General features: G+C 40.7%; 3 protein-coding genes across 3 annotated transcripts; all 3 read right to left on the reverse strand.

Moving 5' to 3' along the window:
• Window positions 1–11,294: 11,294 nt before the first annotated feature.
• gpn1 (GPN-loop GTPase 1) lies at window positions 11,295–19,162 on the reverse strand. Its single transcript, XM_022750233.1, has 13 exons — window positions 18,960–19,162; window positions 17,419–17,512; window positions 17,221–17,327; window positions 16,492–16,529; window positions 15,827–15,905; window positions 15,602–15,696; window positions 14,896–14,941; window positions 14,638–14,784; window positions 14,272–14,354; window positions 13,644–13,683; window positions 13,481–13,571; window positions 12,368–12,475; window positions 11,295–11,746 (listed from the first exon to the last, which is right to left on the reverse strand). Exons 1-13 carry the CDS (start codon window positions 19,131–19,133, stop codon window positions 11,640–11,642), a joined length of 1,209 nt encoding a protein of 402 aa, XP_022605954.1. The 5' UTR covers window positions 19,134–19,162; the 3' UTR covers window positions 11,295–11,639.
• A 2,879-nt stretch (window positions 19,163–22,041) lies between these two features.
• LOC111225192 (globoside alpha-1,3-N-acetylgalactosaminyltransferase 1-like) lies at window positions 22,042–30,950 on the reverse strand. Its single transcript, XM_022749919.1, has 11 exons — window positions 30,868–30,950; window positions 26,853–26,894; window positions 26,613–26,723; window positions 26,273–26,305; window positions 25,468–25,602; window positions 25,201–25,309; window positions 24,602–24,715; window positions 24,218–24,334; window positions 23,944–24,074; window positions 23,687–23,764; window positions 22,042–22,209 (listed from the first exon to the last, which is right to left on the reverse strand). Exons 1-11 carry the CDS (start codon window positions 30,939–30,941, stop codon window positions 22,062–22,064), a joined length of 1,092 nt encoding a protein of 363 aa, XP_022605640.1. The 5' UTR covers window positions 30,942–30,950; the 3' UTR covers window positions 22,042–22,061.
• Window positions 30,951–33,456: 2,506 nt separating this feature from the next.
• LOC111225276 (globoside alpha-1,3-N-acetylgalactosaminyltransferase 1-like) lies at window positions 33,457–46,842 on the reverse strand. Its single transcript, XM_022750049.1, has 11 exons — window positions 46,709–46,842; window positions 40,258–40,299; window positions 39,961–40,071; window positions 39,139–39,171; window positions 37,941–38,075; window positions 37,674–37,782; window positions 37,101–37,214; window positions 36,782–36,898; window positions 36,448–36,578; window positions 36,115–36,192; window positions 33,457–35,318 (listed from the first exon to the last, which is right to left on the reverse strand). Exons 1-11 carry the CDS (start codon window positions 46,771–46,773, stop codon window positions 35,171–35,173), a joined length of 1,083 nt encoding a protein of 360 aa, XP_022605770.1. The 5' UTR covers window positions 46,774–46,842; the 3' UTR covers window positions 33,457–35,170.
• Window positions 46,843–72,089: the final 25,247 nt, after the last annotated feature.

A 72,089-nucleotide genomic window follows, 5' to 3' on the forward strand; every position in this document is an offset into this window, starting at 1 on the left:
TCTGAGTGAGATCGGATTTCTCTATTGGTGACAACAGTTTATAAGACAGACAAGTATATTGCACAGGGTGGACAGTGTCACGTGACATTATCATAGCAAATATCATATCCGTTATTCATGGATGGACATCTATGACTCACACAGTACAGTCTATTTAACTTTAATAAAAGGCATTTTGCAGGTGGTGTTATGTGTTAAATATATGAGCTCTATCAGTTATTTAAATAAAGTAGTTGAGCAGTTGAATATTCCTCCTGAAAAGTGTGCGAAGTCGACCGCTGAAGACGCAGTACAAATTGACAGAAATAATATTTTGAGATAAACCAAGTCGCTAGTTTCATCCCGCTGGTGCATGAAGTACAGGGTGCTAAAAAGTGGACAAAGTCTGCATAGACTTTCAGTTCTTTCTTACAGGCTCTACTTTACCTTAGGAAGAGTTGGACCTGAAACATCTGCCCAACATCTGCACCAGAAACCCTGATCTGAGCTGAGGCAGCACGAACTGAATTCCTGTGAATCATCTGATCGTGTAATCGGGTAAATCCTTAAAGTTTCACACAATTACAACCATTTCCTGTGAGGTCACGGGGCTGTCATTTGTTTTCGTTGCTGTCGCTGCACTGCCAAACAAAAGAAAGATAACAGAAAGAATAATGAAGCATTTCAGCTCCGGTTCAGGCTCCACAGGCTGTGATGAGTCCTCGTGTCCCTAAATCTAAAAGTCTTTGTTCAAATTATTTCTTTGTCATACGAATTTGTAATTTACGCAATTTTGGTAAACGTATGTTTTAAAAGATCTATAATAATAATATTCATCAATTGTTTTTTGTTTCTACTTTATTCGCTGAGCAGTTGGTGCCAGACGTCGGTTTTGTTTCAGGTGGTAAAAGTTTTTGGTGATGATCGACGTTGGGTTCACGTCTTAAATAATTATGGTCTGAATGAACACGCGTGTTTTTAATTTCTGTATTTTTTATATTTTCATCTTCTTTTTGATTTGGTGGCAATGGAAAGCAGGCTTCAGCAGATCACACGGTGAGCGGAGCGCTGCGGGAGTCTGACCCAGGGCTCAGAGACCTGATGCACCTGACTGATCAAATCACTATATCGACAACAATCCATTCTGGATGTTGTTCAGGAAAACAACATCGTAATATTTTGTTTGGAAGCAAGCATCACCTCATATCATCACACAACACCTCACACACAACACACCACACAATCACACACACACACACACACACACACACACACACACACACACCACAATATCCACACACAACACACACACCAACAACACTTAACTTCAGCTCAAACCTCAGCATCTATTTATCAACTTCATCGACTTTTCACCACTATGATGAACACTCATGGTTTCAGGCTCAGTGCGGTGACCTCATTGTCAGTGAATCATACGTGCTGCACTCAGGGTGATGTATCTCTTGCATTAGTGCTGCTGTTTGTGCTGGAGAGCAGCCTGCAGAAACCCAGAGGAGCCCCCGCCCCGCCTTGTTAATATCACACCGTCTGTTTGTCTTCCTTTCTACTCCACTCTATTCTAGACTGTGTTCTATTCTATTCTATTCTACTTGTTCTATCTATTCTGTTTCTATTTCTACTAGTTCTATCTTATTCTATTGTGTTTCTACATCACTCTGCTGTAGAGAGGCTGCTTTTAAAAAAACATCATGCTGCAGATGTTGTTTCTGCTGAATCCTGATTTCGACTTTAAAGACATCACAACACACACACCACACACACACACACCATACCACACACAACACATCGCACACACACACCACACACACACACACCACACCCTGACTGTGTGGATGCAGAGCTCTCAGCTGATTGCTGCAGGTGACAATCAAATCAGTTGGGATCGTGGAGGTTTCTCCTTGCTCCTCGTTGCTGCAAAAGCCTCTCACTCACCTTGCCACTTCCACCACACACACACACACACACCACACACACCACACACACAACACAACACAAACACACCACACCACACACACACACACCCACACACAGCACACCACACACTCAGATACACACACAGACACACACGACACACACCTGCAGGCATTGCAGTTACATACGTGGACCTACAATCAGCTTCAACCCTGTAACAGCTTGCTCAGCATCCAAACATGAAACTGGTCCTCACAGATAGAGGTAACAAACACACACACACTTGGCGCACGCACACCACGCATGCAACGCATGCACGCGCACAATACACACACACACACACCACAGGAACACACACACACACATCACACACACACACACACAAAGCACACTGCAGCTGCATTAACATCATCTAGCTCAACAGTGAGGAGGATGGAGAGGCGGTGTGTGTGTGTGTGTGTGTGTGTGTGTTCTACTCTGGTTGCAGAATGGGAGTTTGTAGTTCTCTGTCGGCCATGTTGTTTCAGGTTTAAATGAAGTTGCAACTAATTATTGTCATGTTGTTATTGAATAAATAAAATTGTCTCAGACTAAGGAAACACTGACCCTCTGACCTTTGACTCTGATTAAACCCTCCAGTCTGACTAAAGCATTTTAACTTCTAACCATTTTGTTTTACTGTTTACCGCTCCTTTATTTGGTTATTTGTTTCCCTTTCAGGCGCTTTTAGATACTGGACTTATAAGTCGACACCTCGCCCTCCTCACACAGCTGCTTCCTGCAGAGAGTTGACTTCTGGACGCAACGTGGAACAAACATACAGGGTTTTTTCATCCTACAGACGGTTTCTACAAGAAACATGCAAAGACAACTTTTATAAATCTCTAATATTCTACCAAAAATAAAAAGATTTTGATTAACCGTTACTATGAGCCATTTCATTTTTTTTAATTTAAACTTTCTAACATTTTTTTTAATCATGCAACGTGCAACAGATTCTGGTTGTGAGCTGAGTGCGACAGAACGATCCTCACACAGCACAAGATGGAGGCGGCTGTGTGTGTGTGGTGTGTGTGTTGGATGAGTGTTCCAGTCAGGGATGAGTAACAGCCTCATTGGTCAGTCGAGTAGAAATTTAGGCGCTGACATTCCTCAGAAGAACGCCGATCCAGCAAGAACCAGATGGAACCAGATCAGGGAAGCAGAACCACAAACATGAAGTTCTGAACAAGTGTGGGGGTGGTTCTGTGACCGGGAGGTCAACAGGTTTAAACATCCTGTAAGACAGGAGACTGTAACAGCTGTTCTATCTGGATTCTGTGCATCACGCTGTCCTGTCAGCAACAATGAAGATTTTTATCAAAAATAACAGACTGACAGCAACACTCACACAGACTCCACAAGAGGACTCAAGACAGACTCACAAGACTCACAGACCCGACTCACACAGACTCACAGCGAGACTCAACCGACTCACTACAGACCTCACAAGAGACTCACACAGACTCCAACACCGACTCCCAGACTCACACAGACTCCACCAGCATACATGACTTCACTTAGAGACTCACACAGACTCACACACAACAGTTTGAGATTCATATGGTGACTGTTCAAACATTAGGTTTCTGTTCCTGCATCAGTGATTGGCTGATCAGCAACAGGTGTGGAGCTGCAGGTGTGTGCAGGGCTCCTGATGTCAAATGTGTCGACGTGCACAGGTGAGTTCAGACTCAAATATCTTCCTTAAATATCTGCTGTGCAAAAAGCCTCATGTTGTCTGTGTGAGTCCGTGTGAGTCCGTGTGAGTCTGTGTGAGTCTGTGTGAGTCTCTGTGAGTCTGCTGTCAGTCTGTATTTTGATAAAATCTTCATTGTTGCTGCAGGACAGGTGATGCACAGAATCCAGTAGAACAGCTGTTACAGTCTCCTGTAGTTACAGGATGTTTAACCTGTTGAACTCCGGTCACAGAACCTCATTCAACTTTGTTCAGAACTTCATGTTTGTGGTTCTGCTCTGATCTGGTTCCATCTGGTTTTGCTGGGTCGGCGTTCTTCTGAGGAAATGTCAGCGCTAAATTTACTGACTGACAATGAGCTGTTACTCATCCTGACTGGAACACTCATCCAACACACACACACACACACACACCGCCTCCATCTGTTGCTGTGGTTGAGGATCGTCTGTCGCTCTCAGCTCCTCCAGATCTTTCACGTTCATGATTAAAATGTTTAGAAAGTTTAAATAAAATAAAATAATGGCGTCATAGTAACGGTAATCATAAATCTTTTTTATTTTTGTAGAATATTAGAGAATTTATAAAAGTTGTCTTTGCATGTTGCTGTAGAAACCATCTGTAGGTGAAAAACCCTGTATGTTTGTCCACGTTGGTCCAGAGTCAACTCTCTGCAGGAAGCAGCTGTGTGAGGAGGGCGAGGTGTCGACATTATAATCCAGTATCTAAAAGCGCCTGAAAGGGAAACAAATAACAAATAAAGGAGCGTAAACATAAAACAAAATGGTTAGAAATTAAATGCTTTATCAGACTGAGGGTTAATCAGAGGTCAAAGGTCAGAGGTCAGTGTTTCCTTAGTCTGAGACAATTTTATTTATTCAATAACAACATGGACAATAATTAGTTGAACTTCATTAAACCTGAAAACAACATGGCCGACAGAGAACTACAACTCCCATCATGCACCAGAGTAGAACACACACACACACACACACACACACCGCCTCTCCCATCCTCCTCACTGTGAGCTAGATGATGTAATGCAGCTGCAGTGTGTGTGTGTGTGTGTGTGTGTGTGTGTGTGTGTGTGTGTGTGTGTGTGTGTGTATGTGCGCGTGCATGCGTGCATGCGTGTGTGCGTGCGCCAGTGTGTGTGTGTTTGTACCTCTATCTTTGTGAGGACCAGTTTCATGTTGGATGCTGAGCAGCTGTTACAGGGTTTGAAGCTGATTGTAGGTCACGTATGTAACTGCAATGCTGCAGGTGTGTGTGTGTGTGTGTGTGTGTGTGTGTGGAAGTGGCAAGGTGAGTGAGAGGCTGCAGCAACGAGGAGCAAGAGAAACCTCCACATCCCAACTGATGATGTCACCTGCAGCCAATCAGCTGAGAGCTCTGATCCACACAGTCAGGGTGTGTGTGTGTGTGTGTGTGTGTGTGTGTGTGTGTGTGTGTGTGTGTGTCTTTAAAGTCAAATCAGGATTCAGCAGAAACAACATCTGCAGCATGATGTTTTTTTAAAGAGCCTCTACAGCAGAGTGATGTAGAACACAATAGAATAGAATAGAACACAGTAGAATAGAACAGAATAGAATAGAACACAATAGAATAGAATAGAATAGAACACAGTAGAATAGAGTGGAGTAGAAAGGAAGACAACAGAGGTGTGATATTAACAGAGGGGGGCGGGGCTCTCTGGGGTTCTGCAGGCTGCTCTCCAGCACAAACAGCAGCACTAATGGCAAGAGATGACATCACCTCTGAGTGCAGGCGATGATGTCACTGACAATGAGGTCACCGCACTGAGCCTGAAACAGTGATGTCATCATAGTGTGAAAGTCATGAAGTTGATAATAGATGCTGAGGTGAGGCTGAAGTAAGTGTGTGTGTGTGTGTGTGTGTGTGTGTGTGTGTGTGTGTGTGTGTGTGTGTGTGTGTGTGTGTGTGTGTGTGTGTGTGATGATGATGATGATGCTGCTTCTTTGTTCAAATGTTTTAATGTGTTTTCTGACCAACAGAAGATTGTGGAAGATAGTGATTGATCAGTCAGGTGATCAGGTCCTCTGAGCCCTGGGTTCAGACTCTCAGGCAGCGCTCCGTCACCTGTGATCTGTGAAGCTGCTTCTTCATTTGCACCAAATCAAAAAGAAGATGAAATATAAAAATACAGATTAAAACACGGTGTTCATGTTCAGACCAAATATTTAAGACGTGAACCAAACGTCATCATCACAAAAACTTTTACCACCTGAAACAAAGCGACGTCTGCACAACTGCTCAGAATAAAAAGGTAGAAACAAAAACAATGATGAATTTATTATTATAATCTCTTTAAAACATACGTTTACAAAATTAGCGTAAATTAAATTCTATGACAAGAATATTTGACAAAGACTTTTAGATTTAGGGACAGAGACTCATCACAGCCTGTGGAGCCTGAACCGGAGCTAAATGCTTCATTATGCCTCTTTCTGTTCTTTCTTTGTTGCAGTGCAGCGAAGCAACGAACCAATGACAGCCCGGCCTCACAGGAAATGTTGATTTTGAAACTTTAAGATTACACGATTACACGATCAGATGATCACAGGAGCAGTTCTGCTGCCTCAGCTCAGATCAGGGTTCTGGTGCAGATGTTGGGCAGATGTTCAGGTCCAACTCTGTCACTAAGGTAAAGTAATCCTGAAGAAAGAACTGAAAGTTATGAGACTTTGTCCACATTTTATCACCTGTACTTCATGACAGCGGTGGAAAGGAACTAAGGACTTTTACTCAAATACTTGTTCTGTCATTTTCTGCTCTTCACGTCGACTCGTCACATTTCAGAGGAAATATTCAACTGCTCAACATTTATTTAATAACTGAAGAGCTCATATATTTACAATAACACCTGCAAATGCCTTTTTTAAAGAATAACTGTATGTGTGAGTCATAGACTGTATATGAAAAGGTATGTATGTGTATAATGTCAGTGACACTGTCAGCCCTGTGAATATATGTCTGTCTATAAACTGTATGTCCCAATAGAAATCCCGATCTCACTCAGATTAACCTGTAAATAAAGGATTTAATCATTTGTTGAATGATTTGGTTTCGACTGTTTTAATGAGATTAAACATGTAAACAAAGAGGAGCAGCAACACCTTCGTTTCATGCTTTGTTTCAAACTATGTTCAATTAAATAATGATAAACGACTCTATCAAAAACATCAAAAAATCAAAATAAGTTACTTTGCAGATTCAGATTAATGATACAAGACAAAATCAATAAATATATTATGATGTATTATTATAGGCAGAGATGAAACTTTATCAGTGGGCGGACTTTCTTTGTTTTAGTTAAAACATTTATTATATTTTCATATGTTAAGATGAATTTATAGATAAATGCAGGTAATAAAGAGACAAACACATTCATGCTTTAGTTTCAGCTCTTTTACTTTTGGTTCTTTATGTTTAATTTTTGACTTTAACTTGGAACAGAGGATTTCTACATCGAGGTGTTTATTACTTTCACTGACTCAGTGTTTTCTCCTCCGCTCTAAAGACGGCGCTGCCTCTGTTCACCTGCCGGAGATGAGCTTCACCTGGAGGGAAATCGGACTCAGCACCACCGCTGAGGGGCCCTTGAGCAGGACACTGCCCGCTCTACTGGAGCTTTCATCCAGAGCATCTTCAGGTGTGAGAGTTTCACTGCTCCAGAGGATTCATGTCGGTGTCTGCCAGTTCAAACCAGCTGAAACCAGTTCACCAGAGAGAGAGAGTGTGTGTGTGTGTGTGTGTGTGTGTGTGTGTGTGTGTGTGTGTGTGTGTGTGTCCTGCTCCAGTATGAATGAGCAGCCTGACTCTCAGCCAGCAGTCGTGTGTTTTATTTGTGTCGGCGAGGCGTCGTGACTCTCAGCGTTTCTGTTTCTGGTTCTGTCTGAAGCCCACTGCGGAGGAGGGGAGAGAGAGAGGGAGAGAGAGGGAGAGGGGGGAGGGGTGAGCGAGCTGCAGGCAGAGGAGGAGAGAGAACAGACAACAGTGTGGGCTGAATGTCAGCGGAGGTGAGTCACTGCTGCTGCTGCTGCTGGGGGAGGCTTCTAGAAACTCACCTGATGGAGAGAGAGAGAGAGAGAGAGAGAAAGAGAGATACAGACAGAGAGAGAGAGAGAGAGAGAGAGAGAGAGAGAGAGACAGAGAGAGAGAGAGAGAGAAAGAGAGAGAGAGAGACAGAGAGACAGACAGAGAGACAGATGGACAGCCCTCTGAGCCTTGGTTTCCTCCAGTCCTCCTTGTTTTTCAGGACTTTCCTCTCGTGCAGTCTTCAGCTCAGATCAGCTGTTTTCATTTTTCTTTGTGAGAATTTGAGTCTAAAACTGAAACTTCAACATTTTGTGTGACTCGTGTTTAAAGACGACACTCCAACATCTGCAACAGCATGTGAGCGTTCGTCAGGGACAGAGGCATAAATCATTAAACTGCTCCTGGTGTTTATTCAGCCTCGGTTCTGCTCTCTCTCCCGCTGAACTCTGGGAGGTGAAGTCTGAACATCCAGGTGATCCAGGGGAACCAGGTGATCCAGGTCCAGCTGCAGCAGCTACAACATCAAGTGTTCAACCATCACAAGAGCAATCATTGTGTTTGGACATGTGTGTTTTGGCACGGTGGGCCAGTGTTAATCCCTGTCTCCTCACAACAGGAAGGTTCTGTGTTGGAACCTGCGGGACAGCTGGAGCCTTTCTGTGTGCAGTTCTCATGTTCTCCCTCCGGGTTAATTGGCAAATCTAAGTGGCCTGTAGGGGGCGTCCTGATGGGCACATACCATATGTGCGTACTGAGCCCTGAGCAGCAGGTCCCGGGTTCGACTCCCAGCCGGCCGGATCCTTTACTGCATGTCTCTCTCCCACTCTCTCTCCTGTATTTCCTGTCTCTCTCCACTTTCCCTGTCAAATAAAAGCATCAATAAATATGAAAAAAAAACCCAAAATATCATACATCTATCATATGATTATAAAAACGAATTAAATAATAATGATAATAATAATAATAATGAGAAGTTGTTTGTCGTGTCAGGTGACCTGTTCAGGGTGTAACTACATGCGATAAGGATCAGCAGTTTGGGTAATGTATGGATTTAATGCGAGTACTCGTTTGTGTATTTCTGATGATTTAACTGGAAAATATTTAATACTTGTTAGAATAAAACTCAAACCTGTGTAGATGTTGGATTTACTGCAGAGTGAAGTCAGACTCTCGTCTTCATTATCTACATCTCCATGATTCCAAACTCTCATTTGTGTAAGCTGAGTGTCTCCATGTTGTTTCATATGATGTGACGCCCCTCCCATCGTTGCCCTCCTGCACATCAGCAGGCAGCTGGTTGGCATGGGGGGGGGGGGGGGGTCATCAGCTGATGCTGTTCACCTGTTCACCTGGGCCTCCTGGAGTATAAAAGCCGACCCCTGTGCTCACCTGTTCTCTCCCTCCCACCTGCTGACAGCCATGTGGTTCCCGTTCACACATACACCACGTGCCTGATTCCCGCCTCCACTTAATACATCTCGTTTTTTAGCAGAACTTTGTTTTATCTCTTTTATCGTCACATTCATCCAGTTTGTGACAATAATCAGTGAAGAAACACTGAACCCACCAGCACTTACACTTGGTGCGTGATCACTCACCTGATCTGAAACAGAGTTGAGAGTTTCAGGCGCTGAAGCTGAGGAACCTGTTTGTGCACGGAGGTGTTGTTGTTGTCTCCTGAACTCATCACCCTGAGCTTCATGTCAAACGTTCAATTATCTTCTGAAAGTTTCTCTTCTCATCAACACACTGAATGAAGCGAGTGGAAAGTGACTCATCTGCCGCTCGCTCCGACCACGCTGCCGGATTTCAGCGAGCGTGTAGGCGACCAGAACACAGCCCAGTGTTGGCACAGTGTTGGCACAGTGTTGGCAGATGGTCGGCAGGCGGGGGACGTGAATTCATTCACGGAGCTCAGAATGAATGAAGACAATGGAGCGCTGCTGAAAGAAAAGCACAGCTTCTGTGTGAGGAGAGAATCACAGATCAACACAACACTGATCAGTTCTACCAGAAAAACACCAGAGAAGAAGAGAAGCAGCAGCTGCAGCTCAATCAATGTACATTTAACAAAGTGAACAGTGTGTGCGAATCTCCTTAACCAGCCATCTTTGTTTATCTTCGTCTACCTGCTCCAACTCCTCAGGCCTGACGGTGAAGGACCAACTCTCTAAATCTAAAACTTGAAGCAGAAGATCTGAAGCTCTGAAAAGATCAAATTTAAAGATCCATAACTCTGTTGAGGAAGACTGTGATACTGTCAAAAGCTCCAGAACTAATGGACCAATGGTAGAGATTGTTCTTGCGTCGGGACTGTGTCGGAATATCCCAGATATGAGCGCCGCCATGTTGTGCTAGCGACGTCTTTTTGGGTCAGATTCTGTGCAGTGATGTTGGGGGGGGTGGAGCCATAGCATGAAGGTCCCGCCCATACACCTGCTCGACCCAACTGGGAGTCATTCACAGCTGTCAGTCATGATGTTACGCTCCTGTTTCACAGCTTTACAGAACGACCTGAAATGACTCTGAATCCATTAACATGAAGGGGGTGGGGCTTATGAGCTATACTGCCGCCAGCCACCAGGGGGCGGCAGAGATGTTTTGGAGCTGTGATGTCATCCATCTTTATATCAATCCTGATCCAGTTTTTCAGACTAACATCCTGAGTCCTTTAGTACTGAGGATTCACTGATACTGAGTCTTTTTCTTATTTACATTTTATTTACTAATTTATTTTTCACGAGCTCTTTGATCCAAAAAACGACAAATCACATCAACATCAAGTGTTGATGTGATTTAGAGGGAAAAAGAAACTTGTGAAGTTGCTGTGACATGTTCAACTAGAGAGACGACGTCTCACTCTGCTGCAGTTTCAGAAGATGTTACAGAGTGGAGCCAAATAATCGACAATTAATATTAATTGGTTATTTAAAACCTGAAAAGTTTTTAATAACTTTTTATGTTCAGCCCAGTGAAAGAGATGAGAATTATTTATGAACAATTATGTTTGTTTCTCTTAATTAATCATGACACACGACCTGGACAAGCAGCTGAAACCGACGGATAAATGACTGGATGGATGAACCAATTCAAAAATTACCTATTCATTTGACGTACCAAAACATTTTAGAACTAAGATTCCCGCCGACAGAAAAGGCTAGAAAAGCTATTCAAGACTTTTCAATAACTTTAAAAAGTCTTTCAGCAGTTTTGTGAGGAAACTGAAATCAAGACTCACAGATACCCTGTAAGAGGAGAGGAGATCACAGCTTCGTTGTCTTTGGAGTTTAGTGAATCTATTTTGACAAACTCTGGTGCGACCAAATAAATTCTCACCTTCACACCCTCTCTTCACTCTCATGCAGCAAAATGTTCACGGTGTAGAAACTGAAGAAGAACAGAGTTCAGTAAAGAAAGGATCAGATTTTGATCAGGTTTATTTTAGCCTTCAGTTCAAACATCGATCATTAGGATCAAGTCTCTATGTTTCGGACGGAAGCTGTTCATCCCTCCAGCAGAGTCCAGACCTGGAGCTGGTCTGGAGTCTCATGGTGGAAAATGCCACAGTCGTCAAATTAAAAAACCAGCATTGAATGAAACACTCACTTTTATTTGATCCTTTCAGAGCTTTTACAAACAAAAGTCAACAAGAATAGAATAGAGTCTGTTCTGATATAAAAATATAACTTTTAAAGGAAGAAGCGACACGGAGGAGCAGCCAAGCACGGGGTCAGAGGTCACATGATCAGACAGGAAGTGCAGGTCAGATATTCTGAAGATAAAACACCAGTGATTGAAGAATCTGCTTCACGTCCACAGCATCTGTTCCAGGTAATAGTCCGTACCCCAGAGAGGGAATCTGTTCCCTCACCTGCCTCCTGTCACGGTCCTCGTATCCTGGCAGAGTCAGATGTCAAGTTGTAGAGGTCAGAGGTCAGGGTCCCTCAGGCGGCGCAAACTTCCTGTTTCGGACCTGAACGACTTCCTTCCTCTCCTTCAGGAAGTTTCCGAAGGCGTCGCTCTCTTTGCTTTCCTCCGTGACTGAAACATGGAGAACAAACGAGTCTGTCGTCTGACGTTCATCAAACTCAAACATGAACCTGGTTTCTGTTCTTAACTTTTATTTCTTGTTTATTCATGTGACTGAGGTTTCTGTGTTTAACGGCGTACACTGCCCTCTACAGGCAGAGAGCAGGAACTACAGAAACACTGCAGCTGAGTTTAAAGTTTTCAGTAAGATAGAAAAGTTGTAATCATTTCATTTATTTTCTTAAAGCTGATTAGTTTTAGTTTGATTATTATTTACAGCCCATAATTTCTATTGAAATCAATATGACACTTTCATACAGTTACGTTTGTGATTTAAAGCAGTTTAACCACCAAATCACAAAAAGTTTTCTTCTCCAACATGAACTGACTGAGCTGCTGCCTTTTTTAGTTATGTGGATATTTTTCATTTACAGATAACTAGATCAATCAATCAATCAATCAATCAATCAATCAATCAATCCCTCTGACTGGCTACAGCAGAGATGTTCTGTAGTTTAAAGAGATTAAATTACACATTTCTATGACATAATATATTTAAAAATCAGATACATTTTATTTTGATCAAATATTTAGTTGCTGCATTTTGTACATCTGTGTTTTATTTTTTCTCACCGCCGTGGTCGATGTCGTCCGTGTCACTTTCCTCCCCCTCTTCCTCGCAGTCGTCAGGGTTACCACGTGTCATGATGAGGTCACTGGGTCCGGCGATGTCAACGTCCTCTGTGGACAGGAAGTCAATCAGCCAATTACAACGATAAAGTGAGCTCTCAGAAGAGACGCACAGATCTGATCTGACGGCTCGTCGTAGTTCAGGTGTGACGGATCCATTAATCTGAGCTGCCGACACCACAGTAATCCCAGCCTACGGTTACCTTCAGGTGATAGTGACTTCCTCCACTGAACCATCAGTTAATTACTTTCTCATTTAATGTATTGATCACTTGGTTTACACAGAGTCAGAAAATATGGTCAAAAATGTCTATTTTCGGGGCGTCGAGTGGCGTAGTGGTCTAAGCAGGCGCCCCATGTGTAGAGGCTACAGTCCTCGCTGCAGTCGGCCCCATCGGACGGCCTTTGCTGCATGTCATTCCTCCTCTCTCTGCCTCCCCATTCCCTGTCTCTCTACTGTGCTATCAAATAAAGGCATAAAAAAGCCCAAAAAATATACTTAAAAAAAACCTCAAACCCTCACGAGCTGGAACCACCTGTTTAAAAACAACTTTCAACAGTTACTGGACCGAATACAAGACGATATAAGGTTTCAGCTGATATTCAATGATATAAAAATGAATTTTTTTGACACCTAAATGATTCATTAACAGTGTTAAAATAAGGATTTAGAGTCATTTTAATTAGTAATTAACTTATTAAAATGACTGGTACATAAGAAAATGAATGTTGTAATAACATCTGTTCTTCACCCTCCTCGTCCTTTGTGTGAAAAAAGTAAATGAAGAAAAGTCTGAAATATAAAATGTAATTGGGATTTGGCGCCTCCTGGTGGCTGCGAGCTGCTACTGCCACAACAAATATTTCACATTTTATTTTATAAGTAATTTCTTTAATAACCTCAGAGAAAACTTTTTGGGATGAACTATGTCATTTGGTAATAACTTCGGAGCAGACGGACACTTCCTTTTAAAGTAAAAACTATATTTCTTATTACCAATAAATCACTTAGTTTTAGCCCTTTTATTTTATGTTGTGAGTATCTGTCGGCCGTACCTGTCGCAGGTGTTTTTGTCATGTCCACAGCTCCGAGGTCCTTCCTGAGACGCTCTATCTGCTCCTGCTGCTTCTTGCTCTGAGCCTCCGCCTGATGGACAGGAGGTCAGTGAAAACATGGAGAGAAAAGACAGAAAACACACACTGACAGAAACACACTCACCAGCTGTTTGCGGAGTCGTTCATACTCGGGTCGATAGTCTCTGAGGAAGGAGAAGAAGAAGAGTTCAGTTTAATTTTCCTCCGTGACAAGAAAAGCAAACATGAAGCAGGCGACAGACGAGAAGAGAAACTCTGACACACCGACACACCGTCGTTTTCATCAACCTCCAGAGTGTGAGTCGGATTCTGTGATAAACGAGTGATGAATGAAAGGAAAAGAGCAGAGACACGTCTTCAGCTTGTCTCATGACTCTGCTGCTCCAAGGTTTTTTACTTTCTTCTCCATCGTTTGGTTTGTGTGCAGATTGGTTGGTTTGCAGAGATTAGTGATGCTGCCGATACCGATCATTAGTCACACACTGCGGATGGCATACGTTATATCAGTCTTTGTAGAAGCTGCACGCGGCCAACATGTTGTTTTGATGCTCTGATAATGATCTAGTAAAGGCGGGTCGTAGCAGATCCTAAATTTTGCTGCAGCTCGTCTTTAGTTGCTGCTACTTTATTGTTTTGTCCCAGTCTGGATTTGAACCCACGACCTTTCACACCCACAGAGAGGATCCTACCTCTCAACCATTCACCACACAGCTCAACAGTGACGAGCGTGAGCTTTAACCCCGCCCACTGACCTCTCATACTCCTTGGCTGCATCCTCCACCTGAACGAAGAGCTCGTCCAATCCGCTTCCTGTGACTGCGGACACGCCCACCACCTGCAGAAACACAGACGACAGTGTCAGGACAGATCTGATGGGTTCTACTCATGATTCTAATGCAGGTTACCATGGTTACCGTAGTGATCTACCCTGGTTATGAGCCAGCTTTGTTATATCAAGTCAGTACGTCAGTTACACGCCTTTAAAGCAGCTCCTCAGCTGTTTACACTTGACTTCGTGTCACTTCTATTTTATGTATTAAATATAAATAGTTATTTATTTACATAGTTAAACCCATATTCATCTGGTACAGGTCTCAGGTCTGTGCCACTCCTCTTACCCTCAGGCTGGTGTAGAACTCGTCCAGGACTAGACTCATCGAGCGCGTCAGGTTGCTCACATACGAGGTTTCCTGGTTCAGGGCGTCCTGGAAAACCTCAAAGTCCTTCATCCACTCCACTGCGAAGCTGTGGTCGATGATGTCGGTCTGCACAAACAACAACAACAACAACAACAACAACAAGTCAACGATGAGCCAACAGGTGATCATGACTCAACAGCAGAATAAAGTCACGCGGCTGACAGGAAGTGACCTCACCTTGTTCATGACGACGATGAAGGGCAGCTTGGTCTTATAGAGAATACTGCGGGAGAGAAACAGCAGCTGAGACTCACAGGAAACAGTGAGACATTTGTCCATGAAGCGGCTATTTGTCTTTCAAATAAATTGAAGTCCAACATAAAAATCAAAAGGCCACTGATGCATCATGGGGGATGTAGTTTACGCAGGCAAAATAATATATTGTCCAAATATATCTGCATTTTCTTTTGGATTTATTCATCCAAACAAGCAGCAAACCAAGGAACACAGGCCCACCCAGGTGCATGCTGGTCCTAAACCAGTCCACCTACCTAAATAACCTCATGTGCCCATAGCGTTTCCCAAAATAAACAAAATACTAGTAAACCAAACTAACTTTTCCAGATAAGGAAATAATATGAAGAAACTAACGACTAACAAAAGAGAATATTATCAAAAAATAAACCAAAATAACTGAAGTATTCCAAAAAACATGAATAAATAAAAGAAAAACAAACTAGTAAATAGCTCCTACAGTCTACGTGTGTCTGACACATTAGAATAACAGCTGTAGCTTTCTGAATCTTGATTCACAACTATTGAGGTGTTTGGACTCGTCTCACGTCTCTGTAGTGATGTCACTGTGATGTCATGTTGATGAGCAGTGATGTCATTACTGACAGACCACACTGCTGTACTGAGGGTGATGAGTTCAGTGTGGTACCTGCAGGCGTAGAGCATGTTGGACATGAACGTGACGGGGCTGACGCTGCGGGACGTGTCCATCACATAAATCACGACACAGGGGAAGGAGGAGGCCTGAAACACACACACACACACACACACACACACACACACACACACACACACACACACACACACACACAATAAACAGAGTGTAATAGCATCAGCAAAGAAACATAAACAGAGACGCGGTGTTCAGACCTACCAGAGCCTCTGTGATAATGGTTCCAGACGCTGACCAGGTGAAGACCTCAATCTGACCTGGGGTGTCAATCAGCACGTACCTGCAGAGGTCAAAGGTCATCAGACACACCAATACACAAGAGAGACAAACTTTATGAGGTATCCTGCTCTCATACACCAACATCTCTCTTCCGGTTAGAGCAGAGGATGTGGGAGTGGTTAACAGCCATGTGTCTGTAGGATTTCAAACGCTGCTGCCGAGTTTGAAGCTGTTCAGATTTACAGTGAAGTGTGATGTAAACACTTCCCTCGATGTCCTGGAGTTTGTGGATTCCTATTTCACTTTGAGGTTTAGAGAACTGTGCTCAGTCATATTCTTATAATGCAAACTGGATTTTTCTGTAAATGTGGCAGCCCACTTTTGTCATTTCCTCGTCTACTGATGGTGAATCAAGAAAACACAAAATCACTCATATTTGAAAAGATAACACTTATTGAAAATGTGGCGATCTGTCATTGGTTTACGTTAAAAAAAAAGAAAGAAATGCAGCAAGTTGTTTTGCTGCTGGAATTTAAGACCAATCAGCTGCTGCTCCTGCACATTAGACTGAGGATGAGGGTGAGGACACATCTTCGGTCCTACCCGAACACACTCAGCTGTACAGAGACACACAGGCTGATACTGACCTGTGATTCTGCTGCTTCTTCTCTATGAACTGCATCACCTGGAGAACACACACAGACACACCTGTTATACAATCTCAGTTTGTTCAGTCTGTTGTTTGTGATGATTTCATCAGACTCTTTGCATCTGGAAACTAAAACCAAAACTGTTTCATTCAGTTCCAGAGGAGATCAGAGATTATTGTCTCATGTCCCATCCAGACTGGATTTCTGTCTGCAGGATGATTGTCAGAGATTTTAATCCAGTCCAGAGCATGGGGGTCATTGTCAACCCCCCTACAAAGGTAATAATTTCAGCCCAGATGATCTCCTGCTTTTCTGTGAACTGGCAGCTCCTCCTGTCAGGAGCCACATCCTGACAGGAGGAGCAGCTCGTCCAACTGTCTTCTTCAAATCAGTCCAGTGTGATGTTTGTCAAAAGTGTAATAGCTAAATGTAATAGCTATTCTAAAAGATGGAACAATGCTGACATCAACATACAGACCTGTATGTCCAAACAACCGTTCAGCGCTGTGGTTTTAAACGTCTATAGTTCTAGATTAAACTCCTCAGTTCTTGACTAGATTATAATGTTCAGATCTTTAAACTAAAATAAACTTTGTGGCAGTTTAAACCAAACTTGTGGATCATTTTAACAGTCTGGACATTTGCCTCAGATCTGTCAGAGCTGTATTTTAAGGTGAAAGAGTTCACAGCTTTGGTTTAGTTCATTCAGAGCGTTGATCGAGTCACCTGATCGAAGCGTGTGGCGAACAGGTTGAGTGACGTCACGATGCCGCCGTTCGGTCCGAGACCGTACTGCTTCATCACTTCCTTGTAGTTCACAGTGTCCCTGATGTCTGAGGGGAAGACAAAAACAACAGAGCAATTCTCTACAACAGCACTGTTAAGAATATGTTCTGTGTGTCCAGGAAATAGACTGCTCCTCACCAATGTTTGCAGGGAAGGGGACTTCGTGGACGGCAGGGTCCAGGTTGATGACGTATGGAGGAGCTTTCAGAGTGTGAAGGTGAGCCGTCAGCCTCTGGAGAAAACACAAACACTCAGATCAGAACAGAGAGCTCCTTTACATAAAACAGACGTGATTTTATTTAGGATCTGGTTAATTAAGGTTTCACAGCAGGAATAATGCTGTGTTTTATATGACACAATCCTTACAGGCCTCGTCAGGAGGGGAAGATTTTTGTCTTTGTCTGTCTAAATTCAACATGTCTTTAATTTTAACTTCATGTTTGTTTACAGGTGCATTACTGCCAGATCATGGTGAACGGTTGGACACATAAGTGAGGTATTTAAATACACAAAGGTCATCTGATGTGCTTTAACAGTGCTTTAAACAGTAAAAAGCATAGAAAGAAAACAGAATAATTCTTTTAAAAGCCAGATAGATTTCATCATAGCCACATCCAAAATATTCAACATGGTGTAAACAACATGATCACATTTCTTTTTTGAATAAAAAAGAAACAGTAGGAATAGCTTCAAATTAAAATCAGTCTATGGATAAACTGTAAGTAAGTGCATTTCTTACTGAGTATTTTCACTCTTTTGTCTGATAATGAACAAACTGTTATGGACACGAGTTACCAGTTTCTATAAATCATAGAAATATTTAACAGTGTGTGGATTCTTTCTCTAATCAAAGTCATCAGAAGATTTAGTTTTATCTTCCAGTTATGGTCATAAAGTCTCCTCCTGTCAGAGCTAAGAGAAGAGTAGCAGAGAATCTGTGTTCAGTTCAAATGAAGGTATAATACTAATATATTTATTTAATGTGATAAACTCTCCTCTGTTTGTTAGCAGCTCTGTTTTCAAAACCAAAACCATTCGAACCATTTATTAAAATATCTACTGGACTTTATTATCTAATAACGTAATTGTTAACTCTTTTGTCCCTGTCAGGATCCTGTAGAAATGATTACTCCAGTTCCAGTGATCTGATTGGTCCGTAGTTTTGATCCTCTGAAGTTAACCTGCTCCGGAGCAGGTCAGGAGTTCAGCGTTGAGTTACCATGGTGATTTACCTCGCTAACAAATGAGCAACCGTCGTGGGACTGAAAACCCACAGTCAAACCTGAAGTCATCTCGGTAACCTCAAACCCTGCTTCGCGGTACAGGCCTCAGGTGAATAACAAGCCGCGGTAAGTGTTGTAAATCCTACGAGACGTGTAAATGTGAAACTAGTCTGTAAAAACTTCAAATGCTCTGATTAATACAGACATATGAAATGTCCAAACCGTGTTTATTGCCGCTAATATTAGCCTACAGCGACAGCTAACGGTGGGAACTAACGAACACGGGAATGTATTAGAGTGAAAAAACCCCGCCATTTCCTGTTCCCAAGTGATGTCCAAGAAGAAGTGTTAGTTTTTAACATCTTTTAAAACGTTTTCCTCTTTCAGCTCGTCACCTGTTACCCGAAGAAGCTAACTCATGCAGCTAGCCGCCGTTAGCCACACACGCTAACTAACCTGAACGAAGGTGGTTTTCCCGGACCCCGCCATCCCCAGCACGATCAGACACACGGGTTTGTCCCGGGGAGCAGCCCCCGGTGTCCCGCTGTCTTTCCCCGCCGCTGAACCCTCCTGGTTTTCCATCAAAACCTCCTCACGACCGGGACCGGTACGCTGCTCTGCTGCTGCCATGTTGTTTGGGTATGGCAACCGTAAAGACACAGGTACTGTCGTAAAAATACTGTACACACTTAATACATCAGTGAGAGTACAAACTTGGCACCAGGAGGCGCACACGGGTTTATATGAAAGCTTCTAACAGAGAGAGGGAGACAAACAGAGAACTTTATCTTTAACGGTTTTTCTCAAACGCTTTGGTGCAAATTCAAAAACATAATTGTCACAACTCTTAATGCAGTTCTCAAACAGGTAATGCATTTCTCAGAAAACTAAATCACCTGTGCACAGTCTAAAACAAATAAGACCTTGTTCACACATGTCAACACATGCAGTCAGTCAATCACTTAAACATTGTCACTAATGAATTAAACCTTTTCACCAGAGGTTCAAGACTTAGACGCCAAACATTTTGATGTTTGGTAAAAACCTGACTGACTTTAGAAAAAGAACTGCAAAAAATATAGAGTAAAAAATGTACACAACTCTGCACTCCAGTTACAACAGTAACATGCTGGAAAAATAATTATATTCTTTTTCAACATTGCATTGGTGTTCATTATACTGTGTACATTTCAACCTCTCAACAGATCACTGTATGGAAATGAATATGCAAATGTATATGCAAGCCTATGGAAAACAGAACAGCTTTAGATTTATCACATGGTGCATCCAAAAATTATTATACTGAAAAAGTGTAGTGGAGTGGAGCTATGCATTCAAAAAGTGGGGGTCCATAAATCTGAGACCACACGTGAAGACATTTCATTACAAATGATTATCATTTAAACAATCTGAATAAAAAGTTTAATCTTTGAAAAATTTACATGATTTTCAGAATTGTAGTATTTACTTAAAATGTTCAGTGGGGCATAGGTCATGTGACTGTGGAGGGAAGTCTGTGACAGTCAGGACTCTTCATAATAATAATAACCAGCTTTATTTTTATAGCACTTGAACAAAGTGCTTTACAAGACAAGAAAAAATTGAGGACGAACACTAAAGAATGAATGATAAAAACAAGTTTAAAATTGTTATAACATTGGGGGGAGGAAAAGTGACAATGAGGTTCAGTAAAAATGAGATAAAACTGTGTAAAATAATTAAATTAATCAATAAGACTTAATATAACAGATTTAAAACATTAGTAGAATTAGACCCCAAGCCCCGAAAAAGCACACCTATAAAATATGTCTCTAAAAGGGATTTAAGAGGCTTAGGAGCTTCCCAATCTTATCTCCTCCGGGAGGTTGTTCCAGAGGGTGGGGGCTTGAACAGAGAAAGCTCGGTCACCCTTGATCCTCAGCTGAGATTGTGGGATAGCTAATAGAGCTTTGGCTGAGGACCTCAGGTTGTGACTGGGCACAGAAGGTGTCAGTAAGTCCTGAGATGTACTCAGGTGCTAGTACAGACAGAGCTTTAAAAGCCATTAATAAAACCTTCAAATCAATTGTAAAATTTACTGGAAGCCAATGAAGAGATGCTAAAATAGGAGTAATATGCTCTGTCTTCTATTATTTTTGGTTATAAGTCTGGCTGCTGCATTTTGGACTAGCTGTAATTTATGTAAACTCTGTTTGTTCAAACATTTACAAAGGGAGTTGCAGTAGTCCAAACGAGAGGATATAAAAGCATGAATGACAGTCTTAAGATTCTTGTGGGATAAAATAACTCTGATATTGGAGATTCTCCTGAGCTGTAAGAAACAGGATTGGACAACTGTATTTACATGCTTATTCAGGCTGAGCTGATTATCAAAGATCTCTGGTGTTCGTGTAGTTCTTGCAAAGCTTTGAGGTGTGTTTGGGTCACTGTCCTGCCGCAGTACGAATCCTCCTCCACAAAGATGCAAACCAGAAGGTGTAGCATTTCTCTGAGGGATGCAGTGGTGCCTCTCCTCAGTCAGGGTGACGTCAGTTTGGTGCAGGAATATTCCCATGTTTGACTGTGGGTTTTAATAATCCATGGTATCATTGTCTCTCCTGTTCTTCTCCTTACATACGCCCTTCTGTTGCATCTCATCTGCTGTGAAATGCTGATATTTCTTTATTATCTATTTTACACTTTTAGCATTGTAAGTGTCTTTCCACTGTCACTTACTGCAGGTGCGTGCCGGTGCAATTAATTGACGCGCGCTGGGCTTGGCTCCCAATAAACATTGTCCAAACAATTCCCATTGCTTTGCTCTATTTATTGCTTCCACACATAAGCACAATAAGGGACAGCACATCCGTTTGGCAATCCGGTAGCCTATTATTTAATACTGCTCCTATATCCAGACCTCAGCCGTGCCTCAGCCACGGTCAAAAACTGTTTGCCTCGGTTCACGCACACCTGGCCTCATTAGCCTGGATGTATAAATGAACTTCCCACAGGAAGTTCCCACAGCGCCACCCCCAGTACCAACAATGTTTACAACAACAAATAATAAACACACACATAAACAAATGGCTGTTACAAGCATTTTTTTTATTTTGACATGAAAGCTTAAAACATTTACATCAATACAATGGAGATAACACAAGAAAAAAGAAAATGGTATTATTATATTATATTATTATTATTATTTGGTTTTGGGGAATACAACATATCTTAGTAAATCTAGTTCTGAGCCCTGATTAAGGTAAAAGTAAACAATTATTCATTTTTAAAGCAGAGAAACAGTATCTGACCCTTGTGTCATTACATTCAGCGTCTAATATGATTACATTCCCACTTTATAGAACACAATGCACAAAACAAAATACTTAAATGAAAAGAAAATCAACACAATAAGAAGCAAATATAAATCCCTGAGATAATTCAGAAAATTTAGGTGCAACCCTTCAATACATTACGACACACCATTGTATCATCCGTGAACTTTACAGAGGAAAGCAACCCATACCAGCTCTCCCAATGATCATATTTTTATTATGTCCTGGATATTGAATTGACTCTGCGTCACTGTCCACCATTGGGCCGCACCTCTGCGTAGTTCTTAACCAGCTGGGAGATCCTGACCACTCTGATGTCCGCTGGTACCTGATCGTAATCTGACCACAAGTACTCTGGAGACAGCACCTTGGTTGGTTTGTTGTACAACAGGTACCTGTGTGACAGAGACAGAAAATACTGTAAATAAACATAAAATCACAATTTGAATACAACCCAGTCCCACGTCAGTTCCCGATTGTGTGCAGGTACACAACATGTAAACTATTGATTTTGTTACATGAGCATGAATTGTCTTTTTTTTTCTTGACAATCGATGCAACTTAATGTTGTGATTCTTCTACATTTACAGGATTTTTCTTTTGTTTTTTAGACAGAAAATATCTAATTTTAGTGAATCCAGCATTATTTAACTTTTTAATGGTTCTGTTTAGACTCTCACAGCACTTGGTTAATGTTAGAGAAAGATCATGGTCTGCTTTGAAACAGAGAAAGTTCACAGTAACTGCAGACACAACGTGTTTATTTATATTTATCCTAAAACACCAACTTTCACTAACCTCACCCACAGTGCTTTTCTTGCCTAAATCGACCGCTGGAGATGAATTGGTACAAAAATTTAATGTCATGATAACAGTGACCAAAATTATCACGGTTATGAGTATAATCACTACATTGTTAAAACAGATGTCACACCTTGCATCGCCTGATCTAGAGTTTGGGTGTCCTGCCTATTTTTAAGGTGTGACACACGCATCTCCCATAAAAAAAAAGACAGAGAAAAGACCTGTTGATGTCATATTATATACATACCAGCAACATCACATAAAACTGAATACGATACAGACACAAAAAATATAAATATATATTTTCAACAATTTTGGCAGCTGCATGTGGAGACAGAGACATTTTAGTGATGTTTTCAGTCAAAATAAATCAGAAATTTATTTAAAATGAAAAGAAATCCAACATTCAAGTAACCTGAAACTCCATGTAGACGGTTCAGCGACACAGCTGCCACGCAAACACATCAACAGGTCTTTCCTCTGTCTATTTTTGCTGCAACACGTGGGTTGCATGTGGAAAATAGGGGGGTGCCAAATCTCTAGATCACACGACACAGCAACAAGGTGTGGGACGTGTCAGACAGGTAGTGTGTCTCCCCTAACCTGTTAACATGTGTGGCGACGTTCTGCAGCCGCCACGCACACGCAATGCATCCAGTGGCCTTACAGTATCTAACAAGAGTTAAATGAACCACAGTAATTAACCATGGTTATAATGATAGTTAAAATTTAAATGGTCATACTAACCATCTGGCATTTTTACTGTGATTTACCATGAAACTGTTTCATTCTACTGACCACAGATCAAAATCTGGATGTTTATTTCGGCCTCTGGTCTGAAAGGTGAAACATTCCACGCCAACCTGCCTTCTGTTGACTTTGCAGCCGTTAATGAATGTAGCGCTTCATTCATTCAAAAATTAGTTTCCATTTTGTGCTGTGTCACAAAAAACATGGACAATTCATGTCCAGGAACACAAAATCAAATTATTAGCTGCATGTTGAGTTCAGGGAAACAACAACAACAGAGAAATGAAGGAACTTATGTGGAAATCCATAACACTGTACCTGTTGAGGTGACTCTCTTCCTGCCACACAGCTTCAATATTATTCTTGGCATCTTCCTCTGACTGTTCGTAACAGTACCTGATAAAATAAAAGAGGTAGAACTCTGAGACAAAGGTTTTTACCCTTCCACTATCTAAAATCTTACCATATTGTCCCCTCTTGCTCTGGCCTATCATTACTGTGTCTTTCCATTATTCATTGTCTTTTAACTAGAGATACCATGAAAATAACTCGAGGGATAATTTGGTTTTGCTTACTTGACTAGCTTGTACATTTCCTCCAGGTATCCACCCCAGACAGCAGCAGTGTAATAGTAGTCTCCTTCATCAGGAGGGATGTACGCCTTGGACGTGCCCCGACGCTCATATGGAAAATAATTCCTGGTCGTCTGAGGGGAAAAATATTAAATTATGGATTAAACAAGGCAATATCGTTCAACAATAACTGCTCAACACAAAGGTAAAACAAAAGTAAACAAACAAGAAGACTTCCATTAACTGAAGATAAATACTGTAGGAGGAAGATTAAAACCTTGTAGTAGCCACGGTGAAGCACAGCAGATAGCGGGCTGAGGGACTCTGCTCCGAAGCGGCTGTGGAAGACACTGTCGACGTCCATCATAAAAAGATAATCTGCTTCATTACGGATCTGAAATCATGACAGGTGTACAATGGCCGTGAAGTGCAAATCACAACGACCAATAACAAAACATGACAAACTAAAAAAAACACAACGACAAATCAGTTTTTGATATTTCGTTGTGATTTGCACTTCATGGCCACCGTACAGATGAGATGTGGGGCTAAAAGCATAACGGAGAGACTGGATTAGATAAAGTAAACTATATGACTAAATATAACTAACTAGTGTCACTAGCTCTCATGCTGTATACAGCCTCCACATTTCACTTCTTACCTGGTTGTCGATGGCGATGGTGGCCCATTTCATCCGGCTCAGTACCACATCCTGCCAGCGGGTGGCACTAGGGACATCGAGAACTGTGATCTTCCGGCCCGTACCCAGTTCAATCTGATCAGTCAGGTGAACAAATAAAACAAATCAAATCAATTCTGATTGTAATTTTTTAGCAACATTGACTTACTGTCAACTATCATCATCAGTTATCACTTACTGTACAGTACAGAGGTGTAACTAACGATCTATCTGACCCTCTGCTTTGCATGCTGGGTTAGATGTTAATCTTATCAGAAGTTTTTTCAGGTACCAGATTTTCCCGTTAAGCAAATGTCTGCTGTGAAAAAGTATAATCATGCAGTGCAGTGAAGAACTACTGTACATTATTAACACAAGCCAGGTCAATGCACAGTGGACCACTGTTGGTTACAGTAACAACAGAGCTAGACTGACCCGCTCTCTTAGAAAACACTGAGAGCAAAATAAACGTACAAAGTGACTAGAAATGTTATTTTGTAGTATTTACTGGTACATGTTGAGTCGTTTAGCAGTGCCAGGCCCAAAACTACTTTTATACATATTAACAAGCAACAACTCACTTTGGGAACATCTTGTTTATTGTCTGTGAAGATGTAGTAAGTGACCCGGAAGTCAACAAGAAAGTACTTTTCAGCTGACTCCAGAAAGCCTTTCAGGAAACGGGTGTATCTGTACAGATTGAGTGAAGACAAGACAAATAATACAATACAGATGTTAAGTAGGATTTATAAGGTGGCTTTACATTTTCAGGTTCATAAGGTTTTAGATCTCAGCTTCGAGCAGTGGGTCAGGTCAAACCTCACTCCTATAATATCCTGTGTACCTACTTTCCAACAGCGAGCACCACCACAGCCAGTCTTGGGTCCAGCCTCTTATAGATTGCATCTATAACCACAGGGTCAAAGGTTCCCTCCCAGACCAGAGGAGCGTTCCAGTTTGTCACTGCGTTCACATCAGTGCGTCTGGGGAGAACAAATAATTGTGGATTCAATTACAATTTGTCTGAAAAGTAACAAAAGCTGCCTACCAGCACCTGTGAAGCACGCTAATAATCATATATATCATTTGTTTAATTGAACAAAATCTTCAGCGTAGAAACGACAGTTCCCTGTTGTAAAGGGGCAACGTGCCACTGATAAGTAGTTATAGTAGTTATAAAGAGTGGTGAGTAAACCAGCGTGCAGGATACTACATCAGACCATCAACCCTTTGCTATTCTGTCCGCTAATAAAGTCTCCTGTATTTCAAGGTCATCTCCCGACGCTCTCCCGTTTTGTTGAAGCCTAAATGTAGGCAGGGATGAATTGGGTTATCAGACACACTCTTTGGCCTTTCTCCCACAAACAAAGACAGGAAAAAAGTCTGGTCACTTTAACTGGCTGAGTTTTAAGGTGGACTCCAGAAAAGGTTCTGGGAAACTCTTACTCTGTTAAGCTAACCTGTTCGCTAGCTGGTTTTCTTCCAACAAACCACCAAGTGTCTGTCTGTCTGTCTGTCTCCGCCCCTCCTGCCGCAATTTAAGAAGCTTCTGATTCGGCACATCATTTCCTCATTCACACTGTGCAGATCAAAGTGCAGATCTCTCTCTCACTGCTGCTAAAATAAAGGCATAAGATGTTTTCAGTAGCTTACCCTTTCTGTGTGCTGGGCTGCTCGTATTTCAGTCTGAAAGAGAAAAGCAAAAAATCAAATCACATTTTATTTCATCATTCAACAGAGGAAGCTCATTTGGCCAGAGGTGCATACAGGGGTTAACAGCACAAAAAGATCACGGAAAATACATAATGTAAACAATAAACTCAACAAAACAAGAGGCCAGCTTGTGATGGGGCCATATCAGTGCTCCGACCCACGAGTACTCAGTAGTCATTATTACATACATGCGTGCTCAGTAATTACCAGAGGTGGACAAAATACACAGCTCCATTACTTGAGTCACAGTACTTCTCTCTGTTAGTGAATAGATTCTCACCCAGTTTGCATTTTTAGGTCTCCGATCGTCCAGCGGCCTTTTTCTGGGCAACCTTCTATCTCTACAAACTTCAGTTCTGGCTCACGGTTGTTATCACATGGCTCACAAAAGCTGAAAAAGAAAAACACCCAATAATTATTAATGAAATGGAGAATGAAATCATTTGAAAATAGCTTCAGGATGAAACTTGGAATAATTGTGTGGTGACAGGATTAATTAATACCTTTCATTGTCTCTCACCTGGTGGATGGGATTGGATATCCTGAGTATATGTAGATGACTCTGTGAAGACACCCCAGTAAAATAAGTTAACAGTTTATCAATGCCAATCAGTGTTCCAGCACCTTACGTTCATGATAGACGGATACGAAGACGTATGAGTTAAGCAAGGAGCAAACTCGATGAGTGGCGTGTGCGTCATGGTTAAGGAACATCTTGGTTTTCATTTTGATGCCCATGTTAACAGGTTAGAATATCTCGCCTATTTTTCACACATTACGCACATATCTCCCAGCAACAATAGACCTGTCGCACCTGCAGCATCACATCAAACTAACACCTTCCTCGACAGTTGTCTCTGTCGAGGCTGAATCTTAATATGATACGAACACCAATAAAATATAAATATATTTTTAACCATTTTAGCAGCTGCATGTGGAGACAGTCGCATTTTAAAGACATTTTCTATCGAAAAATAAATCAGAAATGAATTTACAGTAACCTGTAAACTCTATGTAGAGAGACAGAGCTGCAGCAGCAGATACGCAGCCGGTGTGAACACACATGCTTCTCTGCAGCAGAACAGCAATGTCATCTGCAACGCACACGTAATACACACGCAACGCACACGCAACGGAGGCAGTGTGTTCACGGCTTTAACCAGAGACATGAGGAGTGGACAATGAAGGAATTATTTTAACTACACTGATATTACAGTTTATTGTGGTTTAGTGGTGATATTAGAATATTTTGGTGTCATTAGAATAGAAAAAATATAATTTGATAGATGTGATTTTTGTACCAATATACTGTAAATAATTTGTGTTCTATACATAAATCCATAATCCATAAATAACATTGTCAGTTAAATACATAAAATTGTAAAAAGAAAGTTTTACACTTTTCCTTTAAGCTCCAGTCTGGGGGGAAAAGGGGAAACTGTTTTTTCACCACAGATCACTTCATTCCATAAATTCAAAAGTTCAAACTTTTTTTTATTTTATTTTTTTATATATATTATGCCATTTATCTTCCATTAGCTCATGCATTATTTTTTAAATTCCTTTATTTTAGCACATATTTGATATGGCACTATTGCTTATTTAACCCATGCAACATTTCCCTCACCACACTTCAAATTATCCAAATGATTAATTCATTTTAATGAGCTACAAGAATCAAATTTCCCCTTTGTGATTTAAGCAAAACCTCCATGTTTGTTGATGTGTAGAGGAGAGGACAGAGGACCATGAGATCCACACTCAGTCACTTAATCAACAAACTGCCTGCAGCCCAAAAGTCCCAAATCAAACACACCTGCAATGAACAACAGGTTCATGCTGGATCTGGATAAATGTTAAATGCTAAAACACTGAGTGTGGATCGTTGACCTGTGACCTCCCCCTTCAGTAGGTGTGCACCACCTGATCATCACATCATATTTTATTTATATTTTATTTTATTTTACATTTTCTAAGTAGCTTCAGTTACTAAACTAGATTTCTCGAGCGAGACACTGGTTCAGTGCCTCTGGAGTCTGGGCAATAGGTAAAGGATTTCTTACCTCCCACTGGTCAAATGGATGGTGTCCAGAGTGTGTTTTATAGGTTAGAGTTATTTGTTCCCCTCCTACAGCCCTTCCCTTTCTTCCATACACCAACTGTCGTTTTGTTGTGTACAACTGCTGAACAGAGAACTTATAACTTCTATTAAATCAGTTGTCACGTCCCTTATTCCTACACTCACTTGTTTGTCCTTGGTGGCTTTACTCTCCACCTGTTCTTCGTTCTAACAAAAAGAAAGCTTTCTCCGGGGGTCTGAGTTTTAATGTCTCACAAAATGAGCCATTAAAGTCCATTTTCCAAACTAGAAACACCTATCTAGCTCTCCTCAAGTACAGTCCTCACCTTACCTGAACCTGTATGGACCGTACCTTTACTGCGTAATAGTTTTACTATCGGATTTCAACAGCAGGCCCACCGGGAAAACTCCCTGTACTCCCAAGGGCCAGATTAAAAAAAAAACAGTAATCCAACTCTGTGTCCTGGAACAGATCTTGAAATATGCAGATTGATGGGTTCAAGTTAAATTTCATCCCCAATACCTCTGATAACCAATGTTCTGAATTCAACAAAACAAAATCTTCAACATAATTCAAGTATATTTATTAATTTTCTCATTTGTACAGTTGGTTTTGTACATTATCTTATGGCTGAGAATGTAATCTAGATTACAGACAAAGTGACCTCAGGATGTGATTTCTGCTACGTGTCTTTGAACTTTACTGTTAATTTATTCCAAATGAATGTAAATCAAAGGTTAGGGATACATTGTTTGCAGTGGCGGCTGCTGGTCTTATAAGGAGGGGAAGCTCATTTTCAGCCTACATCATAGAATGTGTCCGTTTATTTATATGTAAATTCGCAGAGTGACATAAGAGAGTCGCCAAACACCACGCTAGTCGTTTTTAACAAAGACAAAGTGGCTGAGGTATCAGTAACTTCTCCAGATCAACTCCGAACAACGGAATGAAAAACTAGAAAAACGCTCCGGTGGATGCTTATACTTCAAGATCGCTGATTCGCTCATTTCGCTGTCAATCAAAAAGGGACTCAGCCTCAGACAGATCATCCAATCATCATGCAGAAGCCGAGCGTCCGGGCCAGCCAACTGCCCCATAGACCCCCAGAGACGCTGAGCGTCCGATGGGCGGGACAAAGCCCAGCATTTATCCAATGACCGTCTAGTTTGGCTGCAGTGGAACAACCCACTCACTGCTTCCCCAGTGAAGTCAGTAGACGCTCGGCGTCTACACTGTGTAAAGCGCTGTGGCGCTGCGGGGATGAACGAGAAGAAGTCGTGTCGGTTACCTGTGATAAGCAGCTGATTCTCAACAAAAGATGAACTTGTTCTAGCGCATATTTAGTCAATGAAATGTTCACACAACAGCACATATTTGACCACTTATTCTGTTGACATTTTAGGGGAAGCTGAGCTTCCCCTGCAGTCTTAGAGCAATCGCCACTGATTGTTTATAATATTAATGTAGACCATCTTACTTTTGAAGAACTATCCAAGGATTATTCCAGGAAGTTTTTATGGGACTGATATCAACTCTCTCAAAATGCTCCTAATTTTTCTCCAGGTTTCTTAATATAAAGTTTTAAACTTTGAAAATATATAAGAAAAAATGTTTTGAGGAGAGACAGTTTCAACTTGAATCCATTGCTCCTGTACTGTGTTAGGTAAAGTGCTTGAGTAGCAAGGTAATCTAATGAAATCCCTCTTTTTATAAGACTTATAAGACCAAAACAAAAAAGCCAGTGAAGACGATCAGATGTTTTTTCAGCATCAACATCTACCACTCATAAATCTCCATGGTAGTTTTTTGCGTGTTGCATTACGCCAAAGCTTGTGCTTGTATTTGTTTATAGGCTGTTTTAGCATTTGTTTAGGGAATACTGCAAACTTGGTGGAGGGACGGGGAGTGGACCACATTCAAACGTTGGGGCAGACCTTTCTTTTAATCACTTCTCTGAACATTGGGAGAGTTTTAACACTTCAACACAGCACTCATGTCAAACAACATGCACCAGACTTCAGAGGAAAAGAAAAAAAATCTAATTCATAGTAAATGATCTGAATCTGATCCAAAATCGAATGGGTTTGTTCCTGGTCCACACCCATCCCTCCAGCAAGTTTGGTGCAAATCAGGTTCATCAGTTATTTCGACAAACAAACAAACAAACAAACATAATGCCCTTGCTGCAGGTAATTATAAACTCGTTTATAATTTTATAAAAGTTACTTCTATATTTACTTCTTAACTTCTTTATTATAATGCAGTTTCATAAAAAAAAAAAAACACACACTTGTTGGTAATTTGATGTATTTTCTAGCATCATCAATTGTCAGTTACTTTGGATAAAAGCCTCTGCCAAATTAATAAATGTAAATGTATATAAAAAAGTAAAAGCCTTTAACATATATCTTAGTATAATTAGCAGAGTGGTTAAAAAAAATGAGAAAGTCTTACCCCAAAATGATGAGAAGGGAGGCACAACCACAGAAAAGGTGGGTCCTGGAAATGGAGCGTAACATAACTCTCATTATTCTCTGGATTACTTCCAAGCTACTGCCTGACCAGGCTGTTTTTACAAAGCCTACTACTGCACAGGTGGAGGTCCTCCTGATTGTGAAGTGAAACCATTCAACTATAAGAGAGAGGAGGAGGGAAAGGGAGCCCAGTGTGAGACTAACATCACTCTCATGCAACTCTAGGCAAATGTATTTGTATAGCACATTATCATAAACAGAGGTCATTCAATGTGCTTAACAGAAATGAAATCATAAATAAGAAAGCATAACAAGAAAGCAGTATAAAACAATAATATCTAAGAGATAAAATGAGATTAAAAGATTAAATGAAGGCAGAGGAGAACACAGCAGTTTCAGCATCTGTCTAAAGGGTGGGGCAGATTGGATCTCCATTGGGGGGCTGGTTCCAGCAGGGGGCAGCATAGAGGCTGAAAGCCATGTCACCCTGTTTAGTTTTAAGTCAAGGCTCCACTAACTGACCAGCTCCTGCTGATCTGAGAGACCTGTTGGCTCATAAACATGGAACATTTCTGAAATATATTAAGGGCCCAGACCATTTAGTGACTTACAGACAATAAGTACAACTTTGAATTGAACTCCCTATCTGACTGGAAACCAGAGCACAGAGCTGAGAACTGGAGTAACGTTCTGTTTTCTTAGTTTGAGTAAGAACCTGAGCAGCAGCATCTGAATAAGCTGTAGCTGTCTAATGGTTTTATTTGATAAACCAGTGAGGAGAGTGTCGCAGTTATGGACTCTGGAGGATATGAAGGCATGAGTGAGTTTTTCTCAGTCTTGGTCAGACACAGTCTCTGACCCTGGCTGTTTTTAAGATGCCAAAATGCTGATTTATTTATGTCTTTGATGTGGTCACTGACACTAAGATCCTCATCCATAATTATACTGAGATTTCTAACATGAGACACACTAAATTGTAACCTTCCTGCTTTGTTACCAGATAGAACAATCTGCTCTTTATTTAACTGCAGGAAGTTTTGTTGCATCCAGCCATTCACTTTGTCAAGGCACCAGACACAGAGAGTCAGTGGAGCTGAAATCACTAGGTGAGACAGCTATATAAATCTGTGTTTTGTTAAGTCATTGCTCGACAGAGTGGAGCTAATACTTGCTCTAATGTTTTTGATTTTCTGAAAAAGAAGCAAACTCATTACACTTTCCAGCCGATATAAACTCTTGAAGTAACTGTGTTGGGGCACGAGTGTTGTTAGCATTCCCATGAACGTTAACAGGGGGGGACAGTAACAAAGTAGATATACTTACAGTATATTTTAGGTTTGTGGATAGTTCTCCCTTTCGCAGCTGTCCACGGCTGTTTTCTGTACAGGAGTTAAAGAGGATGATAATGCAATGCAAAGGAAGACTGCTTTGCCTGCTCCTGATAAACAGTATTTCCTTTTATGATTTATGAGGGAACATAGGGCAAACAAGCCCTTTACAACCTTTCCTTTTGCAGCTTCTTTCTTGTACGGTCCACTTCGCTGATGACATTGCAAATTTCTCCACTGTGGGACTCTGCACTTACTAAGCACTTCTTTAATACACTCTCCTTGTACTTAATAAATATATGTAGTATTTAATATTTACAATAAGGTTCCTACTGCACTGAAGCTTTACTGATGTCGCTTTGGATAAAAGTGTCTGCCAAATGAGTAAATGTATGTAAATGTAAAGGACTGCCTTTATGAAAGTGATGACAACATTTACTAAGCAATGTAATTTGTCAAATAACATGTCAAAACAGATGCCATGATAATCATCGTGATAATCACATCACGTGACAGCTTCTGCTCAAAAGGGAGGGTTGGAAAAAGTCCTGTAAAAAAGTAACTGCTGAAATTTGGCATCATTTCAAATACGGAACAAACAACAAGGGAGAGCCAGCAAAGCTCGATGACGCTGTTGGCATGATTTGCTAGTAGGAAGTGGCAGCCTGAGATGGAAGTACTTCACCAAATGGTAATGAACGAGAAAGCTGAAAAGCTCTCTGCATTTGTTCAAAGGTGTCGCTCAGCAATTACAACTAAGTATTAAGACAGGATAAATGAAATGAAGAATTGTACTTTTCAAATTAAATGGGAATTATAAACCTTAGAGCTACTTTCTCCTTGCTTCTGGGTACAGTATTACCCTTGAAAGGTTTTGTCTCCAGTTTATTAGCTTGGTTTCAAGTTGAAAGAATGTAATTTGAAAATGGATTCTCCCAGCTCTGTCCCTTTTTAAAAAGAGTTCATTTATCTTCAACACAAAAGGATTCAGAACCTAAAGTACTCAAAATGCCCAGGTTACTTAGCTTAGTTACATAGCTTTGTTTTTGTCCTAGCAGCTAGTGTGAGTAAAGAGAGCCGTGATATAAGATAAGAAAGAGCTTTTAGGTGTAAATTATGACATTAGGAAATATGCTTTTTGTAATTGTTGTAAAGATTGGCTCCCAGGAGATAAGCTGGTTTTCAGGTAATATGTTTGAGCACTGGGTGAGTGGTCAGGCACAATGAGACACCAAGTCCAATCCCATCCCATTATGATTTATTGCAGTCTCTTAGGCTCATACTGTACAGGTAGTAGTGGGTCTAGGCCAAGAAGGTGGACAACAATTGATGCTGGTTTTTTTTATATAAACAGAAAATATAAATTTACAGTTTCACAAAGAAAATATCTAAACTTATCAAGAGTTATGATGTAAAACTACTAACAACATAACTTTAACATCACAGGTAAATACTGCAAAGTCCAAGGAACGAATGAACTCACATTTACCTTCAATCAACTGTTGCAGGAGAGTGCCCAGGCCTCTGCTGCAGGTGAGCAAAGCACCTGAACTCAGTCCTCTACATCAGTGGTCCCCAACCATCAGGCCGTGGACCGGTACCGAGTAGACTGGACATACGAAGCACACTTCAGGTGTCACTCTCTGTCCCATCACCCCCAGATGGGACCATCACGCCCAGGGCTCCCACTGATTCAGCTCCATGGTGAGTTTCAGTTGTTGTGTTTTTATTATATGGCTATGTTTTATAACAGCCGATTATTAGACCTACTAAAACTAAAAGAACCAAACAACAACCGGTTCTGAAAATTTGTCTTTTCAAAACTGGTCCATGGTGCAAAAAAGGTTGGGGACCGCTGCCCTGTACAGCCTCTGATGAGCTTCTCCTCCAGACCTGCTCTTCACAACATAATAATTCATTATAATGTGAAGTTGAGGTGGCATGGCTTTGATAATCACTAATCTGGGTGATGGGGACCTCTGCTCGTGATTTATAGATGCAGATTTGGGCAGGGAATGTGGAATACTGACAACAGTTTCCAGCCCTCCCCATTAATGTCAGTCACCTGTGGTCTTCAATTCACAAGGAAAAACCAAATAATGGAAATTACAACAATCCAAAAATAAGCTGTTTTTTTTTTTTAGACTTTATTTTGCTGTGGAGGAAAGTCCATGGCGGTTGGGACTCCTTGTTCGTCCCTGTTCTTCAAGTAGTTCTTGCAAAGCTTTGAGGTGTGTTTGTCCCGCTGCAGTATGAATCCTTCTCCACGAAGATTCAAACCAGAGGCTGCAGCTTGTCTCTGAAGGATGCAGTGGTGCCTCTCCTCAGTCGGGGTGGAGTCAGTTTGGTGAAGGTGTGAAAATCCTTAATAGGCAGAACACCCCCAGTCCTGTTCGTCCCCTTACGTACACCCTTCTGTTACTGCCATACATCTCACTTTACCTCATCTGAAAGTACGATTACCTACATTTACATACACATGCTCACGTAGAGTAGTTTTGGCCTGATGAAGGTAAAAGTAAACTAATAATAATAATAACAATAATAATTAAGTTCATTTATGTAGCAATGTAAAAATATGTTAAATCAGTTCATCTTTGAGTCCAAGTGAACGTTTGTGCTGAATCTAAACAAATTCCATCAAATTGGTGTTGAAATATCACATTGAAGAGGTTCACCAGAATGGGACAGACGGACAACCCGAAAACAAAATGCACCTGGCCGGGGCTGTTGTCGTCACAGGGGCAGAAAAGTGAAACGCAATAAAAAAGGTAATACACTGTTAATCCCTGAGAATTCAGATAATGTCAGTGCTTTAGAAGACAATACATCACGACACCACATTGTATCGTCCCTGTACCGTACTTGGGAAAGCAATGCATACCAGCTCTTCCAATGATCATTTCTTATTTCATTAAGAAGGTTCGATGTCCTGAATATTGAATTGACTCTACGTCACTGTCCACCATTGGGCCGCACCTCTGCGTAGTTCTTAACCAGCTGGGAGATCCTGACCACTCTGATGTCCGCTGGTACCTGATCGTAATCTGACCACAAGTACTCTGGAGACAGCACCTTGGTTGGTTTGTTGTACAACAGGTACCTGTGTGACAGAGACAGAAAATACGGTAAATAAACATGAAATCGCAATGTAAGTACAAGTCAGTTCCAGTTTGTGTCCAGGTACACAAAATGGAAACTATTAATGATATAATAATAATAATAATAATAATAATAATAATAATAAATAAATAAATAATGTATAGCACCTTTCATACAAGAAATTTTGCACAAAGTGCTTTACAACAAAGAAGTGCTTCACATGAAAAGACATAAAATGAACATTAAAACATGTTAAAAGCATCGATCTAAAATGAAAAACATTGAAAACCTTAATGCAAATGAGATAAAATAATGAATGAAATAATAAATCATTAAATAAGAAGACATAAGATCTTGTCTGCTTTGAAACAGAGAGAGTTCACAGTGACTTCAGACACAACGTGTTTATTTATATTTATCCTAAACCACCATCTTTCACTAACTTCAACCAAAATGCTTCTGTTGCCTAAATATAACCACAGACCAAAGTCTGGAATTGAACCCAGGCCTCTGGTCTGAAGGTTGTGCGCTTTCTACGCCCGCCATCCACCCCAGCCCGCTTCCTGTCGACTTTCTAGCTGTTAACGAACGTAACGCTTTATTCATTCAAAAACATGTTTGCATTTTGTCATGCGTGTCACGAAAAACATGGACGATCCATATCCAGGAACACGAAAACAACCGTGTGAGTGTATTGTGTGAGTATTAGCAGCATGTTCAGTTCTGACAAACAGCAACAACAGAGAAACAAAGGAACTTATGTGGAAAACAGGAGGGGATGATCTGTAACACTGTACCTGTTGAGGTAACTCTCTTCCTGCCACACAGCTTCAATGTTATTCTTGGCATCCTCCTCCGACTGAACGTAACAGTACCTGATAAAATAAAAGAGGTACAACTCTGAGACAATGAGTAATGACAGAAACAACCCATGTAACAAAATGTCAGAAAGACTCTGAATCCTGACTAACGGTTTTAAAAATATGCTGGATTTCAAAGGCAGTATCTAAAATCTTACCATATTGTCCCCTCTTGCTCTGGCCTATCATTACTGTGTCTTTCCATTATTCATTGTCTTTTAACTAGAGATACCATGAAAATAACTCGAGGGATAATTTGGTTTTGCTTACTTGACTAGCTTGTACATTTCCTCCAGGTATCCACCCCAGACAGCAGCAGTGTAATAGTAGTCTCCTTCATCAGGAGGGATGTACGCCTTGGACGTGCCCCGACGCTCATATGGAAAATAATTCCTGTATTTCTGAGGAAAACATATTGAATAAAATATGGATTAAAAATGATATCAGTGGATGATACCTGGGAAGGCAGTTAATACTGTGGCTCATCAGAAAAAAAGACAATATAATTCAACAGTAACTGCTCAACACAAAGGTAAAACAAAAGTAAACAAACAAGAAGACTTCCATTAACTGAAGATAAATACTGTAGGAGGAAGATTAAAACCTTGTAGTAGCCACGGTGAAGCACAGCAGATAGCGGGCTGAGGGACTCTGCTCCGAAGCGGCTGTGGAAGACACTGTCGACGTCCATCATAAAAAGATAATCTGCTTCATTACGGATCTGAAATCATGACAGGTGAGATGTAGGGTAAAATCATTATGAACAGACTCGATTAGATAAACTAAAATAAATGATTAAATATAACCAATAAGCAATATGTGTGTGTTTTATTTTATGCACACAAACTAACACAGCCACTATAACCAGATTAAAGTGTCACTAGCTCTCATGCTGTATACAGCCTCCACATTTCACTTCTTACCTGGTTGTCGATGGCGATGGTGGCCCATTTCATCCGGCTCAGTACCACATCCTGCCAGCGGGTGGCACTAGGGACATCGAGAACTGTGATCTTCCGGCCCGTACCCAGTTCAATCTGATCAGTCAGGTGAACAAATAAAACAAATCAAATCAATTCTGATTGTAATTTTTTAGCAACATTGACTTACTGTCAACTATCATCATCAGTTATCACTTACTGTACAGTACAGAGGTGTAACTAACGATCTATCTGACCCTCTGCTTTGCATGCTGGGTTAGATGTTAATCTTATCAGAAGTTTTTTCAGGTACCAGATTTTCCCGTTAAGCAAATGTCTGCTGTGAAAAAGTATAATCATGCAGTGCAGTGAAGAACTACTGTACATTATTAACACATGTAACACACAGTAACAACAGAGCTAGACTGACCCGCTCTCTCAGAAAACACTGAGAGCAAAATAAACGTACAAAGTGACTAGAAATGTTATTTTGTAGTATTTACTGGTACATGTTGAGTCGTTTAGCAGTGCCAGGCCCAAAACTACTTTTATACATATTAACAAGCAACAACTCACTTTGGGAACATCTTGTTTATTGTCTGTGAAGATGTAGTAAGTGACCCGGAAGTCAACAAGAAAGTACTTTTCAGCTGACTCCAGAAAGCCTTTCAGGAAACGGGTGTATCTGTACAGATGGAGTGAAGACAAGACAAATAATACAATACAGATGTTAAGTAGGATTTATAAGGTGGCTTTACATTTTCAGGTTCATAAGGTTTTAGATCTCAGCTTCGAGCAGTGGGTCAGGTCAAACCTCACTCCTATAATATCCTGTGTACCTACTTTCCAACAGCGAGCACCACCACAGCCAGTCTTGGGTCCAGCCTCTTATAGATTGCATCTATAACCACAGGGTCAAAGGTTCCCTCCCAGACCAGAGGAGCGTTCCAGTTTGTCACTGCGTTCACATCAGTGCGTCTGGGGAGAACAAAGAAGTATTAGACATCACACTGCAAATCTGAAACTTACAGTATATTCAGCTTTGAATGAAGAAAACAATGGACAAAACTTGTCCAGGAAGTTTACATGTGGTGCACAGGTACAGACAGTTAAACAACACGGGGGTCAGTGGTCTGATTTCACAAGTGCAACATATCTCCTTTGTGTGGAGTTCACCAGATTGTTGATAGTACCCTGCGAAATGGTGTTACTCCTCTTGGAGGGCCACACAGAGCTGGCAGAAGTTAGCAGGAAGTGGAACACGCTGGTGCGCATGACAATCCAGAACATCCCGAAGGTGTTCCATGCACAACTTATCAGGCAGATATGCAGTCCACCCGAGAACCTCTAGATTCTCGTCCACCAGAAGCTGCATACAAATTCAGGCAACGTTGTCCTGCTGGAGTGTAAGGGGATGACGGCGGATGGACAGTAGGACAACCGGTGTCAGAATATTGTCCCAATATCGTCATGCATACAGGTTGCCCACACCATCACACCTCCATGGGCCAATCTGTGTACAATGTGGCATCAGCATAATAGTCACTAGTCATACCGTCTTCCATGTGTATGGTGAAGACGGAAACAGGACGGATCTGTGAATAGCACTGACCCCTCGCACATGCGTTAGCCCAGACAAGACGGTTGTGACACCAGGCAGCTGTCAGATCCAGACTCTGGTGTGGACGACGCGCATGGAGGATTGCTTTTCTGAGGCTTTCGCGGATGGCACAACCTCATTGGTTGTTCGTGCTGCCAGTCTCAAACGATCTCAACAGAAGGCGTATGTGCCAATTTCGTGCCAGTGTGGTGACACGTGGTCGGCAGGTTCTGGTTGAGTAAGTAAGGGTAACTTCCAGGAACAATGTCAGCTTTCAGAAAAAGTGACTTCACAGATGTTCACGGAAACAAAATAATGACATAAAATGGCCGGACAGCTTAGAAAAGTTCTTAGCTTTTAATGTGTGATGAACAACAACCAGGTGGTCATGTATAAATGTAACAGAGTAGAATAATGTAAAATCTGTTTTCAGTAGCTTACCCTCTCTGTGTGCTTGGCTGAGCATATTTCACTCTGGAAGAGAAAAGCAAAAATCAAATCAAATTTTATTTTATTATTCAAAAGAGGAAACTCATTTGGCCATAGGTGCATACAGGGATTACCACTGCACAAAAAGATAACGGAAAATACATGACGCTAAACCATTTTGTGATGGGACTGAGCGTCAATGCATCAGTGCTCCGACCCAAGAGTACTCAGTAGTCGTTACTACATTATTACATGAGTACTAGTATTCATGGCTTGGACTCAAGCATCAAGCTCCAAGGCTGAAAAATTAAAGCACTAAAAAGCTGCAGTTCCTCTAATGGCCACTAGAGTCTGGCTCCAACAGTGAGTCAGTCCCCATAGACTCCCATGTTAAAATGTCCAACTTTACAGCAGAAATCAACATGTTTACAGCCTGGTACAGAAACTGTTTTGTTCTCTAGAGCTAATTTCCTCCTTCATGACACCTGTTTATAGAACTCACCTGTTTACATTTTATTAAGGACTAAAGTTATGCAGGATTGAGGGCGTGGTGTCTTTGAGTGACAGGTGGGTGAGCGTATGCCTGCCACAAACCAACATGCACCAAAGCCTTATCTCCACACACGTGTCAAAGAGGCTACGTCCATCTTTCCTCTTCATATTCTTTGATGTTTGTACTTTTATGATCTGGCACCATTTATTATCTGTGTCACAGTGGTTGAGACTGTGTTTTATAACAAGAATATGAAGTAGAGCCACACCGAGTGTAAATAGGCAGCTGTATTTGAACCAGCTGTTTCTCTATGTTAGTAAAAAAGAAAAGTGGACTCTCACCCAGTTTCCATTTTTAGGTCTCCGATCCTCCAGCTGCCTTTTTCTGGGCAACCCTTGATCTCTATAAACTTCAATTCTGGATCAGGGAAATTATCACATGGCTGGCAAAAGCTGTAAAGGAAAACACAGAGTGGTGGTGGCAGAGTTAATAAATTCCTTTCATTGTGTGCAGTTTTACAGTGTTTTCATACTTTCTGTTCATAGACTTTCGTGAGTTACTGTGGGTTTTGGTCAGTGAGGTGGTTCATTGGTTTCATAGTTTCTTCACTGCATTTTAATTGGTGCATCGTCTCTTACCTGCTGAATAGAGGTGGATATCCTGAGTAGACATAGATGGCTCTGTGAAGACAACAGGTACGAGTTAACCAGAGACATGAGGAGGGTACAATAAAAGAATACAGTTTTGTTCCATTCATTTTTATTTTAACTACACTGGTCTCCTCACTGGTTTATCAAATAAAACAGCTACAGCTTATTCAGATGCTGCTGCTCAGGTTCTTACTCAAACTAAGAAAACAGAACGTTACTCCAGTTCTCAGCTCTGTGCTCTGGTTTCCAGTCAGATAGGGAGTTCAATTCAAAGTTGTACTTATTGTCTGTAAGTCACTAAATGGTCTGGGCCCTTAATATATTTCAGAAATGTTCCATGTTTATGAGCCAACAGGTCTCTCAGATCAGCAGGAGCTGGTCAGTTAGTGGAGCCTTGACTTAAAACTAAACAGGGTGACATGGCTTTCAGCCTCTATGCTGCCCCCTGCTGGAACCAGCCCCCCAATGGAGATCCAATCTGCCCCACCCTTTAGACAGATGCTGAAACTGCTGTGTTCTCCTCTGCCTTCATTTAATCTTTTAATCTTACACTTTAATTAGATAGTACCTGTTTTATAATCTGTGTCTTTATGCTGTTTTCTTCTTATTGGGCTTTTTACTTCTATTTTTATGCTTCTTTTATTTCTGTTAAACACACTGAATGACCTCTGTGTGTGATAATGTCCTGTGCAAAAACATTTGCTTTGCCTCGCCTGGTAAAAAGGGGCTTTTCATGATTTTGGAAAAGCCTGTTCAGTCAGAGTCTTGAATAGTGTGTTGGTCTTTGCTGACAGGCGTCCAATATATAAAACCCGTCAAGTTAGACTACGCCTCCCAGTCTGACTCCCAGTGAGTCACCAAACTACCAACTGGTTTAGTAGTTAATAGTGAAATCTGTTAACTCTTGATAACACCCAGTGGCTGTGAGCAGTGACAGTACACAAATCTCCCAGAGAGCCTTGTAAATGAGTTAACCTGGTTCAACATCAACATTTCCCCTTTGTGATCTGAGCAAAACCTCCATGTTTGTTGATGAGTGGAAGGACTGCTGTGGTGTGAGAGACTGAGGTCTAAATACATAAATCTAGCCTAACAAGACAACTGAAAACTTGGATGAGCGCCATGAAACAGACGCTAAGTGGACTGGATATATTTTACAGCAAGACCGAGGGTTCGATTTTAACAGCGTGGTGCAAGTGCATTTAGGGCATGTCCATATCCACTTTTGCCATTTTAACAGCAGAAAAAAAGAGTCTCTGCTCCAGGCGCATGGTTCAAAAGGGTTGTACTTAGTGTCTTAATTAATCTAATTCAAAACTCTGCCACTCAGCCATTAACCAGGAGAGAGCACATTAGTCCAGTTTCAGCTGCTCTGCACTGGCTTCCTGTTACATTTCGAATTGATTTCAAGATCCTCCTCCTTATACCCAAAGGCCTTAATGGGCGAGGACCAAGCTACATCCCAAACTCAAGAACACTGAGGTCAGCTACTGCTGCTTTACCGAAGGGTCCACAACAGGCGGAGGAAAACTGGGGATGCAGCCTTTTTCAGTTACAGCCCAAAGCTGTGCAACACACTACATACAGATATCAGGTATAGATACCTATAGATATCAGAGAAGCCAGTATTTTTAAAGCTCAAAACTTATTTCTTCACTTTAGCCTTTAACTAGCTCTGACATTTGCACTTTACACCACATTTATGCTCAGCACTTCCTTTAAATATCTGCCTATTTAATGATTTATTATTTTATTCATTATTTTATCAAATTTTACAATAATGTTTTTAATGTTTTTCATTATAGATCGATGCTTTTCACAATGTTTTATGTTCATTTTATGTCTTTTCATGTGAAGCACTTGGTGCAGGTAATTTCTTTGTTGTAAAGCACTTTGTGCTACATTTCTTGTATGAAAAGTGCTATACAAATAAAGTTTATTAACATCATTATTATTATTGTTATTAATCATGATAGTATTTAGGGATAATATGCAATAAACCAATGGGAGTGCCATCTCCCATTCCCTTTTAAAACCAGGCACACTTGCACCTCGGTGGACTGATATTATAATGGTGCAGTGTTCCATACAGTTAGATCCTGTCTGTGGTGAGGCTGAGCAAATCAATGCTCTTCACACAGTTCCACAAAGAAGCAATGGCACAAATCACGACGTTAGACATCTTTTATGCTAACTCATGAAAAATGCAAACACTTTAGGGTCATTAGGAAGCTGTGGTGGTTCCTTTAGTCCAGATGAGGAATGGGAAACAATGTGGTGGATTTACCAGAAAGAATGCTTCTCTGCAGAGCCTCATTTATGTCCACATCTATTGCCAAACATACAACGCACAGTGCAACACAAAGACCTTCGAATGTGGTGTTGAAATATGACTTATCCAAACATGTTAAGCTTTACAGGCGGAACGTACACGCCTCGTGCACCCGCCCATGTCGGCTCATGTTACTCTCTTCATATTGCAGCCATAAAGTAACCTGACCAGGTTTTTGCTGGTCAGGTCTGACCACAGCTCATTTTCAGACCATAACGACCCTGAGCGCTCAGCAAGTGTATTTGCAAATTAAACAATGCTGGGTGCTGGATGGGAAAACGTTCTGCATCGGTTTGACACTGGTTTTATTTTACAGAGCGAATGAACGAGCAGAGAAGTTGGATTTAGAGAAGGTTGCGGAGTATCACAAAACTTAGCAGCCTAAAGATGTTCTTAATTTTAAGTTTAATCATATATTATTATCATTACCTCTCCTTCCCCCTTTTAGAATAAAATACAGTAAGGTTTACTCAGAGTAAATATAAGTCATTTTATTTATATAAACCTAAATCTAGTATAAACCACATAACTGGTTCGTTGTTAGTATAAAAATATAATTAATGTAGGTTTATTAGGCTTTTAAAAAAGCAGCTACACAATGAGATAAAATGATGCTACCAAAAATGTCAGAACTGCAAATTAAGAAATGTTCTTTTAAAATGAACCGCTGTAAAAACAAAGAAACCAAATTTATTTTCAACCAAATTAGAGATAAAATTGAAATTTTAATCTAACATTGAATTTGAATTCACATTCAGCATTTGATTTGACTAATTACTGTAATCAGATTCACATTAACACCATTGAGAAATTAAAATCCAGACACTCCTTTGTTGTCTCCTGGTGACGTCAGGGAGACTGTAGATAAACCCTCAGTGGCTCTGTTCTCTCAGAGGTTTTTCCTTTAGGATTAGTAATAATCATATATAATAATCAATAATCCTCATAATAATTAATGATGGCTCTGTATGTGTAAGTCATGCCAGTGTGACTGTGGGCGTGTCCCAATCAGTCTACGAAGCTATGACCTTGATAACATCATGGGCTGCGAAGGCCGAACTGAAATGATACAGTCTGGCCTATAGTGGATCTTCGCTTTGCGTCGCCAGCTATTCCCGCCCTCCTGTCCCCTAGAAACCTCGACAACACGTAACTTTTTTTATGCCTCCACGCCGGCGACAGTCAGAGCAGCAGCCATGTTGTTTGTCCGTCCGTCTCATTCTCACGGACACGATATCTCAGTAACGCCTTGAAGGAACATCTTCAAATTTGGCACAAAAATTCACTTTGACTAAAGGATGAACTGATTAGATTTTGGGGTCAGAGGTCAAAGGTCAAGGTCACGGCGACCTCACAAAATGCAGTTTTGGCTTTTTGATAGCGATATCTCCGTAACGCCTTGAGTGAATTACTTCAAATTTGGTAAAAGCGTTCACCTGGACTCACAGTCCAACTGATGAGATTTTGTTGGCTAAAGGTCAAAGGTCAAGGTCACAGTGACCTCACAAAACATGATTTTGGCCTTGTGAATGCAACATCTTGAGAACTCCTCAAGAGAATGAATGCTGGAACTAAAGCAGCTAAATGGAATTCAGCCATTAATCATTGATTTAATTTACTCATGTGCTTTTTTTTTTACTGACATGTCAAAATGTCTGCAGTGAAAAAGTCCTATAGTTGAAATGAACTGATATTTCACATGTATTTATAATATCTGTACATTGTAATTAATTTGTTTGTTCTAAAGTTATATAAAACTATAATTATAAGTCATTTTTAAACATTTTTCTTTTCTTAACTAAACTAAACATTATTTGACTTCCAGTCTTTTGTCACAACATAAACACTTTTTATGAAACGTCTTTTAGTTCAGCATTCAATCAGTCTTTTATGGGCGGCGGCCTATGACAGGTGCAGCCAGGTAGTGTTCATGTTTAACATGCCTTTTTCTGACTATAAACATTCACGACAAGGTCAGAATCATCACGAGACCACCACCTTCGAATCATTTACCACTGCACCCGAAAGACTATTTATACACTTAAATTATTTGATCCATATTTACAAATTCAGAAGTTACAAAAAAATACGAATTTCCTTTCTAACAACACTGTTTTTTTCATTTATTTAAATTTTTCAGTTGTTTCGGGTGACAGACTTTTATATCATGTTTCATTGTGGTGCAGCCTTTCCTTTGTCATCTGCTCCTCCAGGGTTCCTCCCTGGTTAACGCCCCAGATCGCCCCCCTGTCTCCCTCGTCTCTTCTCATTGGTTTGTCTGATCATTGCTCGAGCCGCTTTGTAAAACTGATGTAATGTGAGCAGACCGCCTCAGTGTTACAGTGTTAGCCCGTGTCATAGTTAGCTCTCAAGGTTAACTCAGGTCTTTTGGTGTGAAGTAACGCTGACCCGATTGTTCTGTGGTTCTGGGATGTGAGCAATAGTTAAAGGATATTTTTTATTATTGTCATACTTCCTGTAGGTGTTATTATTGGTGTCCCAGTGTGTTTTATTTTGACGGGTGCAGCCAGGTGGTTACTTTCTTTGCCAACCACAGGCCTTCACTGTCTTCCTCACCTCAATTCTTTCTGTTGTGTTTAACTGTGGAGAAATAACTTCTAACTTTTACTAAATCAGCTGTTACTTCCCTATTTCCACCTGCCCTCAGTTGTTATGTGCTTGGAGGCTTCATCCTCCACTTGTTCTACATTGTTACAAAAAGAAAGAAAAACACACAAAGAACAGAAAAGCAATGAAATCCAAAAACCTCAGACCAGGTTTAAAGTATAAAAGCCATGTTTGGTATGAGCTCCTGCTGGTAATACTGCTCCCCATATGTTTTCAAATTGAGTTCATTTATTCTCTTCAAATAAAATTTTCCGGTGTAGTAGTGTTGGAGGGTTTTTAGATTTCCAGTGTTTGAGAAACAGTTTCTTTAATACAATTGACAAAAAAAGAATAATACAACTCCACAGATACTTTTTAAATATGTAAACTAATGAATTAAAGTTAAATTTCATCCCCCATACCTCTAATAACCAATGTTCTCTATTGTGTGTTACATTATGCCGAAGCATGTTCTTGTATTTGTTTGTAGGCTACGTACCTGTTTTAATTCGTAGCACTCGCTTACAAAGTCTCTAGAGCTAAGTTCCTCCTTCATGACACCTGATTATACAACGCACTTGTTTAAATTTGATCAAGGCTTAAAGTTCTGTATACTCTTCAAAAACCTATGGGTGATGTCACAGAGGCTACGTCCCTCTTTATTTACAGTCTATCTTACCCGTGCACCTGCTCAGTGCGCAACTAACCAAAAACCCAACCCACAACAACGCAAAGAACATTTGTTCCGCTATCAAATATTACACAGCTCCTTTTCATGTATGTTTTATTCTAACTAATAATCATGTTAATAAACAAAATAAATATTTTTATCCAAACATAAAATTATTCTAATTTTTAATTTAAATTATTAAATGAACTTAAATTGTATGACTATCTCTGATGGCAGCTACACTATGGACGTTACAGAAAACTGACACCTTTCACTTCAGGTCTGAATAAGACACAGACATGAAAACATATAAATATAGATAGAGATTCATTTACAACCAAAAGAAAACCAACATTCAAATAACCTGCAAACTGTATGTAGAGACAGAGCTGGTATTATCAGTGAGTGATCTGCAGCAGTTCAACACAAGAAGTTTTCTTGTAGTTAAGAAACAACATGCACCAAACTTCCGGGGAAAAATTGCATACGTGAACCGCCCGGTCCACGCACCTACGCTTCCTCCCTCATGTTCGTTGGTTTTTTCATAATCCTTCTTACAAACAAGCAAACATAACCTCCTTGGTGCATGTCATTATAAACGTGCCTCAAGTAATCATGTGGATCTTTATTATAATTCAGTTTCACTCAAACACTACTTGTACTGTATGATATTTTTTCTCTCATCAAAAGCTTTAGTGACGTCCCTCACTTGTCAGTCACTTCGGATGAACACATGTAAACGCTGAAGCTTTAAACATACAATTTACAACTACTACCATTTTCAGAGTGGTAAAAACAACAACTCTTATTATTATAGGTGAAAGACTTACCCCAAAAGGATGAGAAGAAAGGCACCACCGCAGATAAAATGAGTCCTGGAAATGGGGCGTATCATATTTCTAGTAATTCTCCGGATGCCTTACAGACTACTGCCGAACCAGGCTGTTTCAATGAAGCCCTCTGCACAGTTGGGGCTCTGCCTGAAGTGAAGTCATGCAGCCCTAAGGGGGAAGGGGAGGGGCTTAGTGTCAGACATCATAGACAGGAAGTTGCAGTAATGGCAAGTAAAGACAAAGCCAGAGGAGTAATGTACTCCTGCATGTTCGTAGAATCTTACAGCAGCATTCATGAGTTTTATGAATTACATGCATTTTCATTTTGGACAAGATACAGTTACATCAAATGTATACAGCACATGTTGCATCTTCTTTTCTACAGCCATAGCAAATGTGTAAAGGTCACACTTACTGTACTGTATATCACTATATGATGTTGTACTGTGTACTGTTTACAGGTACAGTTACCGCATGCTCATACATGTTTTACCTGTACATACTGGTAGTGCAGCTCCTTCACTCTTTCACCATTTCTTTCAAATGGAACAGTGTACAGCTGCTTCATATTCATTTGGTGTCTCAGCACCCTGTCAGTGGTTGAGTTGCTGACTGTTTGGATGTTTTCAAAGATGTTGTTGTCCTCTATAATGGCACTCTTTATCTCCCTTAGTCTTATGGCATTGTTTTCTACAACCATGGTGCAAATAGCCTCCTCCTGTCCAGGTGTGAGAAGGGGCCCTCTGCCACCCCTGTCAAGTTGCCTTGCAGTCCTGTGTGGAAAAAATATAGTAATGCAAAACACAAAATTGAGTAAGATAAAATGTCACTGTATAAAATATACTTACTGTATATTGTAAAATGCAAGTGGAATACTGTAATATTGTATGAAGCATTAGAGAAAGTATACAGCATTACAGTACAGTTCCTATTGTTAGATTACATACCTGTTCTGTCGACAAAAAGTCTGAATGATTGAGGACACAGCTGTTCTCCCAACATTTGGCTGCACCCTTCGACCAGCCTCGGCCATTATGAGCCCATGATTGAGAACGTGGTCTATAAGTGTGGCTCTGATCTCATCAGGAAAAAAGAACATGTCCTCGGCCTCTTCTGCCTCTTCCTCTGTTTTGCCTCCCAACTCCTCCGCCACGCAGCCTCACTCCTCTTCCTCTTCTTCTTCTCTCTGGCTGTTGACCCCGTCCAATTCCTTGTCCTTCCATTGTCAGACATTGTAACATTGTGTTGTGCTCAGGCTATATATATATATATATATATATATACATATATACTTGCCAGTTGATGGTTCATGAGATGCACCTTTGAGCTATTTCAGAAAACTGGTTGATCATTTGTTGATCTAATGCTTCACACATTTCCCTTCGTTAGAGAAAATCAAGATTCACCTGGGAGCAATTTACCAATTCAGCACAGATTTAGAAAAATAAGTCTAATGGAAATGTAGAGATATGCTTGACATATTATGACAACTTGTTCAACCATTTTGCATGTAAAGACTTATGCGATGAACTAATGCCTAAATGTTGTGGGGGGTGAGACTATTCAACAGAGACCCATTATAATACATTTTGATCGACATGACATAAGCAATTGATAATGTAGGAAACAGCAGAGAATTGTACATAATCATTTGCATGGATGTACCAAAGCATTTGCAACTTGTTCAAAGAAATGAGAAACTGCTTTTTTGATGTGCACAAGTGACACAATGATGTGAAGATTGAACAAGTAGTTTTGAGAATTTCAATTCTGATCTGAGAAATGTACCAAAGCGACAGAGAAAAACTGTAATAGGGTTGAGTGGTAAAACGTTATCCCTGGGTATTTGGAAATAGCAATGTGTCCATGTTTGTGCCTGTGTGGTTGGAGATGCCTTGAACGTGGTGACAGAACTTTTAGTAATTTGTTAAATAAATAAACTCAAGACTTGCATGAAGAAGGTGACAACCAGAGATAGATAGAAGCATGGAAGCAGGGCAGAGTCTCCTCTCTCAGAACATAGAAAGCTTTAGGTGAGAGGAGGTAACTGTCTGTGATTGACCAACCAGAGTTCAAGAGGTATGTCTCACTGTAATCCCTGTTTTAACCAGGTGTAACTAAGGAGTGACCATCACTTAACGATCAACTACAGCTGGCCACACACACACACACACACACACACACACACACACACACACATTAGCACACATTAGCACACGGATACATAGGTAAACAGACACATACACAGAGACACACAAAGACACATCAGGTGACCAGGTAGCAGCACACCAACAGCCCAGAGTCACCCATTAAACAATGTGTTAATCCTTTGCTCCATCCACACATGAAACCACACAGTGTAGCTGAGAAATGTTGTGTCTCACTATGTTGAGGAAAGTAAAGAACTCCTGGGTCCGCATTCCCCATCCCCCACCCCCCTCTCAAAACAGGTTTTTGGCCTGGTGAACGTGATGTCTCAGGAACTCCTCAAGGGAATCTGACACAAATGTTCCCTGGGACTCAAGGAAGAACTGATTAGATTTTGGTGGTCAGCGGTCAACAGTCAAGGTCAGTGTGACCTCACAAAACACTTTTTAGCCATTACTCAAGACTTCACAGCAATTATGACAAACATTTCACATGAATGGTTGATATATGACTCTGGATGAACAGGGGTGTAAGCTGAAACCAGCCTGGGTGCCAGAGGTAGACAACCAGAAGGAGGAGATTCTAGTTTTTCAAGTTTTCATTCACATATTTCACGGCTACTCAACCATAACTGACGTTATGACAGGTTAGACAAGTTAAACCTGTACGCTCTGGGGTTAGATGAGAAAAAAGTCATGAGTAAATCTGTATTTGCAAGTCCATGTGAAGGGTTTATAAGCCTCTCGCTACAAGTATAAATCAACCTTAACAGTCCAACCCAACTCCCGATAGAGCATCTTAAACACACCTCACACCTCAACTTCAGCAAATATCCAGTCATGAATACAGATCATTTTAATGCTGGTTGTGAGGAAGCAGTTCAGTTGCATTAATTTATTGCTCCTGCTCCTGTGTAGAAAGTTACAGGCTTGGCAGGTCAATATATCAGCCCACCCAGGCCACACCTCATCTGATAACGTTTAATGTTTAATCACTTCATCAAAGCAATGCAACTTATTACTTATGATATGTTTTCAGCACCAATAATTTAGTCTGGTGCCCTGAAGAGATTTCACAACCCAGTGATCTCTCCAACTCAATGAAAACACAGTGGTGTTAGTGTTAGTGTTAGTGACTGTTAGTGAGTGTTATCTGTTCTCACACCTGAAGAGGTTCCTGCTCGACCAACATAAAGAGAAAGAACTGAAATAGAAATGCTCTGTTTCAAACTCCTGCTACATGGATTTCTCTCTTTTGCAGTTGTTTTCTCTCACATCCCTTTTTCTAATTCTCTCATATTGTCCCATGAAGTCTCAGCAGTGCTGTGCTTCGCCTACCACTCAGGATCCACTCAGGACCATGTTCAGCCTGATCTGTGGCTGACGGCAGTAAGCACGTTTATCTTAGTTGGCTTCAAATCTACAACTTACAAATCATGTATTAGTATGTGAAAGTACAGTACAGAGAGAACATGTTTATATGCCGCAGTGCTGCTGATAAACGACATTCACCATCTCGTCCAGGCAAAGCTGAATCAAGGGCAACTTCTTCAGCTGCGGCTGGAGAGGAGACCCAGGTATTTAACCTGTGTGGCGTCGTTATCACTTATCACAAGTTGTTTGAGCAGGTGGAGTCACTTGAAGCCAAGTGTGAATGAAAAGACATTGTATTCACCTGCATTGTAGGTGAGGGGTAAGTGATGTCGCAAACCTCCTCTTCTTTCTCTTCTGTGTTGTTGTCAGTGAAGGAGTGTCGCTGATCTGTCAGCTGCAGGTGAACCGTCGAGTATTGGCCTGAGGAGCTGCTCTTCCTGTGTTGAGCCATGTGTTTGTTTAGTGGTTGTTTGGTTTCACTGATGTATATCTCAGTGCATGATCTGATAACTCCTTGTGCTTCAGTGGAGATGGAGGCTCCTGTTGTCTTCAATGTGCACGGCCCAGTCCAAAAATAGACTGGAGCCCTTTCTCGATACGCCGAGTCCGGACGTCACAGTTCGAACATCATAAGTTGAACTCAGAAGAACGGGCTCCGGAGGACAGGAGGACGATTTGCAATTGGAACAGCAGCGTTCTTCCTGATTTCCAGTGTTGTTCTTTCCATATGGGAGACTGACAAAGAATCTTCACAGACAGTGGCCATCTGAGTTTTATATGGAATATTCCTGGTTAAATCACAATTTACTATTTACACAAGTCTGATGACTGTGATTTCATTATGCCTTGTTTTTGCCATCAAAGCTGCCATGTGGTTATGCCTTGTAAAACTGTATACTATATATATTGTGTAGTAACTGATCCCTTTTTGCAGTTCTACTTTTTTGTATTTTTATACTGCATCAATTTACTCTGATTTGCTCTAAATATTTTTATCAGTCTTTGTTTACAGAATACTGTCATGGATTTTACAATTTAAGGTGGAACTATCAACATAATATGTCCCATTATATATTATCTCAATACATTACCAGAGCGTCTCTGTTATTGACACATTGTAATCAGTACTGTGACATGTGATACTAAGGCGATAACCATAACACAGCATTTATTTTAAAAACTTGTGTCTCCTGCCACAGTTATTCCTGGCATCCACACTACTCCAGAGTGATGTTTGGAAATGGACCCGTTTTATTTTGAAAACTCTGGGGTTGTGTTGTAGTGTGGACGGACAGAAACTGGACAGAGACCTCTGTAAACAATGAGGTCACACCCATGGTCTCTCCTGATTGGCTGTCATCAGCCTGGACTACCAGTGGTGAATACAACATGATAATGAATGACAGAGTTACTGACCTTGTTGTCTTTGCTAGCAGCTGCTGTTCACTTACATTCTCTGTTTTAATGCTACAACTGCAGAGGAGACAATCTACTTCCTGATCATTTGCATATTCATAGTGCTTTGATATTCAAATGGCAGCACAAATCCCTGCTGTTGTATATGTTCAGGCTCAAGCTGCATGCACCTTGTTTTATCTTGGCTGTATATAAAACTCTGTGAAAGTTCATTTAATTCAATGCATTAAGTATTATTTATTATTTTTCTTTTGCTTCTTTTTGTAGGACGTCTACAGCAGAAATCATTTTTGCAAAAAGGCTGCAAGGTAAGAATATTGAGAGAGAAGTAGATGGATGCACTTTATGATCATGACTCGTACATAAGGACAAAGCCTCAGGACTGACACAGTGGGCCATCTGCTGGCCAGGTATTATCATTACTGTTTGGAATATTGACTGCAGTGTGTTCAAAGGGTAGTGAGATTTCTGTTGTTTCTGTTCTAATATGTTTATAAGAAAATTAAACATTTTTACACCTGGTTGGTTGAATTTCATTCATATACTGTATCATACCACTCTCCTTTTTAGAGCGCACTCAAACATGACGATATCATCAATACTTTTATTAATACACAAAGCATACAACGCACTGCCCACAGCGTTGTCATGTGATGAGATGAGCATTGCCTCCATCAGAACTAAAGCGAGCACTGGAGATCCCAAAACACAAATACGAATACAAAAGCAACAACACGAATACAAAAGCAACAACACGAATACAAAAGCAACAACACAAATACAAAAGCAACAACACAAATACAAAAGCAACAACACAAATACAAAAGCAACAACACGAATACAAAAGCAACAACACGAATACAAAAACTGCAACACATGCAGAGGCAACAACACAAATGCAAAAGCCAGAACACAAATACAAAAGCAACAACACAAATACAACAGCAACAATAAAAATGCAAAAGCCACATCACAAATATCCAGGATCTCCACGTCACCCTGGACGTCTCTTTCCTGGCTTCTCTCTGCATCCAGGACATATGGAGACACAGAGGAGCCACCAGCTGCATTCAGGACCCAGCAGGTGCAGCTGTACAGAGACTGGTAGACTGACAAAGGGGCGGGGTCAGCCTTCTGGTTTCCACCACTTCATCCCAGGTACATGCGTGTGTCTCAGAGCTTGTGATTAAGTATATTGTGTATTATCATTTCATGCAAACATAAAATTCATTTTTGATCCAGAACCTTTTTCCTCAAGCCAGTGCCAAGTACTTCCAAGCTCCTGGCAACACCTGCCAGACAGAGCAGGAGGAAGAGCGAGTTGTCTTCCCTCCCAGAGACCAGGAGAGGCAGCCCAGGTGACAGTTCAAGGCAGCGACGGGGAAGAACACCTCCTGTCCTGGGAAGGAGAGTCTCCAGAGGTGAGATTCACTTCAGATATCACTGTTTCCTCTAATGAATATCAGATCTATATTAACACACACTGCTCTCTGATTATCTTTCAGCTGTCTTCTTGGACTGAACTCGGGCCCTGCAAACTGGGCCAGTGTTAGCCGCCTGGTGGAGGCCATTTGCAACCAGCTCTGCGTCTTCACCCGGTGGCCACGTGGTCCAGAGGGACTGTGAGGACTCGCTGGTCATTCATTCTCAAGGATTATGTGGCCTCAGAGAGGCAGTGCTGGCCGGCCCCAGGTTGATGGCTCAGACCAACATCCAGCTCTTCAAAATAAAAGTCTCAGCATGGTAAGAGGGAATTATTGGCTCTGTTGTACAAAACCATATGAAATTTATACTGCCAAACACAGAAGCACAGACACTTTCAAAATAAGAGTCTCAAAAAGGTAAGAGGTCATAGGTCATAAAAGTTTGATCTTAGAAGCGATCGTCTCTGAGGATATAGTGGTATAGCTTTATAGCAGATCAGCTTCTGTTGGGGCATGAACATGTGTGTATACATGAACATGTGTGTGTACATGTCTTGCTGTGGTTGTGGGGACACATTTGTGTTTAACCCATCAGTGTGAGGTTATTGTGTTCAGTCGTCACAGCTTCTAAAGGCTTTCTGAGGGACAGCTGCAGTGACTGAGGTCAGTGTCAGGATGAGTCTCTATGACATGAATGAAGCTGAAAGTAACGTCCTTTGTGCAGATTGAAACGAGGAGTGAAGTTCACGCACCAAGCAGCAGCAACATTCAAAATCTCTCCAGGAGTTTTCTAGTTGTTTATTATTCTCTGTCCTCAGTGTTCACAGATTCACTTTCTTGCCTTTCACTTCATTTCTACTGTTGTTGATGGATGACAGTAACAACATGTGAAGAGCAGAATGTGTTCAGCTCTAGCACAGTCACCACCTTCACAGCTGAAAGTATCGACCAGTTTAACATCAAACGGTGTTCAGTAGGAAACAGATGGAACTGACCCACCAGAACTGCAACCTGGAGCCAAACCAGACTCTTCATAGATGTGATGCTGTGACCTCAGAGACGGATGTGTTCACCTCACACACTCTTTAGTGTGAACTGAACACTGACAGTTCAGATTGTGAAGCAGCTGTCAGTGTAGTACAGCTCATGTTCATTAGTTTTATTCACAACTTCATCGTTGTCATTGAAAAGGTTTTTAATAAATATGTGTGTGTGTGTGTGTGTGTTGTTGTGTGATAAACCATTTCCTGCTTTCCTCCCAGTGCATGCTGGGGTACATTCCAGTACTTTAAACTTTTTAGTTTGAAGTTTGAATGTTTGATGTGATGAAGAAAAGTTTGTTACATTTCATCCAGAATCACAAAGTTTGAATGTAGAAGTCACATAAATGTAAAACTAATAAGATTCACCCTGAAATTACAGAGAATCCTTAAATTCTTCGTATGGACATTAACCTTTATAATAACAAGCTACAATTTTAATTACAGATAATTACTGTCATTTTACACAGATTTGTTTGTAATTTAAGAAAGCAGAAAAACACTGTATAAATAAAACAGTAATTTGTCTTTACAAAAATGGGAAATAAATGTAATTATAATTATTGGCATAATGCTTAAAATAGAAGTTTGGCTGTTAATTCACAGATCATTTCTGTCATTTTACAGACTTTTGTTCACAATTTTAAAAAACAGGAAACTACTGTTAGAAAACTTAGTTATTTTCCGTAAAATTTGGATCTTTTTTTACAGTGTACCTCAGATAGATTAATGAAGACTTGAGGTTCTCATTTTTGTTGTGAGCTTTAGCCACAGGTCTGGGGATACAGAAAAATAGATATAAAAATAAAAGTAGATACATAAATACATTAAGTAAGAAAAGAATAGATATAAAGTTTGGGGGAAATAATTGGGGGCAACAAATGAATGAGTGAATGAATGAACTTTATTTATATAGCACCTTTCATGCAGAGCAATGCAACTCAAATTGTTTTACAATAAAACCACAGGTTTTAAAAAAGTAATATATAGATAAATGAATAAATAAATTACAAAAAATATAAAAAAATGATATATGTAACATATATATATACATATATGTAACACGTAGCATATAAAGAACATGGTATTTAATTAACACAGCTAATGTTACTATAAAATTGAGCTTATAAAATAATAATTTATATCTATGCATTTAATGGAATATTAATTATAATAAATATATTTTTTTTTCTTGCATTTTCAGTCCTCCATATTAATGGACATGTTGGCCAAGAAGTACCAAAGATGTTTGAGATCATTCAGAAATCAGTTGTTTGTGTTAATTTAAATGAGGGTTTCTTCCCTCTGGAACAGAACCTGGGAGGTTCCACATAGATTCTTTATATGCTTAACATCAATTCTGATATATGTGACATTCTTATGTAAGAAAATAACAGTAACGAAACAGGCAGTTAGCTCAGCTTGCAGTTTCCAGCTGATATTCCTGTGCGGTGCTGTGAGACCTGCTCAGACCACAGCACAACACTTGCTTCCTCTGTGTTGCAGGATATAGTTGGAGAGTGGCTGATCAAATGTGTAAGCTCAAATATCCACATGCTCTCCAGCAGTGTGGCCAGGGCCGGTCCCGGCTGGACCACCGCCGCTGCATCAAGGCAACAAAGACCCTGGCACCGTTTGACATTTCACAGGTTACAAACACACACAGCAAATAAACCTCGTCCTGCTCAGACAGTCAGAGTTTTATTGTTTCATCATGTTTTATCTGATTTTCATAACAACAGTTTTATAGGACTTTTTTTAAATCTTTGTTTTTACTTCATCTTAGCATTTTCCAAATAACACTTTATTTATGTGAAGTTTAATCTTAAATGTCACATTTTCACATTAGTCATTTACCTGACAGAAGTGTTGTCACTATCCTGTCACCTTTCAGCCAATCACAGGCCGACTGTCTCTTAAGCTCACAAAGTCAACAACCGTCCACATTTATCTCCTGTCTCCTGTCATCAGTTAACTCTGGATGTTTAAACTACAGCTGATAATGACCCTGAATCTGAGCGTGATGTTTCCTCTTGTGTTTTCAGGCTGGAGACCCTGGAACGACCTGTCTTGTTCTGAGAGCAGCCTCTTTGTGTGTGAGAAGAGGGCGTGATGAAGCTGCTTCACTGTAACATCTGCTTCACTGTAACATCTGCTTCACTGTAACATCTGCTTCACTGTAACTTCTGCTTCACTGTAACATCTGCTTCACTGTAACATCTGCTTCACTGTAACATCTGCTTCACTGTAACATCTGCTTCACTGTAACTTCTGCTTCACTGTAACTTCTGCTTCACTGTAACCTTTTCTTTGACTTTTATTGCAATAAACATTCAACATCAGCAAACGTGTGTGTTTCATTGTTTCATTTCATCTGCTGATGATTTGCAAATTAAATTAAATTCTAAAACAGCCACATCCCGGTTGATTATTGCTCCAACCAGACCAAATGTAAAAGACATTGATCATCAATTGATATAAATTCGCTCAGGTCAAAGTCATTACACACAAACTGCAGTGAAAACGGCTCCTGTCCTGTTTTTTATTTCTATTTGTCCACTGGAAAAATTCATCAGCTATAAGAACGTTTTACTTTGGAAATTCAGTGAAGAGTGAAACAATAAAAACAAAAACTTGATTTGTAAAAAATGGCTGTGGTCTCTAAAAATGTTTTGTTTTGTTTTATTTAACTTTTACAAACACTCAGACAGATCAGTTCTGAAAAAAAGAAACATAAAATTTCAACAAAAAAAGATGAAAAATAATTTAAAAAGAACAAAAGCATAAATTAAAAAATAACTACATAAATAAAACTTAAATAAATAAATATTAACTGCTGACACGGAGACTCAAAGTAATATTCAAGATCAATTAGAAATAATTTATATGAGGGACTTGATTTAAGAAATTTAGCTTTATGTTCCTTCTTACGTTGTTGGGTGCTACTGGTCAGGTGTCATGAATTGTTACCATGGTAACTTTGGTCTCAGGCCCAAGTTAGTCTGGAGGTAAGGTGTGTAATGATTCTGTCTTAAAAATGAGTCAGTCTTTGTTTTAGTGAAACAGTCTGACTGACATCAGACTGATCTGGATCCAGACACATCACCGTGAAACCAGAACCAGGTCAGAACCAGGTCGCTGTCGTCTGGATCTCTTCTGGACTCTGTGTTATGGATCCAGCCCAGTTCCCCCTCGACCTTCAGGGCAGTTTGTGTGTTCAACCTCTCGTGGTAGAAACACAGAATCACTTTATCTGGTGAATTACACACACAGTCTGTGGAAGTGTGGGTGATTTTCAAAATAAAGCCACTAGATGGCAGCAACAGACCAAACAGTAAAACTAATGAACCCTCCTTTCAGAAAGTTCTCCTCAGCTTCCTCACTGCTGATGTTTGTGTCTCCTCTTCTTTTGTGGTGTTTCCTGTCTCTCACCTTTTGTTGTTTTTACTCCCATTACGTTGCTGGTTTATAGAGGGACGATCAAATAGATTTTATTTTGTTTACTGTTTTTATTCTTGTTGTTTTACTGAAACTCAGTCCTTTATTTATCTCTAAGGTTTCTAATGTTTGCTTTAATTATTATTACTATAATAATAATAATAATAATAATAATAATAATAATAACAATAATAATAATAGCAATAATAATAATAACAATAATAATAATAATAATAATAATATTGTTGGTTTTTAAATTGTTGTCTTTGTGGCCTCCTTGGAAATTGACCAATCAAAAGCAAATCCTGTGTCTGCATAACAAGGGTTTGTCCTCTTGTCTCTGGAGACATCCACACGCCCAAACTGTAGGTAGTCACATACCTCATGTGCTAAAACAGAACCGTGTGTGTGTCTAGTCCAGGTCCAGGTCCAGGTCGTGGTCCAGGTCCAGGTCCAGGTCCAGGTCCAGGTCCAAGTCCAGGTCCAGGTCCAGGTCCAGGTCCAGGTCCAGAGTGGTGAGGACAGACTGGTTCAAAAGTAAAAGCTTTAGAAAGGTGAAGAAGAAGAAGGTCCTGTCTCTGCTGAGAGATGACAGTGACTCTGGGTGGGATGATGAACATGAGGATTTTTACGACTGATCCATGATCCATGAACGTCACATTTAACCCTTGCGGCTCAGACAGACCTGCCGGCTGCAGGTGACTCATCATCAGTGAGTGAAGGCGAAGAGAGAAACCAGCCTCTCCTGCTGCTGCTGCTGTCAGCGTTCCTGTGTGATGGATGTGGCCTCTCACTGTTGTGAACGGCTGTTTGCTAATGAACAGATCTGTTTAGCCAGCCGCTCCTCTGACCTTTGACCCCGCTCAGCCTCCGTGCTGAAGGCAAATAAAACACAGCGGGGACGGAAAACGCAATTATATTCAGGGAAATGATTAAAAATGATGCTTTGAATTTGGAGGGGAAATAAAGTGATGGTGTGTTTGAGTGTTTCAGATCCTCAGTCTGTGTTAGAGCAGGAAACTCTGATGATGATGGATTCACTCATTCACTCACTCACTCTTTGTTTTTGTTTTTTAACACCTAACTGTGAGAGGCTGTAGTTTTAATCACAGGAGTTAAAGCATTGTGTCTTTTTCTTCTTATCATGTGACTGAAAGGCGGGAAGAGAGGAAACATCAGCTGGCTGCACGTGTAGAACAAAACGAGACGCTTCACAGGAAGCAACAAACGTTGGAGAGTCTTTGAAGATCCAGACATTCTTTTAGTCTCTGATTGGACAAACTCCCAAAACACTGGATCCTACATTTCCCACAATGCAACTGGATAAAGCATCTTTCAAACTCCATATCTCCAGTTCATACATCAGATTGGCTGACTGTTTTCTGACTGATCCAATATAAATATAACAGATTTCAGGTAAAAACACTCAGAGAAACCAAATCCTGCAAGGTTTGGATGGTGGGTCCAGGTGGGCGGGGCTTGGTGACTGCTTTGTTGTGACATCACAAAGTTCCAGAAGTCCTGACGGATCATTTATCCTTCATGTAAATAAGTCCGTGTTCATCTGGAAGATTATGACATAACATAATAAAACTGAAAACAGATTAATCTTCACTTCTGTCACATGATCGCTTCTCTTCAGATTTCAGAAGAAAAGAAGATGAAGAAGAAAGTTGCAGCCAATCAGAGATGTGAATAATTCAGATTTAATTTAGAATTTAACTTTAACTTCTCTTTATTAAAGAACTTTTACACAAGAGGAAAAAGAGTTTCTGTTAATAAATAAAAACACACTCCAGGTTCAGACCTTTGATCGATAGTTAACAGTTGAGTGTTTAATTGCTGAGTATTTATCTGTGTGTCGGTGTGAGGGGGTTAAACAGCTGATTAATCGGAGGCTGAAGGCTGCAGCTCCTGCAGCTCTGCTCCATCTCTCACTGTTATGATAATGAGCTCATTCAATATGCAGATTCCGTCCTCAGAGGCCACATGCTATTAATTGTTCTCGTTGACTCGAGTAATTATTTGTTTGCAGATTTAATTTGGAGATTTAGACAGTGTCGATGCCACATGATTTGTGTGAGCTGCTGTGTGTGTGTGTGTGTGTGTGTGTGTGTGTGTGTGTGTGTGTGTTAGACATTATATAATCCAGACCTGCTGCAGAAACAATAGAAGTTGATCATGTGATTTGTTTTAGATTTATTCCAGATGTGTCTGATTGACATCCATTGTTTAGAAAGAAAGATTGAAATTTTAAAATCTGTCTTTTCTTGAGCCAGATGTTGAGATGTTTTTGTCCACCTCTGTCTGAAAGCAAGTACATGTTTGAGTTTGAGTTTATTTGTGGAGTATGATCTCATACAGAAGCTGTTGTTCGCCCATAGTCTCACCTACCTGTCACTCAAAGAAGCCACGCCCTCAATCCTCCATAACTTTAGTCCTTGATAAAATGTAAACAGGTGAGATAGATAAACAGGTGTCATGAAGGAAGAAATCAGCTGTAGAGACCAAAACAGTTTCTGTACCAGGCTGTAAACATGTTGATTTCTGCTGTAAAGTTGGACATTTTAACATGGGAGTCTATGGGGACTGACTCACTGTTGGAGCCAGACTCTAGTGGTCGTTAGAGGAACTGCAGCTTTTAGCTTGATTTTTTAGTCCCGGAGATTCAAACTACAATAACTAACTTCCTGTTGTTTGTGATCACCTGTATACACCTGTCTCACATCACACAGTTAAAACCTCAGCAACACAGACAAAATATTCACAGGTGGCATCAGCTTTGAAATACATTTTTACTGCCTTGTTAAAGAAAAAACTCGTCCCATAGGGAGTAAAACTGGCCAATCAGACAACACTGGCCGAAAGTCCGACAGAATATAAACAGTTTTGACTATCAAGACAATGTCACTGTTTTCTATTTTTGTAAATTAATTATTAACCCTCCACTCATTATCATAAATGATTCATTTAAACAGATATTCACTGGACTGGTTTAATGATGTTTTATAATGTCATTTTTAAAATGACACATCTTTTGTCTTCACTGTGAAGCTGATTTTCATTGAACCTGCTCCGTGTAGAAATATTAATCTAATGCTGAATATTCCTGTGTGTGTGTCGTCTGATGTTTTCTGACTCACTGTGTCTTCATGAGCGTCTGACTGTGTGTTTACTGACAGAAACCTCCAATATTTCCTCAGAGGAAGACAAACACACTGTAGTCTGTGTGATTTTGGTGGATTACTCCTTTAATCATGCAGCTCTCTGATCTTACAGAGCAAACATCGCCGCTCAAATTAGTGGCATTAGTGTTAATTAGCTCACAGTAATCTGAAGTCAAACACACTGAACTACATTGCCTTCTGAATCTGCCACTGTTTGTTCATGAGATTTTCATCAGATTTCATCCAGCAGGTGAAACACATGATGACACCTCAACACACCTGAGATCACACAGGTAACGCACATTCATTCACATTTAAATTTTTCAAGTCAAACACAAGAAAAACTGTTTTTACAGTCGACACAAGATAAAGACAAGAGTGTGTGTGTGTGTGTGTGTGTGTGTGTGTGTGTGTGTGTGTCCCACAGGAAAACTGTCCAAAAAAAAATTAATTACTGCAATCCAGCTTTTTAAAATGTGCCACTTAATAAGAGCTGAGACATAATTAAATTTGCGGCCGAGCGACCTTGAGAGTTAAAACATAAAAACATGATGGATGGAAGGAAGACACATACACACACACACACACACACACACACACACACACACATGCATGCACACACGCACGCACACACACACACACCACACACACACACACACATCAATGCTGGTCAGCAGCTCGAGTTAAATCTTTTAGTGAAACAACTAAAACATTTGTGGTTTTATTTATTAATTACTTATTTATCTTCAGCACCTGATGATGATGATGATGACGATGATGATGGTGGTGGTGATGGCACAGTGAGGAGGATGAGGAGAGGGAGAGAGATGAAGGTGAGGGTGGAGGGAGAGTAGGACTTGGGGTAAGCAGAAGCTGCCTGGGTCAACAATAGCCTGTGTTAAATGTTAGCATTATGCTAAGCTACGCTGGTGTTTTGGAACCCATCCACATGACATTGGTAAAATTTAGCAAAAAAGTGCAAAGATGCGTTAATAACATTACTTTGCTCTAACTTTGGCTAGCTTTCTATTTTTATGAATGCAAGTTCAGCTTTCTTAAGCTCCACCCATTTGTCCATGTAATTTGCATTTTCAAATGAAAAAGCTTAAAACTGAAGGACTGTGAACTGTGTGTCAAAATGCATTTATGAGACATTATTTGAAAGGTAACATCTTCTAGTTTCTGGAAATGTGTTTCTTTAGCATGGGATTAAAATCCAACCTAAACTACAGCTGCTCATACATGGTATTTTTTTGTATTTCTTTGCCCTTGTCTAAAAAATAATATTTGATGACAATAACTAGGATGTACTTTATACAATAACTATGAAAATCACCATAATCCTTCTACATCTTGTCAAAAAACGTGTGAAGTTTCAGGCCTCTGGGTCTAATATTAAGAGAGATAAGAACTTTATCTTTTTCACTGGCGCCTAAAAACCTGTGACTGTGGGGAAATGTGCTTTAAATCTTAAATATGAAATAATAAAAAACAAACTGAAGCATTATTAATCCTAAAAAACCTTTTTACGTCATTCAAAACAGCTGATCCTTCTTTTCTCTCACTCATTTCCGCCTGCAGTGTCTCAGCTGAGAGGTGGGACATTTTGCACCTCTCACAGCCAATCAGCATCGGCTCAGAAGTGGTCAAACCCCATGGCTGGCTCTTATTGGACGGGGCAGACGTTTGTCTTCAACCTAAAATGATTGACAAAGGCAGTAACCAATAGCAGCGCTCTCTCCGACTCACAGAATGCGTCATCGTTTTTTCGCGCTCGTTGTTTCACCAAGGCCTCCTGTAGTGAAATCCGAACCGATCTTTTCAGGCCGATCTCCATTTTGTAGATAGAAAGGTAAAGAAAACAAATTGACCCCTTGACAGAAGCCGGAAGCCGGGAAAATGGACGAACGAACGGACGGACGGACTTCTCATGAAGATATTCATAACTCGGAATACTTTTTTTAAATGAGAAAACACTTTTGATTTTTTTTTGTTTAATGGACTCTGGACTCTTATTGACTAAAGGAATATAAACAATGGAGGACTGGACAGACAACCGGACTTCTAGCCCAACTCAAAGGTATGTTTGCTGGTTTTGCTGGTTTATGATGCTGGTATATTAATAAGTTATATTTATGGCTCTCTGTTACTGAAAAATGACCTGAATATTTGAATTGTGGAGACTCTAACCGGGCTAACCAGGTATAGCATAACAGTACTGTTAAACGTTTTAGCTACACCTTCATAACTGCTCATTAAAAACGTTGTAGCAACTAGGTGGTTTTAGAGCCTAGCTAGCCAGCTAAGACAGCTAGTAAACACTTGCTAGCGGCTAGCAAGCTAGCGCTAACCTAAAGTCGGTGTGATCCTCGTTCATCCTGATTCCCTCTCATTACACAGCTGTAGAGGTTTTAGTGAGTGGCATGGTTGATATTCATATTCATGAGAGTGGACATGGGTGGTGTGTGTACTGTTATGCAAGGATTGCACTGAATGAGTCACTTGATAATATGAAACAAGCTTCTTATTTGATGTTTATTGATTGATTATTTTTTTCTTATGGGATGCCTGTATTGTGTTCATATATAAACTAGGGGTTAAATCATTGAATTTTTTAAAAGTGGATATGGATTTTGCTCATTTTCAATTTTGCCTTTACTGTAACTACTGTGAGGGCAAACAGTCTTGTGGTGTGCACTTCTTTTATTTACTTCTGTTTTTGATATGTGTATTGTGATGTACACACACTAGGAAAAAAACTAGGTAACTTTTGTATTGGCGGCTGTGAGAGAGCCTGTCACTGTGTGTGTGTTAACTTAGAAATCATAATTAGAAAACCTTTATTGTCATTGTAAACTCTGCGTACAATGAAATTAGGTGCATAGTAACAAAAAGAAACAGATAATTTCTAATAAATTAAATAATGTAAAAAAGAAAATATGTACAAACTGTTCAGATAATATATAAATATTATATAAATAATATATAAACATAGTATTGTACCTGAGTAAATAGCAGTGTGAGATGAATTGCAGTTGATTTGGTGATTATTGCAGAATGACAGTATTGCACAATATGCTAATGGGGTAGAAACTGTCTCTGAGTCCGGAGGTGTGTGTTTTGAGGGCAACGGTTCAAATAAGTGATGACCAGGATGTGTGGAGTCCTAGATTATATTATTGGTTCTGCTGAGGTAGCAGGAGCTGGCAATGTCTTCCAGCTGATGATTTCCTGTGCTGTGTTTATTATCCTCTGTAGAGCTTTCCTGTCTGCTACTGAGCAACTGTACCTCTTGCTGCTTGTCTAGAATAAATGTGCACATCCTGATTCTTGGTGTGAGTGGTGTTCTTCAGTCAGCTGTTGCATGATTAGGATCACAGGAGGAAGTAAGGTGATGTTGTTGTGGTGTGGTGTTTGTCGTGGTGTTGTAGTAACTTCTTTTAAGCAGTTTTGCTCCTAAACTAAGCTATACTTTAACCACAGTGGAGTCAGGTCAGAAAACAGCTTTATTTTTGAAACTGTGATGTTTTCATTGCCCAAACTTTTGCACAAAACTGTCAGGAGAAGGACGAGGTGGTGGAGGAGCTGCTGAGGCTAAAGATGCTGGAGTGTGTCAGCGTGTGAGTGTGAGGAGAGTCAGATTTTAATGGCTGTACTGTACACCTGCATGGATGTTACTGTCAGCTGATGTTATGAACAGGCCACTGATTGAGAAGCGTGAATGAAACGTCTAATTTCAGTTCTCCACCTGAGCTAAAGCTATGATCTACTGATGCACCAGAATCAAGCTGAGAGCAGCGTTCTGATCCCGGGTACAGACACTGGCCCAAAGCCGGGCCAACTGGAGCCGATTCTCTGCTAAAAAAATGCCTCCAAAACCTGGTGAGAGCGGTTTATACATGGACCGGAGTTGGGTCATTACATCCAGTGTGACAAAACTCTACACTAATCTGTTTGTTTCAATATCTGAAGCAGTGAAAGCATCACATACTGAGACTGGTAAAGTTAAATACAGATCAGTTTACCATCAATAATCAACAGATTTTTCAGGCTGGTGTCATTACAGTGACATGATAAACCTGTAAATGAGTTTCTGTATTTCTCTGTCGTCATCACCGTCTCCTCTGAGTTGTGGTCACCTAACAAACCGCAGCAAATTACATATTAACTTTCTTTTACGCTACGCTCGGCTTTTGTCTCCGTAATAGCAGCGACTCCGCTGCACAGTCAAATGTCCCGTCTGATATAACTGGAGTTGTAAGTCATTTCTTCACACGCGACACCGGCGACCTCCTCTCAGAGTATTTTATGAACGTAATCAGACGCATCAATCACAGCGAGGCAGCGAGGCCTGTGTTAATCCTCTCTGTCCGCTCACAGTTTGGAGTTAAATGGTCCTAAAGACTAATGAAAGAGCAGACTGAGCTGTGCTGCTGCAGTCTGACAGATTAATCTCCTCTGTCACTGCTCAGTCAGTGATGAGCCCATAGAACCATTTTTCAGCTCAATGTTAAATCACACTTTCAACTTACAAACCATTTTCATGAAAAGTCACTAGGCTGAAATCAATGAGTTTAAACAGCCAGAGGAAACGGTTCAGATTTTGATAACCGGTGGTGAAGGAGTTTACAGTCTTTAAAATGTCTTCACTTCACGTCCAGCTCCAGCTGCAGGTCCAGATTCATCAGGTCTGGTAGAGTCTTGTTGTAGGTCTCTGGACGGAGATGATGAAGTGTGCACGTTCTTAATGTGGCAACTTGTTAATCGCACAACTATTGAGGCAACTGTGGCTCAGGAGGTAGAGCGGGTCGTCTAGTATTTAGAAGGTCGGGGGTTCGATCCTCAACTCCTCCAGTCTCCATGTGGAAGTGCCCCAGGGCAAGATACTGAACCCCAAATTACCCCACATGTATCATCAGTGGGTGAATGTGTGTGAGTGGGTGAATGTGACTAGTACTGTGAAGCGCTCTGAGTCAGTCTAGTCTTTAGGACGAGTCCATTAACCATTTATTTACAACTATGACTTCAACAGACAAACATATATTCATATTCATTCAGATCTCAGGATTTCAGAACAAGGATTAGCAGTTTGAGTTCAGTTTGACCTGTGAAGACCTTCACCATGAACCTCGTAGGACATGGTGTGTTATATGGGAGTTACTTTGATTATTGATTGATTGATTGATCCAGAGGAGTCAAACAGCTTCAGACAGAGCAGCAGTGATTCTGAACTTGTTTCCCCAACTGAGGCAGCAGCTAATCTCTAAATTCTCATCATGTGTTGATTATTTTTTTATTAATTAACTGATAAATTATTTAGTTTATAAATTATAAGAATATAAATGTATAAGTTTCTCTTACTATTTACACTTTATTGATTTAATTAGACCCTCATCTCTTTAATGATGATGTTTCCTGTGTCAGTTCATCTTCTAACAGTAAAACAGTTCAGATGTGTGACTTCAACAGACTCACACACACACACACACACACACACACACACACACACACACACACACACTATTAAATTACACGTGTGTTTGACAGTGGGTGGAGTCTGATTGTAACCCTGCTCTTTATTTAAATGGCTCTCAGGTAAATATCATCGACAGTCAGGTTGTGATGATGGTGGCGGCGGCGGCCTCAGTCACGCCTGTCATGGTGAGCGAGTGCTCGCATTGAACTGTGACTCAGACGATCCGTCTTTATCTGACCCGGCTCATCCTTCAGAGGAAGCTCCAGTCACAGAGAGTGACCCGCATCCGCTGGGACTCAAACACATCTGAGGAAGAGGAGGAAACGTCTGATTGGTCAGAGTCAGGAGAGACTGCAGACGAACTGAAGGATGCAGCACACAGGTCCTCACTGGTCCTGCAGTCTGGACCTGGTCCAGCACAAACCTGCCTGAATCCAGCGTGCATGAGACCTCATGGTCACGTCTGGTCCAACAGAGAAACTAGACCCATCCAAAGGTGAGAGGACCAGAACTGACTCTGTTGGTCACATGATGCTCCACCAATTAATGAGCAGCTTCAGTATTTCAGTATTTATTTTAGTTTCTACGACCACCATGACTCCCAAACCTGGACCTGGAGCTCTGAGACAAAAACCATGAATGATGATCTGAACAACAACTCCTCCACCCATCAACCCATAGCACTGTCTCCTGAAATAACGGCCCTACAGCGGCAGGTGTATTGGACCTTGGTTGTCATGGTTACAATAATAAACACGCAGATGTTACCGACACTGATGTACCTACCTTCATTGCCATGGTTACTATAATAACGATTATGGCTTGGTTCGGTTTAGGAGAAGATCGTAATTTGAGTTAAAAGTAGTACTTCCTCAACATTAGACGATCTTTGTTGTCATGGTAACAACATCAATAGCTGGTTTAATATGGGAATCGAACACATGGCTCTCCTGTGTCACATTCATCCATCCACCACCTCCTCCTCCTGACGTGGACTCTGTCTCTCTTTACACCACGTCACTGACACTTTTCACTTCGCTCCCGTCATCATCACTACGACCACTAGATGTCGCCTAGCAACAAAACGTAACTATGATGTCATAATAACCTACTTTCTCTTTCAATATATCTGCTGTTGTGTGTTATTGGTGTAAATATGATTTGTAGTAAATATTAGAGACGAACTGAACTCACTTAGTTTCTCTTTCCGGAGGCTTCGACACTGCGCGACCTCTTACATGTGTATTATGTCGTTCCCTTTGTCTCGACTGGTGCATGTGAACAAACATGGCTGCATCAGTCTGACGGGATCAGCTCAGGACTGTCAGGCAGCAGCCGGACTCTGCACCTGATCCGTAAGGTCCAATAACAAGAGGAGCCTCCTGTCTATAGATTAACAGACGTCTGTTTTATACATAGACTGTAAATAAAGATGGACGTCGCCTCTGTGATGTCACAAAGAGGAGGGGTGTGTGTGGAGCCGGTTTGTGGCAGGCATTCGCTCACCCACTTGTCACTCAAAGAGGCCACGCCCTCAATCCACCATAACTGTAGTCCTTAATAAAATGTAAACAGGTGAGTTATATAAACAGGTGAGTTATATAAACAGGTGTCATGAAGGAGGAAATTCGCTCTAGAGACCAAAACAGTTTCTGTACCAGGCTGTAAACATGTTGATTTCTGCTGTAAAGTTGGACATTTTAACATGGGAGTCTATGGGGACTGACTCACTGTTGGAGCCAGACTCTAGTGGTCGTTAGAGGAACTGCAGCTTCTGGTTCTTCATGTTGATGCTTCATGTTTCAGCCCTGGAGGTTGATGCTTGGTTTTATTATGGTGTGTTAGTTGCAGTATCACGTTTGGCCACTAGGACAAAGTGACTCTGTAACAGTCATTCATCTGTGAGTTTAACTCATTACTGACATTATAAAGCAATGAGACTAAACACAGCAGACTAACAAACATGGTGAGAGACAAGTGTGTGTGTGTGTGTGTGTGTGTGTGTGTGTGTGTGTGTGTGTGAGACAGATGGCAGGTTAATGAAGGCCTTGTGTGGTTGACACCTCAGTCGATACAGTATTGGCGTTCCAGTTAAGCCGACAAACGAGCAGATTATTGTGTCGCCTCCTGTTAGTGAACACATCGCTTAGAGCGGTGTCCGTCCATCCATCAGCACACACACACACACACACACACACACACACGCACACACACACACACACACACACACAGGCTGTGATGAAGTTGATTTCTGTCTCTTTCTGACCTGAACAGATAAAAAGTCAAACGTGTGAACCAGTGAACATGAAGAGCAGCTGTTTGGTTTCACACCAGATGTATTTTAATATTTATAACCAGGAGGTTCTCCTGTAGCTGGACTGAGCCGCTGTTCTGTGTCGATATTCTTCGACACAGATTTCTGCTGTGTAGAAATTTTCTTTCATTTTTTACTTTTATTTCCTTTTTGCTTGATTCATGTTTGGATCATTTTGTAGTTTAATACGTTGAATATTTGGATGGACGTTTGACGTTTATTGTTTCATATTTGTCTTCAAAGGTATATTTGATTGAAACATTAACCATATTGTTTTACTTACTTAAAAAGTTTTTTAAACTATTGAACCACCTTTGTTTTTTCTTAAAGATGTTGATTCTTGGACTGGTTGTTATTAATCACTGTTTTTAGTTTTAACCTCTTATAGATAATAATTAATAACATCCAAAATGTTCTGTTATCAGGTTTCTGTTCTCTGTTGAACCTCTGATGCCTTGATCGGCCTTTATTTCATCAGCTGTTGACGGTGTAACTGTGGCGGCTCTGAAATGACTTCTGACTGTGACTCATGATGTTCTTTCATATTGTTTTTATTCCTTGGCGCCGGCGATAGCCGAGGCCAGAGGCGTTGTTGTTTAAGGATAAAATGAAGTGAAGATATTTTATATCCAAAGGGTCAAAGGTCAGCTTCACTGTGACATCATAATGTTCTGCAAAAAAACCTCTGGCCATTTTTCATTGCTGTAACTCAGAGAGACTGCGACCATGTTTCCTGTTACCTGGCTGGAATTGTAGACAGTGACAGTGGAGACAGTGGCGACATGCAGCAGGCGGACGGGGAGTCGAACCAGGGACTCGTTTCATACTGAGGTTCGGGTTAGTTAGTTCATTAAGTGACGACCTGATGTTCATTAGTGTGTTTCAATCTTACAGTTCATATATTTCAGCAGGAAGTGATGTTTGAGACCAAGTTATCTCATAATCTATTAACAGAAGAGTCCAGATGTTGACTGTGAGGCAGCTGTGTTTGAACAGATGAGAAGAAGAGATTTAACTGTTTTCATGTTGTTCCGGTTTTGGAATCACCTTTTAAAATGTGGATCCTGACTGAATCTGAGCTGCCAAAAGAAAATCTACCTGTACAGGTGAAGTCAGTCCAGTCTCAGCTCTGCGGAGATTTTTCCTTGAGGGGGGGGGGGGGCAGCCTGTTGTGTTCAGGGATTGGTCCCAGCAGGATAATGGAGAACGTCCTCCCAGCTCATATTTAACAACCACAGGCTCAATTTGGTTCCATCGCTGCTCTTTGGTCCCACGGTCCCTGAACACATCAGAGCAGTAATGCTGGCAGATTGCCTCACTAACAGTTCAGGACCATTTGAATGGTCTGCACCCCCCCCCAGTCACTCCTGGCTCTGCACACACCTTGTTAAATCCCACTTTGTTTGCGTCCCTCGTCCTCTGACAGTTAAGGAAGTGACGAATGGCCATTATTATGGAAAGAAGGTTACTTTTATACACGGCTCGCGGCGCTTAGGGGGGGCGCCGCCAGCTGCTCCATCACTGTCAGGGAAACTAATGATAAGATATCATAAGACACAGGACGGCCATGTTAAGATGGAGTGGCCTCCCGCCGAGTTTTCATCAGCCGCCGTCTGTCTGCGCTCAGCATTCATCTTGATTCTGCATCCACTCGCACTTCTTCTGCTTCTCACCTGCAAAAACACATCAAACACACTCTGTAGATTTTCAAGTGGAAGAATCAGCGCGAATGAATAATGATGATAAAAGTGTCAGTTTTACTCTTTATTTCTGCACAAATTCACTGTTCTGTAAAGAAGCTGCCGCTCAGTGTTTGTACATCAAACTGTGACACACTGACAGACGTGTGCAGCACAGATCGGCAGTTAAATCAACCAGGTCTGATCCAAAGAAAATAAAGAGAATCCGAACTCCTAAAATAAAAAAATGAAATCCCATGATTTAAGCAGAACAGACAGAACTGAGGATGTGAACCCGGTGTTTTGCTTCGTAGCTTTGTACGTCCACCGTCCACCTCAGCCGCCTCTCTACGCTCTTGTTTGTTACAACAACATAGAACTTTTTATTTATCTTTCATTTCTGTCTGAAAGACAATTCAGAGACTGATTTCAAGCCTGGTCTCAGACACGGAGCTCCACCGAGAGACTGCAGAGAAATTTAAGAAAGTTTTAATCAGAGTGAAACAGATGACGATAAGCTGTTAGTCCGGGGAGCCGCGCTGCATTCAGGGTCTGTAAAAACCCTCCGTTGTCGCCCTCTCCTCTGTGATGGACGGATTAGAGGCTCAGATTGTTTTCTTGCTGCAGTTTCATTGAAGTTTCCTCTGAATTAATTGAAAGTGTGCGGTGGTTAAGCCCTGGAAAAACACTTTCAAACACGAAGTCTCTGAGTTTTCACCGGACGAGTCCCAAATCTGAGTTTATGGTTTGCTGATGTGTTTGAAGAGGATTTTGATTTAATTATTATGTGCACACAGGAACCGGACGGAGCGCCGCTGCTTTTAAATAAAAGTTAATATCAAAACAAAAGCACACACTAATCTTTTGATAATTGAATCCTTATTTATCAGGCAGCTTTTATTTGTTTAATCGCCAGCGAGAGAAATGAAGTTCTGCTGCAAATATATGCACAGAGTAAAACCTCGTCTCCTGTGACTGTGGAAAAAATGAACCAATAAGTGTTAACAGAAAGTCTACAAGTGGACACTTCACTGCTCATTCATCCAAACACAAACTCACACTAACACACTGTGACAGAGTTGGTTGGTTTATATGGTGTCCCAGACGAGGCAAAAGTCTCTAACTTAAACCAAAAGTATCAATGAACACTTTAATAAATGAGACTATCAATCAATCGGTTCATAAAACAAATCCAGTAAATTCAATGTATCTTTTACTAGCTACTTTTGTTTATTGCAGTCCAGTGTTTACCTGTTGGACAGGTGTATAAGAAAATGAAATCCTGCAAAGGAAAGTTTGAATTCAGCAATAAGTTGCATTAAATGCATTAAACACTGCATTATGTGTAATAGTGCTGATCCCTCTCTATTCTCAGAGCGGTAAGATTTAAAGTTCCTCCAGACGTGTTTTAAACTCTGTAAAAATCCTCTAATATTTAGTTTAACATGTTTTCTCACATTAAAAACTGGGTCTGAAGCTCCTCTCCTCTTACTTCCTGGATCAGGCCTTTAGCCCCGCCCACCACCTGCTTGTGCCAGGTGCACAGGTGAAAGAGACTCAGATTAGGAGTCTGTTGAGACCAGAACCAGAAACTAGCAGACGGGTCAGAACCAATAGCATAGCTAGCATCTTTTATTTGTTTATGTTGTTTTTGTGACGTATGAAACCCTGAATCATTGGTTCACTGCAGTTCAACAAACAACAAAAAACAAAAAAACATTTCTCGTTTTGTTTGTTCCTCATCTGTTAATTAGAGTTTATATATATATATTTATATATATATAGATATATGTATGTGTGTGTGTATGTGTGTGTGTGTCTGACATCAGTCATATCAATAATGAACTGGTTCTGTAAAGTAGAGGTATGATGTTCATCACAGCAGCTGTTCTTTGTCTTTCTG

Source organism: Seriola dumerili, unplaced genomic scaffold (assembly GCF_002260705.1).
Source record: "Seriola dumerili isolate Sdu_G_001 unplaced genomic scaffold, Sdu_1.0 BDQW01000012.1, whole genome shotgun sequence".
NCBI classification, from domain to species: domain Eukaryota; kingdom Metazoa; phylum Chordata; class Actinopteri; order Carangiformes; family Carangidae; genus Seriola; species Seriola dumerili.

Bases quoted from the DNA above. Each gene is read 5' to 3' on its own strand.
- gpn1 (XM_022750233.1), bottom strand. From the start codon at position 19,133: ATGGCAGCAGCAGAGCAGCGTACCGGTCCCGGTCGTGAGGAGGTTTTG. The intron at 15,906-16,491 runs GTCAGTATCAGC...TGACCTCTGCAG, and splicing joins AAGAAGCAGCAGAATCACAG to GTACGTGCTGATTGACACCC. The intron at 14,355-14,637 runs GTAAGAGGAGTG...GTGTTTCTGCAG, and splicing joins AGTTCTACACCAGCCTGAGG to GTGGTGGGCGTGTCCGCAGT.
- LOC111225192 (XM_022749919.1), bottom strand. From the start codon at position 30,941: ATGAGAGTTATGTTACGCTCCATTTCCAGGACCCACCTTTTCTGTGGT. The intron at 24,716-25,200 runs GTGAGTTGTTGC...CTGACTGATCAG, and splicing joins ATAAACAAGATGTTCCCAAA to ATTGAACTGGGTACGGGCCG. The intron at 23,765-23,943 runs GTAAGCAAAACC...TTATTTTATCAG, and splicing joins GAAATGTACAAGCTAGTCAA to GTACTGTTACGAACAGTCAG.
- LOC111225276 (XM_022750049.1), bottom strand. From the start codon at position 46,773: ATGATACGCCCCATTTCCAGGACTCATTTTATCTGCGGTGGTGCCTTT. The intron at 36,899-37,100 runs GTAAGAAGTGAA...TCATGATTTCAG, and splicing joins CCATCGCCATCGACAACCAG to ATCCGTAATGAAGCAGATTA. The intron at 36,193-36,447 runs GTAAGCAAAACC...TTATTTTATCAG, and splicing joins GAAATGTACAAGCTAGTCAA to GTACTGTTACGTTCAGTCGG.